The sequence below is a fragment of the Carassius carassius genome, chromosome 18 (genome assembly GCF_963082965.1).
Source record: "Carassius carassius chromosome 18, fCarCar2.1, whole genome shotgun sequence".
Lineage (NCBI taxonomy): Eukaryota > Metazoa > Chordata > Actinopteri > Cypriniformes > Cyprinidae > Carassius > Carassius carassius.
The window spans coordinates 21,259,082-21,331,170 of record NC_081772.1 but is presented as its reverse complement, the minus strand read 5'-3'; the positions used below and the strand labels follow the sequence as shown (position 1 = coordinate 21,331,170).

Genomic DNA, 72,089 nt, shown 5'->3' with positions numbered 1-72,089 from the left:
CACCTCTTTTAGGAGCTTAGATGGTATAGGGTCTAACATACATGTTGTTGGTTTAGATGATTTAACAAGTTTATACAATTCTTCCTCTCCTATGGTAGAGAATGAGTGGAACTGTTCCTCAGGGGGTCTATAGTGCACTGTCTGATGAGATACTGTAGCTGACGGCTGAATGGTTGCAATTTTATCTCTAATAGTATCGATTTTAGAAGTAAAAAAAAAGTAGTTCATAAAGTCATTACTGCTGTGGTGTTGGGAAATGTCAACACTTGTTGAGGCTTTATTTTTCGTTAATTTAGCCACTGTATTGAATAAATACCTGGGGTTATGTTTGTTTTCCTTAACCTTCCTTAAGCGTAAAGGAGCAACTTTATTTAAAGTGCTAGAAAAGAGAGAGTCCATAGTTTCTGTTACATCATCAAGTTGTTCTGAGGTTTTGGATATGCTAAGGAATTTGGATACATCAGGAAGATAACTTAAAAAGCAGTCTTTTGTGTTAGAAGTGATGGTTCTTCCATACTTGTAACAAGAAGTAGAATTTACAATTTTGGCTATATGAATTTTGCAAAGAACTAAATAATGATCTGAGATATCATCACTTGGCTGAATAATTTCAACACCATCAACATCAATTCCATGTGACAGTATTAAATCTAGAGTATGATTTCGACAATGAGTAGGTCCTGAAACGTGTTGTCTAACACCAATAGAGTTCAGAATGTCTATAAATGCTGATCCCAATGCATCGTTTTCATTATCAACATGGATATTAAAATCACCAACTATTAAAACTTTATCTGCAGCCAGAACTAACTCGGATGTAAAATCACCAAACTCTTTAATAAAGTCTGTATGGTGCCCTGGTGGCCTGTATACAGTAGCCAGTACAAACATAACAGGGGATTTATCATTAACATTTGTTTCTCTGGATAATGTTTATGAAGCACCATTACTTCAAACGAGTTATACTTGTAGCCTGCCCTCTGAGAAATCCTGAAAACGTTGTTATAAATTGAAGCAACACCTCCACCTTTGCCTTTTAGACGTGGCTCATGTTTATAACAGTAATCTTGGGGGGTGGACTCATTTAAAATAATGTAATCATCAGGTTTTAGCCAGGTTTCTGTCAAACAGAGTACATCTATATAATGATCAGTGATCATATTATTTACAAAAAGTGTTTTCGTAGAAAGGGATCTGATATTCAATAAGCCAAGCTTTATCATTTGTTTATCCATATTGCTTCTGTTTTTTATTTGTTGAACGTCAATTAAATTGTTAATCTTAGCTTGGTTTGGACGTTTTTTGTTTTTTCTAGTTCGGGGAACAGACACAGTCTCTATAGTGTGATATCTAGGTGAAAAAGTCTCTATGTGCTGAGAATTAACTGACCTCTGTGACGGGAGGCAGCTAGCAGACGGTCGGTTTAGCCAGTCTGTCTGCTTCCTGACAGCAACAACAAGAGAACCTAAACAAAATCATACAGTGTTTTTTTTTTATGTTAAAAATTGTTAGTTCCTCTTCAGGAACTCTAGCTGCGTCGAGCGCTTTGGGAAACGCCTTTGGCAAGATCAACTCTGAATATCGTGTGCAATCTGTCCAATGGAAGAGCGTGACGTCACAGGCGGGGTGACGTTGTAACAGTTTCAGAGTGTGTTCACTATTACTGGCTGTTTATAGCTGTTTTGTAATTATCTTCCTGGTCACCAGGGGGCAATGCCCTCAGGTAAGGGGGTTAGAGTACCCATATAAGGAAGAATGAGTGATCTAGCTGAGGAGGCCATGTGGTGGCTTTTCTTGGAGAGGACTCACTCTTTCTACTAAAGAGGGGTTTTGAGTTAAGGCTCAATGGTTATGCCTCTTTTGGCTACTATTTGAGGAACAGTGCATTTGCAATACTCAATGTAGGCCATATTTCCTCAATTGTGTTGTTTGGTGTTACCCGGAATCCTTGTGTTCAATACGGGCTTAACCCCTGCATCAAATCTTCTTCGAACGGATTTCTTTGGTGGATTATATATTTTTTTTGTTCCAACCTGGCCCAGAGGACTACAAGTTTTGGCTGAGTGGGTTTTTTGCGGTGATGGGACTGTGGTCGCAACTGGTATAATTTTGAACTGAACTTTTGTGCACTATCAATTGGACTGATCATCGCTGGATGGCAGGTTCATTATTTCCATTACACACATATCATCCATATTATCCTTTTATGGTTTTGTGTTTACCTTGTATGGACTGAACTACTGTTGAAGGTCTCATTGGACCAGGTTTTGGGTGATTGTAAGCTATTATTGCTTTATGGTGTTGTGATATATTGTTTTGATATATATTCATTTTGAGCTGGTGGTTGGCAATTATATTTGGATGTGATTCCCCCCTTATTTTTTTTTTTGTGTTTCATTTTTGTCTTTGATATTAGACGAGTTGCTACAACGTAGCGACCAGGAAGCTATAAAGGCACGTGCCACGCAGCTGGCTTCAGCTTCGAGTAGGGAAGCAAGCGCTCTGTGTGTGCATGTCAAAAAGTCTGTCTTGTGAGTCTTATTTATTGTTGTCTGTCCCAATAAAGTTTATGCGTGGTATGCCTGGGATCCCGGAGGGCTCTCTTCGAGGAGGGAGCCTTCGCCAGCATTCCCCGCGGTGCTGGCCCCGCTTCTGCCGAGGCAGAGCGAGGGTACAGAGCGATGCCCCGGGTTGAGCAGACGCTTGCGAGCTATCTGTCACCCGGTTCTGCGTTGCCTCTGAAGGCTCCGGCCTTGCCCACAAAACCATTAAAAACGACATCTATGTTAATGGGCAAGGGCTATGTGGCAGCAGGTCAGGCGGGGGCGTGCCTTCACACTATGGGAGTCCTCCAGGCATATCAAGCTGACCTGCTGAGAGACGTAAACGAGGGAGAGGGGATCACCGCTGATCTCTCCCTCCACGCCACCAAAGAGACCGCTCGCGCGATTGGGCGGTCTATGGCAGCCTTGGTGGCTGCGGAGAGGCATTTATGGCTGACCCTGTCTCAGATAAGAGAGCGTGAAAGGGTCTGCCTCCTGGACGCCCCACTTCAAGCCTCGGGCCTGTTCGGCGACAGAGTCAATACTGTCGTCGACAGGTTCCAGGAGGCACGCAAACAGGCGGTGGCGTTCCAGAGTTTCCTCCCTCGTCACTCTCGTGGGCTATCTGTGCGGGAGATACCCACGCCACAGGCAAGCTCCTCATACTGCAAGGCTCAAAAGCAGAGCCGGGGACTGAGTCGGGGACTTCCAAAGCGAAATCAGATCTTCGTACAATTAACGAAGCTAGAAAGTCCTCGAAAAAGAGGTCCTGACGCCAGAGGCACAGTGACCCTGAGGGTAGCCCCTACTGGAGTAGAGCGGTGTCCACCTCATTATACGGTGCCTGTCTCACCCCAGTGCCCTCTGGAGGCCGGTCTGCCAACCCTGCCAGTGTTTCAGGGCGCAGTGGTCTCCCTCGAGTGTCACTCCCAGTTATGTCTGCCCGCGAGCGTAGCAGAGCTGGGAAGCTCGCCACCCCTTCGGGGGCCTCTTACACCAGAGATCAGTCTCAGTGATTCCCTTAGTACATTATTTAGCGGCGTGGAAACTACTGTCAAATGTATCTCATTGGGTCCTGTACACAGTAGAAAGAGGCTATTGTATTCAGTTCGGCCATCCACCGCCGAGGTTCAATAGGGTTACACCGACAGTCGTTGGCCCCCAGCAGACTCTGGTGATGGAACAAGAAGTGAATACCCTATTAAGGAAGGAGGCCATCGAGGCCTAGACAGGAAGTCCGGGTTTTAGAGCCGGTATTTCATAGTTCCAAAGAAGGATGGGGGGTTGCGTCTGATCTTAGATTTACGTCAATTAAACCTCTCAGTAATGTCACTGAAAATGCTCACTGTCAAACAGGTTGTAGCTCAAATCAGATCCGAGGACTGGTTTGTCACAATAGATCTCAAAGATGCATACTTCCACATATCCATCCTTGCACAACACAGGAAGTTTCTGAGGTTCGCTTTCGGGGGCAAAGCCTACCAATATCGAGTACTTCCCTTCGGCCTTGCACTCTCACCCCGCACGTTCACGAAATGTGTAGATGCGGCTCTGGTACCCCTCCGTATGCAGGGCATCCGCATTCTGAACTATATCGACGATTGGTTGATTTTAGCTCAATCAGAGCAGATGGCTCTGAGGTGTCATTCTCGCCCATATGGGGGAGCTGGGTTTAAAAAGAGTGTACTTTCTCCAGTTCAGAAAACCACCTATCTAGGCGTAGTGTGGGATTCGACCACGATGCAGGCACATATGTCTCCTGCTCGGATCGAGTCAATCCTTTCCTCAGTCAAGAGAGTCAGAGAAGGCCAGTCACTCACTGTCAAGCAGTTTCAGAGACTGTTAGGGCTCATGGCAGCTGCGTCCAACGTGATACCTTTTGACCTCCTGCACATGAGGCCCCTACAGTGGTGGCTCAAGACCAAGGGGAAATCCATTCCGAACTATCAAGGTCACGCGGCAATGCCTTCGTGCCTTAGACATATGGAAGAAACCTTGGTTCTTGAATCAGGACCCGGTGTTGGGAGCTCTTGGTCGCCGTGTAACGCTAGTGAAAGACGCGTCCCTCACCGGTTGGGGTGCGGTCATGAGTGGCCACCCTGCCCGCGGTCTGTGGAGTGGTCGCCATCTGATATGGCACATCAATTGTCTAGAAATGCTAGCAGTGTATCGAGCATTGAAATATTTCCTCCCAGACCTGAGAGGACATCATGTGTTGGTGCGCACCGACAACACATCGGTGGTCTCTTATAATCAATCACCAGGGAGATCTGCGTTCGCGCCCCTTATACAAGCTGGTATACCAGATCCTCCTGTGGTCCCAGGGCAAACTCCTCTCATTAAGAGCAGTATATATTCCTGGGAGATTGAATGTGGGAGCAGACATGCTGTCGAGACAGGGGCCGAGGCCCGGGGAATGGATGATATGGCAGATATTTGGCAAAGCTCAGGTGGACCTCTTCGCGACTTAAGAGACATCGCAATGTCCCTTCTGGTTCTCTCTAGTTCACCCAGCTCCACTGGGACTAGATGTAATGACACAGACCTGGCCGAGGCTTCATCTGTACACCTTTCCCCCCATCGCTCTGCTCCCGGGAGTTCTGGCGGGAGTTCCATCTGTTGCTAGTAGCCCCGTTCTGGCCGGGCCGAGTATGGTTAGCAGATCTGGTCTCTCTCCTCGATGGCTCTCCATGGGAGATTCCGATCAGGACAGATCTACTCTCTCAGGTGCAGGGCAAAATAATCCACCCTCGCCCAGAGCTGTGGAAGTTGTCAGTGTGGCCCCTGAGGGGGCACAGTTCATAGCTTCCGGTCTCTCAACGGAGGTTGTTGAGACCCTCCTCCAATCCAGAGCTCCCTCTACGAGGAAACTGTACGCCCTGAGGTGGAAACTCTTCACCTCATGGTGCAGAGACCGCCAGCTTGACCCTGTAAACTGCCCAGGTGGTACAGTTCTTGAGTTTCTACAAGCTAGGCTCTCTGCGGGGTTAACTCACTCCACCTTAAAGGTGTACGTGGCGGCCATAGCTGCTTACCACGTCCCTTTCGATGGTCAGTCAGTGGGTAGGCACCCCCTAGTTACACGTTTCCTCCGCGGTGCACTGAGGCTGAGACCTCCAGTACGGTCCCGTATTCCCCCGTGGGACTTGGTTGTGGTGTTAGAGGCTCTCTGTAAAGCGCCATTCGAGCCAATTCAAGATATATCAGATAGACATCTGACCCTTAAGACTGCCCTGTTACTGGCAATTATGTCTCTAAAGAGAGTTGGAGACCTTCAGGCCCTCTCGGTGGCCCCTATCTATTAAGACTTTGCCCCTGGTATGGCCAAAGCATTCTTATACCCTCGAGAGGGCTATGTTCCCAAAGTTCCCTCTGTTACACCACAGCCTATAGTACTGCAGGCATTCTGCCCTCCTCCCTTTTGGGAGCCAGACCAGGAGAAGCTAAATTGTACGTCCACAGAGCTGCCCTGTGGAGAAAATCTGACCAATTGCCTGTTTGCTACAGTCCTCCTAAAAAGGGTTCCCCTGCCTCTAAGCAGACCCTTAGTCGTTGGATAGTCGAGGCTATGAACGTCTCTTTTGAGTCCTCTGGTCTTCCCCTTCCTTTGGGAGCCAAGGCTCACTCTACGTGGAGTATGGCTGCCTCTAAGGCCTTTCTAGCAGGTGTGTCCCTCTTGGACATCTGCAACGCTGCGGGATTGTCCACGCCCTCTACATTTGCCAGATTTTACAATCTCGATATGCGAGCCGCTCCTGGCTCTTCTGTCCTCTTGCCTTAGCTGTGCTCTTCGGATACACACTAGGCAGGGGATTGGTAGTCTGGCAGCGTAGGCACATCGTTCCCCAAAGCGCTCGACGCAGCTCGAGTTCCTGAAGAGGAACGTCTCTAGGTTACGAGTTTAACCCTAGTTCCTCGAAGTAACGAGACGCTGCGTCGCAGAGCCATACTCCCGGCACCCCTGCCAGCGCTTGCTTCCCTACTCGAAGCTGAAGCCAGCTGCGTGGCATGTGCCTTTATAGCTTCCTGGTCGCTACGTCACCCCGCCTGTGACGTCATGCTCTTCCATTGGACAGATTGCACATGATATTCAGAGTTGATCTTGCCAAAGGCGTTTCCCAAAGCTCTCGACGCAGTGTCTCATTCCTTCAAGGAACTAGGGTTACATTCGTAACCTAGAGACGAGTTTTGATGCCTTCAATGTGTCTCTACAATTTTCATAGTCATGAAAATAAAGAAAACTCTTTGAATGAGAAGGTGTGTCCAAACTTTTGGTCTGTACTGTATATATATATATATATTAGAGTAGTTATCAGCATTGCCAGGGTTACAGTTTTCCGCACACATTGCTAATGTTTTAGAATGTTACTAGCATGTTTTAGCATGTTTTAGTACTTAACATTTATTGCTATCATGTTTGAGCATGATGTTTGCCCGTTTTAACATTGCTAGCATGTTTTAATACATTGTAACATTGTTGTTAGCATGTTCAGCAGAATTCACAAATTTAATCATTCATAAAAGAAACACCACCACTGTGTGTTGTTCATTGTTTCAGTGGTTTTCCTGTGGCTTTGTTTGGAATATTCATTGGTAGAGCAAAACAAAAACAAAAAAAAATGAAAAAGTAGCCCTAAAATGTAAGTTAGGATATTATTTTTATTTATTACTTGAGCTGTTGCATAAAAGCAAAATCACATTCACAATCATGTTATAATAATAAAAAAAGAGAGTGAATGCATATTTGAACTTCAATAAAGCAGAATTTGATGATGGATAGGGACATGCAAACTAGCTGATATTCTGTTGAAAAATTATATTGAAAAAAAAATGAAAGTTTTTTTATTTATTTTAAGTGACAAAGTTTGGTATAATGTGAATTATAATGAAGTTATGGGGACACACATGGCATGCATGGCATCGTTGCCTGAGAATTACCCATTGTAGTGACAGACAGTGATCTTGGTCTCTTGTAATGAGCCACACTGGGAAGCCGGTTATGCGAGTTTCCTCTCTGAAGGATCCCAGCGAGGGTTTGTGTGTCTATGAGAGCTAATGAAGTAAAGCAACCACAGGCAGAGTCACACTTCTTCAGCTGCTCAATCTCTCCACATAATCCTCCAATAATCCTCAATTCTCATCTCATCACTGGTGGGAGACCTGACCCCTTTACCAAACTCTGTGCCTCATTTACAGCCAGACAGACTTTAGAGGATTGCTGCTGGACACTTACAATTCATACCCGAATCATAAATCAGTGCACTTACAGTAGATCAGTTGAATTTGGCGTGTACACATAAAAAAGCAAAGCATAGAAGTTTGGTTGCTATGTGGTTGCTAGGGTGTTGCTAAGGGTTTACTCTATAATGTACTTAAAGGGGTCATATGACGTTGCTAAAAAAGAACATTATTTTGTGTATTTGGTGTATTGAAATTTGTTTATGCGGTTTAAGGCTAAAAAACACATTATTTTCCACATACTGTACATTATTGTTTCTCCTCTATGCCCCGCCTTTCTGAAACACATCTATTTTTATAAAGCTCATCATTCTGAAAAGCAGTGTTGGGCAGTAACGCATTACTTAGTAACACGTTACTGTAATTTGATTACTTTTTTAGTAATGGAGTAATTTAGCACATTATAATTTTCTAAATGGTAGTTAAGAGTATAGTTATAAGCTGAGGTCTCTATACATTACTGCCACATTACATTGCTGACAGAATACAGTGTTTTATAATCTAGACATTGTAAAAAGGATCTAGGTCACGCACTGTCGAATCCAGTGCCAAAGGATTAGAGACCTGCTCCCGCGAGACCTGACGCAACAGTCCGGCGTGGGACAAGATGGGCAAGTGCTGGTGCAGGCGGGTAGACACTTATGTGGTTGGGATTAGGAATAATTAAATGAATCACAGGACTCCCGCAAAATAGAAATATCTAAACATAAATATCTAAAACAAATAAATGGTTATTTGCTGCAGTGAGATCTGGGGTGTGGCCCGAGCCGGGTCTTGTGTGGAGCAGTGAAGGTGTTGAGCGAGATGAGTTCGGGGCCTTGCAAGCTTTGCTCAAAATATTAGCTGCCCTGCTGGAGTGGATTTAGGAGTGAGGTTAGCTGATTGCAGGAAGATCAAGAACTCAGATAGTACAGATCCACTTTGTTTACACTACTCGAGTACAGTGCGTCGGAATTAATCAGCGTTTGCCCTTAGGTTCAAATACAGCCCACACATTCTGATCGAAGAAAATGTTGGCACAGCCGAAAGATAAGAGGATGCCTGGGAAAGAAGTTGGAAGTGACGCCAGTTGAGGAGAGGTTAAGCCTTGGCATTGTGGAGAGAGTGTGGATGATCAAGCAGGGAGCAACTGCCGCAATAAAGCTCTTAGCTCGGCAGCGGTTTGTGGCAGAGAAGGAGCAATCCTGGGGCAGACCGATTGGCCAGAGGATACAAAAAATCCCAAGTATGGTTTCCCCAAACGCTGATAAATCATTAATGGATAGAGGTACGTCTGCTGTATTTATACCTCTTATTGTTGATTAACCTGAGTGTGCTCCTCTTATGTTAATCAGGCTAAGTATCTGACATGCTCCCCCCAAACGTTGTTAATAAAACATCATATATTGGGTAAAAAAAGGTTAGTAGAGCACCGTAAGAAAGTTTTTATTTATTTTTTCTACCTTGGCAGTCTGTTGATTCTGATGAGGACAATGCATTGCTATTCGATTCTGTCAGCCACCAGACCTTCGAGAAATGTTGCAAGGATGCATCAATCCTTCAGTATAAATTTCGAGTGATCTGCATAATGTTTTGAAGGAAAACCCGATGCATCAGGTCAACAAAGAAGGGAGAGGCTTGTTTAATTCAGTGTTGAGTTTCATATAATAGATCATAGCTAGAAGTGAGACTTACAGGACACAGCCAACTCAGACAAGAAACTTGAAAGGACCTGTGCGGCAATATGTAGCGGCAAGGATATAAAGGTTTTTCTTAAATGCAGGGATTTGTAAGACTGTAGTAGAAAGGTCAATTCCAAATTAAATGTATTTGTCATTTTTAAATAAATGTTTAAATTCAAAACCATAGGCAAAATCCCTATTGGTGCCCCCCATCCAACTCAAAATAACATAAAACTGATTATGTAAACACTCAGATTTTAAATGGCAACAGCTATTTATCTTTGCTAAATAGCAATTCGAGACTTTCACAGGAATGTATTAATTAAGCCCTCATCTCCAAATAGAAATTAAACATTTAAAAGTATATTTATCTGTATGTTTTCTGAGAGGAGGACCTTTTCTCCATTCGTTTCCTTGCAGACTGTCTCCTGAAGCGCCTGCATAAAGATGACACCGACGGCTCTATCCCGATACACATAGGCTATACACAGGTTTACAATATGGTAAATATATTTAAGTATTCCTAAAAATATAATCTGTTATATCTTAAGTGAACAATTGGGAAACTGTTGGGGAGAAACATTGGATGTGTAACATTATATTAGATCTGTGCATTATAATATGTTAATACAGGCTGTCTGTCACATTAATGTTAATCCCAAAATAAAAGAAAAGAGGAAATTAATGCACTTGTTAAAATTACAAATGACTTGCATCTTGCGTCAGATCAAGGCTGCATCTCATTGCTAGTTTTATTTGATCTTAGTGCAGCATTCGACACCATAGATAATGACATACTCATAGATCGATTATAAAACTACACAGGTATTTAAGGGCAGGCTGTAAAATGATTTAGATCCTACCTGTCCAAACGCTACCATTTTGTTTATTTAAATGGGGAGTCATCTCATTTTTCACCAGTAAAATATGCAGTGCCACAAGGATCTGTCCTAGGTCCCCTTCTATTTTCAAAACATATGCCCCTTGGTAATATTATTAGAAAATACAGGATAAGTTTACACTGTTATGCTGATGATACTCAGCTATATATCTCAACGAGACCAGATGAAACTTCTAAATTATCTAAGCTAACAGAGTGTGTTAAAAATGTAAAAGATTTAAAACCCAGTAAACCCAATGAACGGATGACCAATAATTTTCTCCTAATAAATTCGGATAAGACAGAGATATAAATTATTGGACCAAAAAGCAGTACACAGAATCTAGTAGACTACAGTTTGCAACTAGACAGATGGACTGTTACTTCCTCTACAGTCAAAAATCTGTGTGTTATATTAGACAGCAACTTGTCTTTTGAAAAACCATATTTCCCAAGTTACAAAAACTGCATCAATCTTAGAAACATTGCCAAGCTACGAAACATGTTACCTGTTTCTGATGCAGTAAAGCTAGTTCATGCATTCATGATCTCTACACTGGACTATTGTAATACACATCTATGGGACTTACACTTCCAATAAACAAGCTACAGGTAGTCCAAAATGCAGCAGTTACAGTCCTTACCAGGTCAAGAAAATATGATCATATTACCCCAATTTTACAGTCTCTGCACTGGCTACCTATTAAGTTCCGTATCAGTTACAAATTATCATTACTTACCTATAAGGCCCTAAATGGTTTAGCTCCTGCGTACCTAACTAGTCTTCTACCACGTTACAATTCATCATGCTCCCTAAGGTCACAAAACTCTGGACTTTTGGTAGTTCCTAGGATAGCAAAGATTTACATCCCGTTATAACTAGGATTTACACACGCTCCAGTCTGGATCCAGAACACCTGAGAAGAGATGATGCTGACCCCTCAGAGGACCTCAGATGATGCTAACCCTGAAACCAAAAACAACTGATAGCAGCTCTCAGTGATATGTGTCGGGTCCCCGCTATAATAGCAACATTCACAAATGCTTACAGAACAAGCAGGAACCCAGTGTGCCTGTAGCTTTCTCTATTTCTGTTTAATCACGTGATAGAAAGTCTAAGGCCTTCTCAAGCTGAAGGGCAAACTCATCTAATCTGCGGCCTATTATGCATCAAACTAAGATTGATGTAAAGACACAAAGCACTGCCATCAAGTTAGCATCTTTAAACATTCGCTCACTAAAAAATAAATAATTTCTAATCAATGACTTTATAACCACAAACAATCTGGATTTTATGTTTCTAAATGAAACATGGCTAGAAGACAGCTGCAATGCAACAGGCCTTAATGAAGCAGCCCCTCCTAACTTCACTTACATGAGTGTCTGCAGGACTATTAGGAGAGGTGGGGGTGTAGCTGCTCTATTTAAAGATGTCTATCAATGCAAGCAAACGTCATTTGGTCAGTACCTGTCTTTCGAATATCTAGGGATTGTGCTGAAAGGTGCCCCCCGCATTCTGTTTATTATTATTTACAGGCCTCCAAAATACTCTCCAGCCTTTGTTAAGGAGGTCACAGAAATGTTATCAATAATTTCCTCAGAGTTGGACTGTTTTGCAATTGCAGGAGATTTTAATATTCACATAGATAATGCAGAAAACAAAACTACAAAAGAAATGATAACGGTTCTAAACACTTTTGACCTGATTCAGCAGGTGCATGGACCCACACACAAAGGTGGACAAACTCTGGATCTAATCATCAGTAGGGGTCTAAACATTTCATCCATTGTTATTAAGGACATAGCACTATCTGATCACTTCTGTATTTTCTTTGATATATAGATCTCTGCTACCACTTAATCTAGATCGGTCTCTGTCAGAAGGAGATGCATAAACGAGAAAACAAGTGTACTATTTATGGAGGCTATATCTTTAACACCAAGCATTTCTGCAGACTCTGTTGATACTCTCCTTGATTCATTCAACTCAAAAGTTAAGAATGTTATTGATGATATTGCACCAATAATAATCAGTAAGAAAACAAACAGACAGAAATCAGTTTGGAGAAGATCAACAGCAGTTCAGACTATGAAAAGACAATGCAGAAAAGCAGAGCGGATGTGGAGGAAGACGAAACTTGAAATTCACTATAGCATCTATAAAGACTTTAATAAAGAATTTCTTCTCAAACCTTATAAACAGTAAATTAAATAACACTCGTACTCTTTTTGCCACTGTTGAGAGACTGACAAACCCCCCAAGTCAGATTCCCAGTGAAATGCTATCAGACAGCAAATGCAATGAGTTTGCTTCCTTCTTTTCTGAGAAGATCATCAATATCAGGAAGGCGATTAGCACATCCTCAAGTAATGCAGAGGTCAGACAGATTAGGCCACAATATCAAAAAGATACTATGTCTATTTTTGAAACAATTGATGGCAAAATTCTGGAAGACATGTCTTGACACACCTCCCACATCTTTTTTCAAAAATGTGTTTAACTGCTTAGAAGCAGATCTCTTAGATGTGGTGAATGCCTCACTTCTTTCTGGGACATTTCCAAACTCCCTGAAAACTGCAGTTGTTAAGCCCCTCCTGAAAAAGAGCAATCTTGATAACACCATTTTGAGCAATTTTAGACCAATATCTAATCTTCCTTTTATAGGCAAAATTATAGAAAAGGTAGTTTTTAATCGGTTGAACAAATACTTAAACTCAAATGGAAACCCGGACAATTTTCAATCTGGTTTCCGACCACATCACAGCATAGAGACAGCACTCATTAGGATAATAAATGATATTCGTTTAAATTGTGACTGGCAAAATATCGGTGCTGGTATTGCTAGATCTCAGTGCTGCGTTTGACACTGTCGATCATAACATACTACTAGAGAGACTGGAAAACTGGGTCGGGCTTTCTGGGATGGTACTCAAATGGTTGCACTGTGCAATGTCCGAACTGATTGCACTATATTTTCACTGTTTTTTTATTTTATTTTATTTTTTTTATGTAAAATCATTTTCTAACCGTTTTTAAATTCATTTTAAGTAATCATTTTAAAAGTTTTAAAATTGCTTGTTTTATTTTTGTTATTATTTTTCTTCATGATTATTTTACTTTGTTTTATGTAAAGCACTTTGAATTACCATTGTGTACGAAATGTGCTATATAAATAAACTTGCCTTGCCTTGAAACAACAAACAGAACTAACAAATATTGCTACAAGTGTGATTGCATGATATAATAATTGATTTTAATAATGTTCATCGTCTGGTTGACTACGTCTTGTATTAATTTTTCTGAAAATTCCTGTCATATGCAAATAAACTTACAGTCACCACTTATAAGCTACTAAATATTGTAGAAACTTAATTTTCTGTAAAGTTGTTTTGTAATGATTTGTATTGTAAAAAGCGCTATACAAATAAACTTGAATTGAACTGAACTTAATTGAATCACTCACTGCCCCTGATTGAACTGCTTTTGTAGTTTTAATAATAAATTTATTTGTAATGGACACACTAAAGTGATTTTTTAATTTTACTATTTGTTTTTCTTACTTGAACGCTTATGTTTAGATGTAAAATGAAAAAGTATTACACTATACACTTTTTGCTTTGTTATATTTGAAGAGTTTGGTTCCAAAACGCGATAAACACCATTTTTAAAAAAGTTGAGTTTCCACCAAAATCAGTATTGAAAAGTCCATTTTTAATTTTACGCAAAATGCAATACCCGCTGGGTTATTCTGTTTTCTCCCTTTTTTTCAAACCGCGACAAATGGCAGTCTCCCTTATCTGCAGAATGTGATATATCCCCCAATCACAGCGCACCATTCCATGCACTCTAGACAGTAATGGTGGTGCTTTGAATAGACCCGGCATCCTAGTTTTCCTCATCTATTATGTACTTTGTGATCAGCAAATAAGGGCTGCACAATAAATCGCATATGATTGTAATGCGAATCTCTTTAGTAAAGCCAATTCTGTGATTAACAGTACTGGTAAATCTCCATCATTTGCTTTCAGATGGATCGGCATTTAATATAATTTTCTTTTAATGCTGTAAATAATTTATAGAAAACAAGATGACACATTGAATTCATTTTGGGAGAGAATACTGATAAATGTATTTTTAGCCCAGTGCCTGTAGCCTTTATAAGATAAGTACTGACCAAGTTCAGAGCTGTCATTGTGGATCAACATACTATGTTGTTTATTTTCAGCAGTTTCAATGGTAAAGAAAACAGATTTTTCTCAAATGAATGAAAATGGATTTATAGGGTTTTGGAACCAAACTCTTCATTTGTTCTTTTTTGTGTCAGTTATTATTTAGAACAACAAAGATAAAATAAAATAAAAATAGCTAATATTAGTCTAGTTGAATTTATTTTGCTGACTCCATCGACTTAAAACAGGTGTAGCTCAGTCATATTTTTTTACCGTCCTACCGTGACTATTTTTGGCCAGGGACAGAATTTCCCATCGGACCAATGTTTGCTTGGGAGCGTCATACACACAGAGGGCAAAGCGTCATGTTATTTAAAGGGGAGGTTCACGCATTAATGAGTAGCAAATGATTAAGTAAATGCATTGATTACTTTTTTTCCACTGATCAGGCTTTTATAATGTCTTAGTTACTAGCGATTGTAGGGCTGTAGTGGCATTTAGTGGCAACACAATGATATTACAGATAATAAATCAAATTGCGTCATATCAAAGGGCGTCAAATTAGTTAGAAACAGCCCTGTATATGGTGACAACACCGCCCGTTATAAATCATGAGAATGTATAATTTTCTCACCGAAATCATGGCAAAGAAAGCGGTACCAACTGAGAAGCCATTCTGTACTCTCACTAAACAGATCAGCGCCCTCTTTGAAAACGCGTTCTCTGAACAGCGCATGGTTTGACACTGTAGCTACATTTCAAATGACTTCCCAGCTGCACTGCAAAGAAAAAAAATACATATCTTACTATTTTTTTCTTGTTTGTTTCGTCAGGAATTATATCCTCAGCTGGGTCCAGACGATCTTCAAAATGCAAACATTCGTCATCTGAGTCATGTTCTTCCTCTGAGGAGAAAGCAGCCTCTTCGTCGCTGTCCAGGATCATCCGAAGCGCTTCTTCACCCGTGTAGCGTGCCATCATCCAAACGCGCAGGAAAAAAGTAAATTTCTATGGTGATCCTTCACGTTTTATGTAATTTCTCGTGGGCGTGTACGTGATTACCTGGCTCACCTCAGTTCATTTCCATATGAACAGCGCGCTAGGCGGGAACACATTATCTATAATGAGACGATGCAGGAGAAACTGGACCAGTCCTTACTTTTATACAAATTACATAAACATTTATTATTTGTTTTTTACTTGAATCTGTTTATTTAAAAGTAAACATTTTAAGCTTTCTATAGATATATTTATCTTGTATTTGAGGCAAGTATTCGCTGAGATTCGGGTTGTTTCATTTAGGTGTCTGTGAAGAGAGGTGACAGAGACAGAGATGGCAGATAACGCACACTGTTTATTTTCTTTATTCTACAAAAGTATAGCGTTTTGTTTTTATCACGAGTGTATATAAAAAATAGTAAACACTTTACAGATACGATTGATGTTGCTCTTATCTGTACGATCAAAACTGGAAGTGCAATTTAAGTTATTTTCGGCGTTATCAGGAAATTAACCCGCAAAACGCGTATACGCGTTAATCGACTCCAGAGGGTTAACATATCTAAAAATTCTTAAAGCAAGATGCATTTACTGTATAAGCTAAATTATATTTATTTATATATATATAGTGCATTTTGCTTAAAATAAGTACAATTATCTGCTAATGGCATGAGAAAAATCATCTTGTTTTGAGGATTCTACTTGTTTTAAGCAAAATTCACTTCATGTAGATTTTTTCCCCAGGAAACTATACTAAATATCTCATGTATTTTTGTTTATTTAATAAATGTATCTTGATTTAAGGATTTTTTGATATTTTGACTAGAAGTAAGAAAATACTAAGTAGGATAAGCCTTTTTTTTTTTTTTTGCAGTGTCTTTTGTTGTTTTCTACACCAATTATGCAAATGTCTAGCTTGAACTATACATTTATAAATTGAGTGTTTGCAATTAGGTCACAGGACACGCGCAGCAGAATTTTCTTTTTGTAGTATTGCCATTATACCACTAGATTCTCTGCATAAGCATGCTACTGTAACAGGCGAATTTCATTGTGTACACAAAAACATGACACTTATGTACATTCAAATGTCTCTACCATTAGTTAAATCAATCTACATCCTTGATTTTTCTTGTCTCTTTCCAACAAGTTTTACTGCTGTAATGTAACATGGATACATGTGCTGCCCAAGACATGAACACACAGCATGTTAAACAACCTAACTGCTTTGTTGACGCTTTTGAAATGTGACATGGTCTGCATGGTTCATTGTAAGACACATTCTAATTATGCTATGTTATTACAATCTATTTGAAGAGGACTGTCGGCAGCAGGTGTGTAGAGTCAGTAGAACATGATCAGACAGATGACAGCAGCAGGTCTACATGCCCACAAAATCAGACACATAGATTGTGAATTGTGACTGAACTCCTTTTAAAAGCTCTGGAATTTCTGTGAACATGTGCAGCTTTGAATGTGTTCACAGCATTGTTTCAGCTGGCAGCAACTCGTCACTCTCACACCTGTGAAATTCCGACACATTAGAGTGGAGAAAAAACCCAGTCAGCTGTGCGCTTTCATCTAATGAATCTTTAAAATCAACCGAATCCACAACCTGTCAGAATCTTTGAACTGTAATGTGCTTAAATATGAAAATTCTGTCGTCATTTACTCGCTCTCATGTCATTCTAGACTGTTGACTTAGACTGTTTGGTCAAAAAAATAAAATAAAATAAATCAGAAATCATTATAACATCATCATAACATTTGTATTATGTTAAAGACACTTGCGCTACTTAATATTTTTGTTTGTTTGTTTGTTTGGAAACAATTATAGTTTCAAGATTTTTTTATGATACAAAATTTCAAAGGACAATTTATTTGAAATATAATTTTTTGTAACAAGGTAAAAGTATTTTCTGTCACTTTTCTTCAGTTGAATGCATTCCTGCGGGATGAATGAGTTATTAATTATTGAGTATTAATTTATTTTAAATAAACTTACTCACACCAAACTTTTGAACAATAGTGTACATGGTTATGGAACATGTAATGTTTATCTTTTTATTCAGATAACAGAAAATGCGTAGTTCAAATGTCAAATAATTTTGCCCATAGCCAAACTTGGTTCCATGAGACAAAGTTCTTTCTTCAGACAGTGTGGGCTGATATAAGTGAATTATAATACATACTTTAAAATATAATTTATTTCAGGTATGCAAATCAGAATTTTCATCAGCTGTTACTCCAGTTTTCAGAGTCATGATCCTTCAAAAAATAATTCTAATATATTGATTTATGTCCAGCGCTGGAAACAGTTTTGCTGCTTAATAGTTTTTGGAACCTGTGACATTTTGTTTAGGATTATTTGATGAATAGAAAGCTAAAAAGATCATCATTGATATTAGATCAACACACTGGAATGATTTCTGAAGGGTTATTTGACACTGAAGAGTGGAGTAAAGGCTGATTAAATATATATATATATATATATATATACACACACACTACATACCATACCTTTTATCTATATATTTAAATTAAAATAGACTATAGATATTCAGTATATGACCCAAAGTAACTAGTAACTAACTACTTGAGTAGTTTTTTTATCCGATACTTTTTTACTCTTATTCAACTATTCAGACTAGTACTTTTACATTTACTTGAGTATCATTTTTGGGTACTCTACCCACCTCTGTCTGTCAGTAAGGACCAGTCGGATGCTTCATAGTGACTGCAGTTACGTTCTGCTGCGTCTGCCACCTGAAATCATCATGAGAACATAAAAATACACACATATACCTCTAACCTGGCTCTTTAAGTCTGGTGTACACAATACATATATATGTATATATATATATATATATATATATATATACATTTATTTCACTAATTCCATTCCAAAAGTGAAACTTGTATATTATATTCATTCATTACACACAGACTGACATATTTCACATTTTATTTCTTTTAATTTTGATGATTATAACTGACAACTAAAAAAAATAACAAACTCAGTATCTCAGAAAATTAGAATATTACTTAAGACCAATACAAAGAAAGGATTTTTTGAAATCTTGGCCAACTGAGAAGTATGAACATTAAAAATATGAGCATGTACAGCACTCAATACTTAGTTGGGGCTCCTTTTGCCTGAATTACAGCAGCAATGCAGCGTGGCATGGAGTTGGTCAGTCTGTGGCACTGCTCAGGTGTTATGAGAACCCAGGTTGCTCTGGCAGTGGCCTTCAGCTCTTCTGCATTGTTGGGTCTGGCATATCGCATCATCCTCTTCACAATACCCCATAGATTTTCTATGGGGTTAAGGTCAGGCGAGTTAGCTTACCAATTAAGAACAGGGATCCCATGGTCCTTAAACCAGGTACTGGTAGCTTTGGCACTGTGTACAGGTGCCAAGTCCTGTTGGAAAACGAAATCTGCATCTCCATAAAGTTGGTCAGCAGCAGGAAGGATGAAGTGCTCTAAAACTTCCTGGTATACGGCTGGACCAACAAGAGCGGATGACATGACACGCCAAACCATCACTGACTGTGGAAACTTTACACTGTACCTCAACCAACGTGGATTGTGTGCCTCTCCTCTCTTCCTCCAGACTCTGGGATCCTTATTTCCAAAGGAAATGCAAAATTAATTTTCATCAGAGAACATAACTTTGGACCACTCAGCAGCAGTCCAGACCTTTTTGAAGCGAGACACTTATGACACTGTCTGTTGTTCAAGAGTGGCTTGACACAAGGAATGTGACAGCTGAAACCCATGTCTTGCATACGTCTTTGCGTAGTGGTTCTTGAAGCACTGACTCCAGCTGCAGTCCACTCTTTGTGAATCTCCCCCACATTTTTGAATGGGTTTTGTTTCACAATCCTTTCCAGGGTGCAGTTATCCCTATTGCTTCTACACTTTTTTCTACCACATCTTTTCCTTCCCTTCGCCTCTATATTAATGAGCTTGGACACAGAGCTCTGTGAACAGCCAGCCTCTTTTGCAATGACCTTTTGTGTCTTGCCCTCCTTGTGCAAGGTGTCAATGGTCATCTTTTGGACAACTGTCAAGTCAGCAGTCTTACCGATGATTGTGTAGCCTACAGAACTAGACTGAGAGACCATTTAAAGGCCTTTGCAGGTGTTTTGAGTTAATTAGCTTTTACTTTAATCCTGCATGTACTGTCAAGCCTCTGCAATTGATCCAGAATGCAGCAGCGAGGGTTGTCTTCAATGAGCCAAAAAAAGCTCACGTTACTCCTCTCCTCATCAGGTTACAATGGCTACCAGTAGCCGCTCGCATCAAATTCAAGGTACCGATGCTTGCCTACAAGACAACCACTGGCACGGCACCAACATACCTAAACTCACTAGTTCAATCTTATGTGCCCTCCAGAAGTTTGCGCTCTGCAAGTGAACAACGCCTTGTGGTCCCATCCCAAAAAGTTCAATATCACTCTCACTGACCTTTTCCTGGACTGTGCCCAGCTGGTGGAATGACCTCCGAATCTCAATTAGTACAGCTGAGTCTTTACTCATTTTCAAGAAACTAAAGAAACTAAAGACTCCTCTTTTTCCCCAGCACTTAACCAACTAATACTAGCACTTTTCCCTCTGATTTTTTTTTTGTCTTTTCATTTATTTAAAATAAAAAATAAAAAAAAGCCTGGCTATGCGTTCTGTACTAGACTAACTGAGACTGTTGTTGTTCTCTTGTTGACCTGACTGCTTCTATTGTTCTCATTTTTAAGTCGCTTTGGATAAAAGCGTCTGCTAAATGATTAAATTAAATGAAATAAATGAAATTAGCTGATTAGAGTGTGGCACCAGGTGTCTTCAATATTGAACCTTTTCACAATATTCAAATTTTCTGAAATACTGAATTTGGGATTTTCCTTAGTTATAATAATCAAAATTAAAAGAAATAAACGTTTGAAATATGTCAGTCTGTGTGTAATGAATGAATATAATATAATATACAAGTTTCACTTTTTGAATGGAATTAGTGAAATAAATAATCTTTTTGATGATATTCTAATTATAAGACCAGCACCTATACATATTTTTTAAGCCAGTCATTTACCCTTGTTGCTTGTCAGAAAAGAAAAAAAAAGATTTAGTCTGAGTCTGCTGTGGTAAAGCAAGAGCTAAGTTTATTTTGATAGTATCCTCATAATGTGAAGGGAATGATAATTACCTTATAAAATATTAAATGAAATGTTCACAAATTTTCAACCAGCTTTGTATTGCTACAGTGTCCAAATTATGTGTAAATGATCAATGTGAAACTCTTTCTCCATGTTACCTGTACCCAGACCTAAGTATTTGTCAGCAGGTGTACAATTTTGCATTATCTTGCATTTTGACTGCTCCAGGGCTTTTGTAAAAACAACAGATTGAATTGTAACATTTGTGCATTGTTTTGCATTCAAAAATGCATTATGGATGTTGATATTGATTATTTATTAATTTAGATATTTGAGTTTTTTGGAAATCCCATACTTTCAATTATAAGTCAGTGACAGTCAGAAATCTGAAGCGCCTAATAGTGTTCCCCATGGTTCATCCATTTGTGCTTCAATATGATCTGTCCTGAACGCAGATTTGCGGAAATACCACTACACATTAATCTACTTGAAAAATGATTTCAGAAGAGATCAGAATACAAATACTATAGACAAGCTCGTATCAATATTTTTGACTAAAATTACTCTTACTTATACACATAATAATTTAATATTATTAAACATGGAATAAAGACATCTAAATGAACCAAAAAGAGGACATAATGTCACAAGATGTGACCCTAAAAAGGTCAGAATGCTCTAGTTCGTCTCATCATAAGAGCTTGCCAAACTGCCATCTCCTTGTAGCAGATCTCTGTGTGCAACAGACAAATTCCTGGTGGTTCTGACTCATTTACACGTTATAACCTCATTGTGAGTTATCAACTGGTAAAAATACAATTAGATGTACACACATACAGAAAGCACATTTAGCCCAGAAGACAGCAGTTTTGGATGTACTTGCAAAACACACTGAATAGGGAGATAAGAGTGGCAAAGTTAAACTACTCTGAAAAGCATAAACCACAGTTTTCAAGTAATGACTTTACATCAGTGTGGAATGGCCTGCAAGCCATCACCAGCTACAAGTCCCCGTCCCCCAGCAATGAGGCCAGTCGAGTTTTACTGCAGGTTTGAAAAGCAAACGCCTGGTCTGACACCCCACACCCACTCTGACCATCTCACAGCACAGTCATCAACAACCTCCCCCTATTGTTTCTCAGCCTGTACTCAAGATCTTCGATGAGGATGTGTGCAAAGTCTTCAGGAAGCAGAAGATAAGGAAAGCCAAAGGCCCAGACGGTGTCTCTCCAGCCTGCCTCAAAGCCTGTGCTGTCCAGCTATCACCCATCTTCACATTTATCTCTTATGCAAGGATCTTGTTTGTGGACTTCAGCTCCGCTTTCAACACCATCATGCCAGACACCCTTCAGAATAAACTCACACAGCTCTCTATACCCACCTCCATCTGTCTGTGGATCAAAAGCTTCCTGGCAGACAGGCAGCAGCTAGTGAGGCTGGGAAAACTCACATCCTACACCCGTATAATCAGCACCGGAGCTCCTCAGGGCTGCGTTCTCTCCCCACTGCTCTTCTCCCTTTACACAAACGACTGCACCTCAAAAGAACCCTCTGTCAAGCTCCTGAAGTTTGCAGACGACAATTTAGGACGGTGATGAGTCTGCTTACAGACAAGAGGTTGAGCAATTCAATTCAAGTTTATTTGTATAGCGCTTTTTACAATACAAATAGTTACAAAGCAACTTTACAGAAAATTATGTTTCTACAATATTTAGTAATAGCTTATAAGTGGTGACTGTCAGTTTGTGCACGTATGACAGGATTTGTAGAAAAATTAATACAAGACGTAGTCAGCCAGACGATGAACATTATTAATATTATTAATAATTAATAATTATTATATGATGCAGTCACACTTGTAGCAATATTTGTTAGTTCTGTTTGTTGATTCAGGGTTAGCATCATCTGAGGTCCTCTGAGGGTCAGCATCATCTCTTCTCAGGTGTTCTGGATCCAGACTGGAGCTTGTGTAAATCCTAGTTACTGTACCACGGGATGTAAAAGCTGCTGATCCAACAAAGTAAAATTAATAAGTTTAACCCAAGCTAAAGTATAAGAATGTGCATTTGATCAGATGCAACTACACTCACAATTTAAGATACATTATTCAAATGCTTGGCGAAAGAGATGCGTTTTTGATCTAGATTTAAACAGCGAGAGTGTGTCTGAACCCCGAACATTATCAGGAAGGCTATTCCAGAGTTTGGGAGCCAAATGTGAAAAAGCTCTACCTGCTTTAGTGGACTTTGCTATCCTAGGAACTACCAAAAGTCCAGCGTTTTGTGACCTTAGGGAGCGTGATGGATTGTAATGTGGTATGAGGCTAGTTAAGTACGCAGGAGCTAGACCATTTAGGGCCTTATAGGTAAGTAATGATAATATGTAACTGATACGGAACTTAATGGCTGTCTATAATGGATATGCATATGTATTATGTAAATACATATGCATATCTCTAATATTTATACAGTTCTATATAGAGTAAAAATGCACAAATATGTACATCAATCAATATTCTGTTCCAGATTCTTTCACATTATTTATTGCTAAATTTCTTTTTCTTTTTTGTTCTCATGTCAGATGTGTATGTATGCATGTATGTTTGTATGTACCAGGAGCACCTTAAAAAAAACACACAAATTCAACAAATTCCTTGTGTGTTTGCGCAAATAAACCTAATTCTGATTCTGAAAATATGTCATAAAACAAAGCTGTCCAATTTTGATGGTATACTTCTGCCTTTTATTTGTAGGTTCAGTGATAAAAAAAAATGACAATGTAAATGCTAAGCAAACCTAGACTAAATGTATCATTATCTTTTTGGTTTGGACCAAAAGAACCAAGAGAACTGAACTAAAATTGTAAACACACCTTCAAAGATTCAAGATGGATAGCGTGGACCTCATGAGTATTTTATGAGGTGGGGAGTTTGTAAAAAATTATGAAAGAAGTATGATTTTTAGAGAAATATTCATGAAGGTCGACTCCTAATTAATTAGCAGGCCCTAAGCAGATTGCACAAAAATGTCTGAATGAGATTTTACAAATTCATCTAAATTAGTAACCAAATCGGCAAAGCGTAAATAGTTCTATTCCAAAAGATTATTTTGGATGGTTCCAGTTGCTTATTTATGAAACAGGTAATTGAGTCTGCTGTGTGATACAAGAGATTTGTAAGCAGTGTCGTCTTCAGTTACCCAAAAGAGCAGGCTGATGTACATATATCTATCTATCTGAATCATGCTATCGTTATAGCATTCCATGGCATTGTGTGATTAGCAAATTGTCAGCAAATTAAACCTAAATAGTAAGGTGTTACTGAAAAATTTCAGTTACAAAATCTATGGTAAAAATGCTATGTGCTAATGTTAAAAAAGATTAATTCCTCTTCTCTTATTAAAAGATAGAATCAGATCCATGTCTAAAGCTGAAGATTTAAATTGAACAACCATTGTTGGAATCTAATGACCCTTCACTGTAATGAAAATAAAAGTAATGTTGTGAAGCGAGATTTGTTTGCTATAATTCTGCAAAAGAGCTAAAACAAGCCCAGAATAATTTCAATGGGACAATGGGAGATGATTTTCTGATACCAGGAGGCTTCTGTGTAATTTTTGCATCACAGAGATCCTGAGAGAGAGCAAAACTGAAGCACTTTCATGTCTAATGAATACAAAAAGAGAGGAGATGAAAGCAAAGATCTTTTATCTTTGGAGATATCGAGGTATAAAAGAGGAGTCTGGGACCCGACCGACCCATCCTGGGTTTCACAGAGGTTTCTCAATTCCTCTTTCACATTTTAAGATTAGCCAGCTGAGCTGAACGGAGAGTTCAAGATCATACAGCTGTTTCTTTGGCTTTGAAGAACCAGTGAATGTTTACATATATATTATTCTTACACATCGTTTTATCTTCTGCCCTCCATCCTCTCAGACATTTAGCTGTCTGCTAGATAGTAAAGCACAAAATCACTCAAATTTTTATTCAATTCACCTTACTCATCTTTTCAACCTCACTATTTTATTTTCCTTTCATTTGCGATTGTTATATTTTTTGGTCAAAGTTGTAAATAGGTTTTATTACAGTCATATGTTTTTTTTTTTTCCCAGTGCCAGACAACAAAAGAGGTAAATAAGAATCATTTCCTGGAACAGATAATCATGTTTGGCTGGACTGCCTCTTCCAGGAAAGTCTCCGTAACCTGGCCGTTTTTTCATCTGGTTAAAGCCTCACTTATAAAGTTTTTTTGAGAATCAGATGGAGCGCGGCTGCTGAATGTGGCATATCTACTTATTAATACATCTATGCCTGGGAACAATCAAAGGAGGAATTGTGAACAGAACATTACATGAGCTAGCAACAAGAACCCGAAAATAAAAGCTGTACATGAATGAGAACACAAAATAATATATGAAAGTTAAACAAGCAAATAAGCATCTGACACAATCTACAGTCGTGGCCAAAAGTTTTGAGAATTACATAAATATTAGTTTTCAAAAAGTTTGCTGCTAAACTGCTTTTAGATCTTTGTTTCAGTTGTTTCTGTGATGTACTGAAATATAATTGCAAGCACTTCATACGTTTCAAAGGATTTAATCGACAATTACATGACATTTATGCAAAGAGTCAGAATTTGCAGTGTTGGCCCTTCTTTTTCAGGACCTCTGCAATTCGACTGGGCATGCTCTCAATCAACTTCTGGGCCAAATCCTGACTGATAGCAATCCATTCTTTCATAATCACTTCTTGGAGTTTGTCAGAATTAGTGGGTTTTTGTTTGTCCCCCCGCCTCTTAAGGATTGACCACAAGTTCTCAATGGGATTAAGATCTGGGGAGTTTCCAGGCCATGGACCCAAAATTTCAAAACTCTGGTCCCCGAGCCACTTAGTTATCACTTTTGCCTTATGGCATGGTGCTCCATCGTGCTGGAAAATGCATTGTTCTTCACCAAACTGTTGTTGGATTGTTGGAAGAAGTTGCTGTTGGAGGGTGTTTTGGTACCATTTTTTATTCATGGCTGTGTTTTTGGGCAGAATTGTGAGTGAGCCCACTCCCTTGGATGAGAAGCAACCCCACACATGAATGGTATCAGGATGTTTTACTGTTGGCATGACACAGGACTGATGGTAGCGCTCACCTTTTCTTCTCCGGACAAGCCTTTTTCCAGATGCCCCAAACAATCGGAAAGGGGCTTCATCGGAGAATATGACTTTGCCCCAGTCCTCAGCAGTCCATTCACTATACTTTTCTGCAGAAGATCAATCTGTCCCTGATGTTTTTTTTGGAGAGAAGTGGCTTCTTTGCTGCCCTTCTTGACACCAGGCCATCTTCCAAAAGTCTTGGCCTCACTGTGTGTGCAGATGCGCTCACACCTGCCTGCTGCCATTCCTGAGCAAACTCTGCACTGGTGGCACTCCGATCCCGCAGCTGAATCCTCTTTAGGAGACGATCTTGCTGGACTTTCTTGGACGCCCTGAAGCCTTCTTTACAAGAATTTCTTTGAAGTTCTTGGTGATCCTATAAATTGTTTATTTAGGTGCAATCTTAGTAGCCACAATATCCTTGCCTGTGAAGCCATTTTTATGCAACGCAATGATGGCTGCACGCATTTCTTTGCAGGTCACCATGGTTAACAATGGAAGAACAATGATTTCAAGCATCACCCTCCTTTTAACATGTCAAGTCTGCCATTCTAACCCAATCAGCCTCGTCAACATTCTCACCTGAGTTAACAAGACGATTACTGAAATGATCTCAGCAGGTCCTTTAATGACAGCAATGAAATGCAGTGGAAAGGTTTTTTTGCGATTAAGTTAATTTTCATGGCAAAGAAGGACTATGCATGTCATCTGATCACTCTTCATAACATTCTGGAGTATATGCAAATTGCTATTATAAAAACTTAAGCAGCAACTTTTCCAATTTCCAATATTTATGTAATTCTCAAAACTTTTGGCCACGACTGTACATGAAATATCTAATTTTTTCCACAGTATTTCCTCAAAGTAAACTTTTTTAATCACATTTTTACTTGACACTTGTTAATTAAACTTTTAATTTTGTATAGTAGTTATGTTACCGTTCAGTGTGGTATAGCATAGAATAGTTTCTAGAATTAGTGTTTATACACTAGCGTTCAAACATTTAAGATCTTTTTAAGTTTGTTTGTTTGTTTGTTAAATAGATTTTATTCAGAAATGGTGCATTAAAAGTAAATATACATGATATATTGCAAAAAGATATAAATTTTAAATGAATGAATCCTTTAATTAAACGTAAAAAGAAATTAATGCTGTTCTTTATATTACTTTATATTTATATTTAACTTTATATTAATCAAAGAATCATGAAAAAATATAACAGTTTCTATAAAAATATTAAGCTTCACAACATTCTTAAGGATTTATAATAATTCATTTCAAATACTTGAGCAGATCAGCATATTAGAATAATTTCTGAAGGATCATATGACACTGAAGACCATCACAGGAATGGAATGCATATAAAATATATTAAAATAGAAACAGTTGTTTTAAATTGTAATGATATTTCACAATATTACTGATTTATACTCTATTTTTTCAGCTTTTGTTATTATAAGAGACATGCTCACCTGTGAATTGAAGGTGGTATTGAAGCTGAATATTTCCTTTATAATTTTTTACCACTTAGCGTACTTATACACTGTTAGACATTTCAAAGGGTTTTTACAGTAACTTACTGGCAACAGTTACTGTAATTGGTTTTACAGTAGCAAACTGTATTTTGGTTTAAAGTTGCAAAAGTTTACAGTTATTTACTGTAAAGCGAATTTTATGTATTATACTGGGTGATATACAGTAAATGACTGTAGAAATTACAGAAATGTCTAACAGTGTATATATAAATGTGTAGCTATAATGTACAAAATAAAAATCGAAATGGTACAGTAGTGAAGCATAATTACTCATGTTTCTTCTATACTCCCCTACCAGCAAAAATTAAAATAAAAATAGAAAAAACCGGCCCGCAACATTCAACACAAAGTTTTGCCTTCATTTCAATAAATGTTCAACAGTTTTTGAGTGCTATAATGCTATCTGCATTGATAAAAGTGAATCTGAAGACTTTCAAGGACAGAAACGGATGAGGCTGAGAGGTTGTGAACAAAAAAAATCATTTATTATTAAAGAGCCACTCTGCGGTGGCACAGAACCTCATAAAAAGCCTGTAAGTGTGATCCAAAAATACATCTTCACAAATCATCTATCTTTCACATCAACATTTCATGGGTGAATTTTGCAAATTCTATACATATAATAAATCTTTGCGTTTTCTCATAGTTATTCAGTGGTGCTTGCCTCAAGCATTTGACATTTATTAGGGTGAGATGAAGGGAAGGGGTGAAGGCCCTGCAGATGACAGAGAACAGATGGTTTAGTACACAGGAGTCTCTTGAGGACACCAGCGCTAAATGACATATGTACATTCAGACACTTAATGTAAATTTTAGAAGAAAGCCTGCCTCTTGCTACATCCGTAAATACAGTATAAGAGATTTATATGCAGGGGCGTGAGATCTAAAAAATGGGGGGACACATTATAACCCTTAAGAGCTGGCTAATGAATATTAATTAGGTGATGTAACTTATGCAGAGCAGTGTTAACTGATTTTTTGCTGACAAGCTAACACAGTAGATGCTAGCATTGCAGCCAAGCAAAGTGAAGTTAAAATAGACAAAAGTAAATGATTACTGTGTAAAAAGAAATGTGGGCTAGGAATAAAAAGAGCTAAGTGGGTGTATTAAGGTGAGTTAAAGTGTTTTAACTGAAATTTTTCTGTGTAATTATTTGGGTGGCACACAATTAGCTTTGTGGAGGATACAGAGATGGGGGGGGGGGACTGAATCGTCCTTAGCTTCTGTAAAACAAATGATTTAATCCATTTTCTTTTCCGTCTGGAAACTTTACAAAAGACAGCAGAGCAGCTTTTGGTGGAAATGTGGATTAATGTCCACGCTAAATAAATCTTAAGAGCTTAATGACATAGTTATGCAGACTGTGAGCACTGAGACAGTCTGTAAGAGTGTTAAGTGGAATAATCCCACCATATGGCACCCTCAGAGGAAGTTGAGCTCCAGCCACTTCCTGTGTGAGGATTTATTAATTTATTTATTTTTTTTGGCTAAATGATAGACAACAGAAACTAAAACAATCCAGTTTTTGCCTTAAATTTAGTCTTTTTCTCACACAAAGCTATCATATACTTTTATATATATAACTTTTATGACGATTTCATAGTGGTTTTTGGTCATTTCTGGCACTTAGTAATTTGTCTCCAACACAAAAACTTTTTTTGGGGGGGAAAAAGTCATAGGTTGTAGAACAATGTGAGGCTGAGTAAATGATGACAGGTTTTTGTTTGTTTTTTGAGAACTTACCCTTTAAGAGGGTCACTAAACAGCTGCAACCTGTTATCACCATTCCCTTCCCACCTAATAAAAGATGCACTTTAAAGTTTAGATAAGATATTAAGTCGTTCTCAATTGCAATTGCAGTCTGACAAGTGACTGTTGTCACATTCACATGTTATCAATTTCATTTCTCTCTCTCCTGTTTTTTACGAGACATGATCTCGGATAAATCTGTGGAGATAAGGCCTGACCATGAAGTTACACCCCTGGTTAAATCATTAGGCTTGGATGTGTCAGTCATTGTCCATGAACTCTGTGGGCCCTGGTTACTTGAACTTACACAAATTTTTCCAGTGACACTTTAATACATCCCCACCATCAGGAAGACACATACACCACTGGGAGGGTATCAGGTGGGAGAGAGAGACGTACATAAAACTCAGTGGGAAACAGGCTGTAAAACCAACACTTTAATCTCAAGTCAATGTTAGAAGCACAAGGCCTGTGGGTGATAATGTGCTATCAACCAAATGTAATCTGCCCTTCAACCCAACCACAAGTAACTGGTGTAAAGAGAGAAGAGCAAAAATCAATACCTCCTAAATTCCTTTATTATAAGAAACCGTTACGGATTGAAATACATGGATACCCTCAGGTATTTATAACTGATTTGTATTGCATTTAAAAATACATTTAGAAATTTTGAAACCTAAATGTTCAAATTCAAATTGAAGTAGAATTCCAGGGATTTATGCAAAAATAAAAAGATAATGGAAATGCATTTTTAATAAAGTGAAAAAATATGTAAGTGCCAGCCAATCAAAATTTTTAGAGCAGAACAGCAATATAAAAGGTTTTTATGAATGCAAAAAAATAAATAAATACAAAATAAAAAAATTTGAAACGTACATTTAGGCAGTGTTTTTATTTTTATTTTTAAATAATAATTGTCTTCAATTTTTAAAAATGTATGAAATTATGTACCTAGTCATGGCTAACAAACCCATCAAATACAATTAATAATACAAAAAATAAAAATAAAATTAAGAGTACAAGTTGATTATATCCAGTTATATAAATAAAAATAAAAGTATAACCAAATATTGTTGTGTCTTTAGCAATTTATTTAAATAAAACATTTATTTTTCTTGTTTGTTTTTATGAATCCAGAAATTATGTTCTTAGTCATGGCTTGTTAAATCAACAAACACATCAATAAAACAATAAAATAAAACAATAAAAAGGGTCTTTGTGTTTTAATTATGCAAAAATAAAAGTAATGTCATCACAACAACAAAAGTATTTCAATAAAACAATGCCAAATTGTACTGTTTCTTACACAATATTTTTGGCCAATGAGATGTTTTATTTATTTTTTTATTTTTTGGCTAGTTAATTGTTTTCTTTTTAAAAAAAAAGTTTATTTTGGACCCTTGATAAACTTGATAATTTGCCATAAAGTTCAGAGCAGAGCTTTTCTTTATATCACAATAGTGGCTCTGACACAACTCTTCAAACTGTATAAATAATTTTTCTAAGTTTAATTTGCAGTACTTAAGGAAACATTTAGTATAATGACTGTCATTACATCAAAACTCTTCAGTTACTAAACTTAAACCCTTCATTTCATGGTTAATACAGTGGCATCCAAAAAGTAATAACATTTCTGATGGTTCAGTGCATCTGTAATGGACACAGGCTTGATTCTCGTTGTCTGCTATTACATACCTGATGCTTGAAGTCATTTCTTTTAAACAAACTTCTGCAGTGCATTACAGCCCGTCTTGTTTGCATTAAATTACTGATCTAAAAACCTCATTTCAACTTAATATTGCACATCAGAAAGGCTTCAAGAAAACGAAACCAGGTCATTTTCAGGGCCCATCTGTCAGTCTGGTCACTGGTAAAGAGCTCAGTATGAGAAAGGAGTCGTTTCAAGAATCATTTCTCTTCTGGTGTCACATCACACCAAAGCGGTTGGATTTAAACTGCTTTTAGAAGGACCTTTTTGGAAATTCCCCAAGGTTTGCTCTGTGTCAGAGAGTAACTGACCCATCTCTGACTCATCTAGTTCCCATTAATACATAATTCCAGATGCCTGATCTGGAAAAGCCAGACAGATGGAGAACTGAGGTTTATGAGGAATGTATACTGTATGTGGGAGGACAAGCACTCGTCTTGTTTTAGTAAATGCTCCTCGTGGATCAGCAACCCTCTGCTTTAGTCACAGATGTCCTTTCTCTGTGATTCTTGATAGCCCTGGAGACTTAAATACAATCACAGCGCCATTTGAATCTGCTGCTTTGCAGATTTGTTCTGCATTTTTCCACCAGGAGGGTTTTATCTGTCATATAAATAACCAAGATTCCTTTATTTGATCTCCCTTATTCTCCAGCTTCCTCATGAATTCAATATCCTATTGTTTTTATAATAAATCAAATCAATCGTATGTGAAATATACTATCACAATTAGCAGATATTAAGCAGACAGTCCACTGAAACTCTTGACTGGTAGTTGACATGCTTACAGTTAGTATAATGTCTAAAGTGGGCTATCAAAATAAACTTTTACCTAACACATTCCTCTTTGACATCATATGATTTCATTCTGTTGTGTTGTTTTCAAATATTGTTTTCTATCAGATTTTATTTACAAAAATATATTCATAACCATTTGTTCTATGCAAACACACACACAATGTATGTTCACAAGAAATACACCATTCATATGAATATCTATAAATTCTAATTAAATTATATAGTAAAACAAGTCCCCCTTTAATTCTGTCAGGGTTTATGCATTAAACCTCTTTTCTTAAGTTATAAAAACTAAACATTTATTTTACAAGTCTCTTTAACACGGCTATTAAGTCCTTCAGAGCTGCTTGGCAGTTGTATTACAAAGAAGAGGCATTATGTTATCATGATTATGACCATTAAACCTAAAGAGTTAAAAAATTACTATCATGAAAGAAGCCCTTCCTGTGCTACCAGCATTAGCCTTGAATGCCAATGTTAACTTTTGATGAGTTCAAATTTTGTCCACACGCAGATGGTGGATTGATTCTGAAGGAAATAAGTTTTTGTGCTGGTTACTATTTTGTCTCACTTGATGTATTTTACCTTCAAAAGGGCTGAAATGGCATTTTCCCTATGAATATTTAAGTGTTGATTTGCATATGCTCCTGAATATACTATGACCAAGAATGTTATGTGATTAAATATAATTTATATATCAAATGACATTGTGATGATATATTGTATGAACATTTCTTTTTTCTTTTTCTATTTTATCTGACTGGCTAGAAAACAAATGGTCTAAAAATCAAATTATGAGACATTTTTTTCCCATTGCTCACTCTTAGTTACAGTGGATGGTTTATGGATATGATCATAAATAACATTCAAAACAAACATCAGAGCAGATTTATTCTCCAGTGTCCCAGTACAATAAAACAGATAATCATAATCCTTCAGCAGTAAAGGCAGTGTGTCAGACTGATTCTTCAAGATTAGCTGCTGCTGAGATCTTCTGTTCAGCCCATTATTTTAATATATTGCTAATGTACATTTTTGTCCAACAAAGTGTGTCTTATGCTCACTTTGTGTTTCTGTCTTTACAACCACAAATTACCATCCCTTAACATTTTATGTTCAAATAAATATGGGTTATTGGGAGATGAAAGAAGCAGTCTTCCATAAAACAGCTTCACTGTAAGGATGTGCAGATGCTCTTGAAACCTCTAATAAAATCAAGCGAGTGCAGCCCTGGACACAGTGAACACTCTCCATCTGCTCGTGATTAAGTGGGACTTTAGAGGGCACCATCTGCTCTCTGCCTTTCGGACCAGAGCGAGAAGGAAGGAAGCGGATGGATATAACAACTGGAGAAGACCTCGAGGGAGCTGTGAAATCCAGTAAGTCTAGTCTGTCTCCCCGTCACTTTATGGCATTTACACATCCCTGTGCTACCTTGAATCCTTGTCAAGCAGAATATACTGTCATGCTAGTATTGAGTTTTTGAGTGAAACTGCAGGTTAATGCACTTCTCTCTGACAACTGGAACTTGAGACTGCGGTATCATCTCATCAATCTGACTCAAAGACAAAGTGGAATTATTGAGCAGCTTTAAATGTCTCCGTGTCCCTCAAAACTTTTCTTCTGACATAATAAGCTTGCTACATGCTAGAAATGCCATGCGACATGATAAAACATGCTAGCAATGCCTAGCAATGTGCTATCAACACCCAGCCATACAGTAACAATATCTTAGTTTAATGATGTAAAAAATGGCACAATATGAAAACTATTAGCAAAACAAAGAGCACACTTGTCCAAGCGTGCGTCCATCCTTCCAAAGAATTTAAAAAAAAAAATAATAATAATAATAATAAAAAATAAAAATAATAATAATAATTGCCAATTATTAGTGGTAAAATATCAATTATACCAAACTTTTGACCGATAGTGCGTGTGTGTGTGTATCAAAGATCTAAGACTTTTTCTATGTACACAAAAGGCCTATTTCTCTCAAATATTGTTCACAAATCTGTCTAAATTGGTGTTAGTGAGCACTTCTCCTTAATCCATCCACCTTACAGGTGTAGCATATTAAGATGCTGTTAGGGAAGCTTAGGGAAGCTCATCTGCATGCTCGTCATCCTCATCGGGCTTTCCATCTGACTGCAGTTCATCGTAGGAACCGACTTGAGTGGGCAAATTCTTACATTCACTTTGGAGAAGTGTTCTCTTCACGGATGAATCCAGGTTTTCACTGTACAGGGCAGATGGCAGACAGTGTGTATGGGGTCATGTGGGTGAGCGGTTTGCTGATGTCAGCGTTGTTGATCGAGTGGCCCATGGTGGCGGTGGGGTTATAGTATGGGCAGGTGTATGTTATGGACAACGAACACAGGTGCATTTATTGATAGCATTTTGAATGCACAGAGATACCGTGACGAGATCCTGAGGCTCAATTTTGCAAGGATCTGTACACAATTCCTGGAAGCTGAAAACATCCCATTTGCATGTCACCCAGTGAGCATGTTTGGGATGCTCTGGATCGGCGTATATGACAGCGTGTTCCAGTTCCTGTCAATATCCAGCAACTTCACACAGCCATTGAAGAAGAGTGGGCCAACATTCAACAGGCCACAATCAACAACCTGATCAACTCTATGCAAAGGAGATGTGTTGCACTGATAGACTGTATAAAAACATGGACGTCACCCATTGGTTTTCAAAGACAATTTTAAAGCCAAAAGTGTGCAGAGCGGCCATCGCCATATTGGCAGCGCATCACCGATTGTCACTCCCGGATAATTGAATATGGGCGAAAAGGCAGGAGCTGGTTGCTGAAACCACGCCTACCTAGCATGACAGCGGTGACAGCAGCGGCAAATTCCACTTTCTTTATTTTAACATTGAGTTACATCTGACTGTCTGACTGTGAAAGAGGTTTTGTTTTTATTTATTTTTTGTGGGGGGGGGGGGTCGAAGGGCTTTCTAAAAAGTAATCAATCCATCACAGAAATGTTTTGTACACCCTTTACACTTACATTTAGAAAAATAAGTGATTTTTAAGTGGTTCACCAGCTGGCGTTTCGTTAAAGAAAGAAATCTCTGTTTTGTCTCTTCAGCTGTGCTCCTCAGGTAACTGATCCTTTTTTAGATGTTCGAGGGAGTGAAGACTGACACAGTGGGGGGTTGCACTGACAGGACTTGGAGAGGCTTTAAAAAATGCAAATAGACACATACAAATAAAATTGCCCATGAAAAGAATGATAAAGGGGCATACTGTGCTTGTCAGCTGGGAGAAGTGAAAGGGTGTCTGGAAAGGGTGGTGTGGCGGCACCTGAACCTCCACAAAGTGTCAAAAGAGAGAAAAGATAGTTTATTTATGGCAGCAGTGACAAGACACTATAAGCATTGTGTCTCCCTCGTCATGCACTACCAGCAGGACTCTTCTTGGCCACCATCACATGTCATTCGCCTTGACAATGATGTTTTGGGCGAAGACATCGATTTAAGGATTTTTTTTATAAATCTGTCACCTGGGAACATAAATGTGAGCCCAAATCGTAGATAAATGATGCGTGGCAAGCATCAAATCAAAATGAGATTGTTGTAATTTGGCACTGACACATCTAAAGCTTTGCTGTGGTCAAAAAAATGGATTTTGATGTCCTTTAAAGCCCCCGCTGAGAGAATCAAAAATGAAACTGATTAAAAACCATTAGTAAACTCACATGTCCAAGTTTTTGATGGGGTAAAACAAGGAAAGAGGTTTTTAAAAGATCCCCGTCGTGCAGAAAAAGGCATTTCCAGACAATTTCGGTCCCACTGAGGACTGAGAGTTGAAATGAGAGTGTAAACCAGCTGGAAAATCAGGTCATGAGAGAGTTTAATGATTGGAACAGCTCAGGTGTGGCTGTACGCATACAGACCTTTAAATACTCATCAGTATTCCAGGCTTGTTCTTTAGACTTTTTGGAACGTCTTTTTTACTCTTCGGTACAGAATAAAACAGTGGAAGGTGTCGTTGACATCTCTTGCAAATTCACCTAATAGGCCCTCAAGCTCCAATTTTACTCTCACAGGAAGAATAAAAGCATTTTACATTTGTACTTCATCCTTATTTTTGGCAGCTGGAATCTGAATGCTGAGATCACAGTCTACATGAATATCTTTTTTTATGATTTTACCCAATATCCTTCTAATCTCACATCATCCTTTCCATTGACGTGGAACCAGCATCTGTGAGCCACTCAGATTATTTTGGCTGAAACTTTTCTAGCATTTAATTCTAGGTCTGTGTGTTAATATGGACTTGAGATACATTTGTCAAATTGCATGTAAATCTATCAGCATAAAGGCAGAGGAACTTCTAGCAGTGATTATATCCCTGCTGATAAAAACAGCATATGCTGGTTAGGTATGTACCAGCTTTTAGGTATGTACCAGCTTAAACTAGCTCATACCAGCAGCCATGCTTTAAAACATAAAAAAATTTTCAGCAGGGATGGTTGTCTCCCTACACATCTCTTTATTTAGTTCACTTGAATATCCATAATCGCTGTAAAGAAAAGTTGGTTATGTTTTTCCAACCGAAAGTTTCCATTTCCAAGAACATTCCAGTCCCCACAGGCCATTAGTTACATGAATATTCATGAGCTTACAGCATTCATACTGATGTTGCTTATTTTGTGCAAATGTTAAAACAACCTGGCTCCATCTAGAAACAGACAGTTTGTGTCATTCAGTCAGGTATAAACTGATCATGCAGTTAATAATCATGAGGTTGTTTTTCCACAGCTGAACTAATGTGCATTTTGAAGTAGTTTCCAAGTACTCAGTTTAAAACTCTGTCATAGGGCATAGTGTTGCCATATGAAGACTTATGGTTTTGCAGCGACATCTTGTGGTTGACATGATGGATGATTGTGGATAAAGCTGATTTATTTAAAAACTGAGTTGTCTTTCATGTCATCTTGAGTAAATGCACACAAAAATTATGTCAGAATCACTGTCTTGACGAGTAAACACCTGTTGTTTCCAACCCATTCTTCACCCCAAACCAGTGGGTTCAGGATTTCCTCCACCTGTAATGGTAATGCTCAGTCCCCTCGCCACATCGGCTGAAATGCATAAGCAGTGAGACTTATTATGGGCTCAACAGTCCTTTTAAGTTTGCATTTCTCAATTTCAAGACAAGCGTGCATTCAAAAAGTAAAGAAATGTTTATATTACAGCACTGGCCAATGGAGCAAACCAACCCCATGACGTCACATGCTGTGGAGTTGCAAGATGATGGTGCCTTTGCTCTAAAAGTTATAGCAAAATAAAACCTTATTTAAAACGGTTGCATTAATCGTGTTTCTTATATATGTTTTAATTAAAGTGGAAGTCATTAATGTACACTTGCTTGACTGCTTCACCTCCCTTTTAAAAGCACATCATTTTGCTTATTTCACCACTTCTTAAATGGGGTTTAAGAAGTCCATAGTGTTCAGATGTAATAAATATGATTTTGTTTACTCAATATTCATTAGTCCCTGATATTTTTATCTATATAGAAGTCTATATATTTGTATTTTTTTACCAGTGTTTTACCTGTATTTTGAATTTTCCACTGCATTGCATTGTGTTTTAGGGTTAATGTCCTGGCAGAAAAATTACCAGTACATTTACTCTATTTATTTATAAGTTTATAAATATTTGGATAAAAGCTTCTGCTAAATGCATAAACTATTTATTTATTTTATTTTGTTTTGTCTGGTTTATGTTGTCCAGTTTTCCCCAGCTAGTAAATACTACACTATCTGGCTGCATAAAAATTATTGGACAAAGAAAGAATCACTATAACAGACAGACATCTAAGATGACTTAAGACAAACTCTTTATTACAACAACAGTCAGAGAAAAATGCAGACAAGGCATTGATTTACTCAATGCAAAAAAAGCGCAGTAAAAATGTCTTTACACTGTATGCAGCAGGAATCTAAAGCTGCTATTTTTTTTTCCAGTCATGGTTCACACTGTTCTGGTCTGTTACTACCTGTGCTCTAAGGACTACAACATTAATCTATGAGTTTTTGGAACTCATAGCATCACTGTTTCCTCACCTCGAGGCCTAAAAAGTCTGTGTTTCGAGGCTGAGAGATTCAAATAAAAATATTTGAATTATGACTACACTTGGCAAGAAATAGAGGCAATTACACCCCTAGAGAATCAGAGATTTGCTTCCTTGGAGTTCCTTATGTGTGGAGTTTTAATGAAGTCAGACTTTCTTGAGTTTTCGTGAATAATTCAGTATCATTACTCTACTGGGATTGAGCCGAAGTAGGTTGAAGTTGGTGTAGTTCTCTTGAGACATTACAATCAATTTGTGTGCAACAGGATTTTGGGTTAGACATATCAAACCTCTGTATGGTCCAGCAGTCCTTTCACTTCAGGATGTCGGAATGCCATATAAACCTAAAATATAACAAGTTAAGAAAGTCATTCTAAAGGATGGGTGTTTGAAAGTCAAATTCAGATCATTTCACTGCCCCGACGCCCTATCACCTATACTCAGTTTTTTCTTACCTGTGATAAAGCGTTGTGCTATTCCTGAGCAGCATGAAGCACAGGTACACATCCTTCAGCCCAAGAATCAATCGCACAGGGCTGTGGTTCTGGATCCTCTTGCCAAAAGAGTCCATGTTCTGGATCATCCCCTTCATCTCTCCTCAGGAGAAGACATTCTAGCGTCTCCACCAGGTTATTTTGTGCCCACCAAACCGAGAAGGGTATCAACTGGTTGAGGGCAGGAAGTGTATGTATGAGCTAAATGAATGCCTAATAAAACTTTTCCATTGTAGCCAACACTCTCAGAAAAAAATGTATGAAAGCTGTCACTGGGTTATGTTATGTTATGTTATGTTATGTTATGTTATGTTATGTTATGTTATGTTATGTTATGTTATGTTATGACAGCTTACTCTTATTTCTGAGAATGTAAATAAGCTATTCCTATAAAGACCTCAATCAGGGTAGGCTGCATATAACATTTTACAAGGATGAAAACAATGCTGTGAGAGATAGACTTAAGGTTTTATAATGGCATGCGTTGTATAAAGATCCTAGATGTCATGTAATTTTCTAAACTTTCCAAGCAGTTTAATGGAGTTTAAAGTCTTTTGGAAAGATGTTTCATTATCTTGATACACAACAGTAAAATCCATTGAACAATGTCCTATTTCTTTTCGGTCTTGTTTTCATTCCTGTCAAAATTTTAATATGGAGCTTAACATGACGTACTACAATAACTCAAACTGAAATGAAAATGACTAATATGTAGACTTGTTTAAATAATAATAATAATAATAAAACTGACAGAAACCTGCAACAAAAATGACTAAAACGTTAACTAAAATGAAAATTCTAAATAATTCAAAATATTGACAAACTCTAATAGTATCTTAATGATACTTAAATAACATCGTCTGGAATATGATTAAACATTGTACACTCTTAAACTTATAATTAGATAAATTTGCTGCTCACCTGTCTTTTTAGATACAGCTGATAGCATCTGTCCATCACTCCTTCCATCAGTTCTGCTATAATGTCTGCCACCACCTCCTCACCCTCCTCCTGGGAGATCATGCTGGTCCAGCTGGACTCGGTAAGGCGACCCGGGACAATGTCCACTGTCTCAATGGGCTGGACTGCTGGAGCAGCATTAACTGGGACAGAATCAGTGCGGCTTTTATCGGCCCGTGATTTGGCAGCTGAGCGACGCATGACTTTCACCTCTCTGGGAAAAAAACTTCTATTACAATAACTATGGGGCTAGAGGCAGAGGAACAGGACAACAACAACAACAACAAAAATGCAGTCTCTAAGCTCGCTTTAGGAACAGGATACATGTAACTGCCTAAGCTAACATCTTAATGTACTACAATAGAATATATAAATTAAAGATGAGTTATTATTAGTTATCACTTGCTGTCAAAATGGATAGCCTGTATCTCAGTAACTGTGTCAGTTTTGAGTCTTTTTAAAATTATATGTAATTGTAAATAATGCAGAGGCATTATGGAAGGCCAGGTTGCTTTGATAGCGGCCTTCAGCTCCTCTGTATTGTTTGTCAGATGTTACTTGTCTTCATCTTAACCAATACCCCATAGATTCTCTGGGAGGTTCAGGTCAGGTGAGTTGGCTGGCCAATCAAGCACAGTAATATAATGTTCATCAAACCACTTGGAAGTGGTTTTGGCACTGTGGGCAAGTGCTAAAGTCCTACTGGAAAAGGATATCAGCATCTATATTAAACTTGTCAGTAAATGGAAAGTGCTCCAAAATCTCCTGGTAGATGGCTGCATTGACTTTGGACTTGATAAAACACAATGGAGCAACACCAGCAGACGCCACAGCTCCCCAAATCATCACTGACTTGGACATCAAGCAGCTTGGATTCTGTGCCTCTTCAGTCTTCCTCCATACTCCGGACCTTGATTTACAAATGAAATGCTAAATTTACTTTCATCTGAAAAGAGGACTTTGGACCACTGAGCAACAGACCAGTTCTTTCCCTCCTTACCCCAGGTGAAATGCTTCTGAGGTTTTTTCTGGTTCAGGAGTGGCTTGGTTCTAGGAATGTGACAGCTTTAACCCTTTTCCTGAAGACGTCTGAGTTTGTCGACTCTTGATCTACTGACTCCGGCTTCAGTTCACTCCTTGTGAAGTTATCCCAAGTTCTTGAATTGGCTTTTCCTGACAATCTTCCCAAGGCTGTGTTCATCCCGGTTGCTTGTGCACCTTTTCCTTCCACACTTTTTTCCTTCCAGTCAACTTTCCATTAACATATTTTGATACAGCACTCTGTGAACAGTCAGCCCTTTCAGCAATGACCTTCTGTGGCTTACCCTCCTTGTGGAGGGTGTCAATGATCATCTTCTAGATAACTGTCAAGTCAGGAGTCTTCCCCATAATTGTGGATGCATGTTATAAACTAGTCAAAGAGGTACCCAGTATTTATACTCAAAATTAATCAAACTAATCAAGCTCAAAATAGAAAATTCTAATTTTTTTGAGATACTGAATGTTCAGTATTTTCCTAAGCTGTAAGTTGTAATCATCAGAATTACAACAAAAAACTCTTGAAATATTTCAGTTTGTGTGCAATGAATCTAGAACATAAGAAAGTTTGCTTTTTTTATGATATTCAACTTAACTTTTCCATGATATTCAAATTTTTTTAGATGCACCTGTATATTTCTGTATGATAGCGTGCCCTACACCGTTTACTATTTCATGAAACTACCATAGTTTATTAGTGCCATCTACAGGCCTATTTTGTGAAGTTTCAGCTGGCGAAATGGTGACATGAAAGGATTTTATTATATTACCATTTTTTATAATTATGCAGCATGAGAGTGTCTTATGCTCATCAAGCCTGCATTTATTTGATCAATAATAAATCATAAAAAATAATAATGTGAAATATTATTACAATTTAAAAGAATGTTTTTCTATTTTAATATTCTTTAAAAAATATAATTAATTTCTGCAATGCAAAGCTGAGTTTTCAGCATCATTGCTCCAGTCTTCAGTAGACGATCCTTCAGAATTCATTTTAATATGCTGATTAATTGTCAATGTTGAAAACAGTTGTGCTGCTTAAGAGTTTTATTATTATTATTTATTGGAGCCTGTCATACTTTCTTGATGTTCACTAATAAATAAAAAGTTAAACAGAACAGCATTTATTCAAAATATACATGTTTTCTAACAATATACATTTGTGCTATCCCTGTTTCTACAACTCCTTGCTGAATAAAAAATAAACATATTTTTGTTTTTAAAAATAATACAAAAAATACTGACCTCAAGCTTTTGAATGGTAGTATATATTGTCACAAAAGGTATGTTAAATAAATGCTGTTCTTTTTTTTGCTTTTTATTCTTCAAAGAATGGTGAAAAAAAGAATAATGTTTCCAACATTGATAATAAATCTGCATTGCATAAAATGTATTTTAAACGCAGGTTCGATGACCATAAAGGACTTCTTGCAAAAATAAAAATAAAATAAATTAATTAAATACACACACACACACACACACACACACACACACACTCCATATTTTACATTTGTGCCCCTGTCCCTGATTAACTGTCTGCACGTCTCTGTTTGAAATACACTAAAAAGAGTACACAATACAATTAAACACACTTCTTTTTCACAAACGAGTCAATCTGATGTTATACAGTTAATGACGGAAATAAAGAAAAACTTTTTTCGGTACATTAAAGAAGACACAAAACACTCACCTGTTGTTGACTTCGGAGTCTGGTTGCCGAGCAGCCAGGCGCTTCTGAGCACGAAGGCACCGGAAACGACGAAATACTGCAGCCATTTTGCAGCAATTTCAGGACAGTAGGACTGGGCCAGCAGTTTCCGTCCAGGCCAACAGCTCAGAGAGAAATAGTGCAGAATTATGGCGGAGACAACAACGGTAAGTTGGTGCTTTTATGATGTTTTATTCATTTTAACATTATCGGTGAACACCAGCACCAACACCAACACATCCGGGTTGCTGGAAAAAGTGGCCTGAAGAGTGCGGCTAACGTTAGGTGTTGTTTTCTACGCAAGCACTGCAAAATGACGAAAATTAATTCTTCATTATATGTAAGTAGTAACGCTGCAGACGCTTGGTTGCAAGTCCTGCAACTCACCTAACTCTATTATCTCAAGCGTATTGACTCCGGGTTGCCTTCTGAAGACGCAAACTCTCTCTCTCTCTCTCAATTCATTTTAATTCAATTCAGAATTGCTTTATTGGCATGACTGTAAAAAATACAATGTTGCCAGAGCTTGAAATATATGTGGAGAAACATAACAACAACCAAAAGCAGAGGCGTCGTGCCCATTCAAAGTGAGGGGGCACGTGCCCCCTCAGATTTCTGAGCCAAGTGGATTTTAAATGCAGCTTCCAAACGAAAAAAAAAAATTGCAGAATAATATTTTTTATATATTTGATACAATCACAGCGGTGAGAATAGATCGTTCAGTGCACAGCATCAGCTGCTAAATTCAAATCTGCGTTCGCTGGCTGGTGCTGAGCCAGAGACCGACGCGTTCGTACAACGCTTCATGATAACCAATCAGAAACTATTCTGTTGCGCTTATGGATGCAATGGCCAATCAGAGACGTCCAGAAGAGTCATCACTGAAACGCAGTGTTTTGTACACTTGCTCGCTGACTGAATTATTTAGCGAATTCTCTCATCAGAAACAACAAAAAGTGCAGATGTGCGTACGAATGTAAGTAAGATATTCGTTTCATAATGTAAAGTGCTTCAGTGATTTTAATGGGAGTTTTTGAGAGTGCCTGAACTCTGGCTAGACTGAATGAAAATGTTTTTTTATAATGTAAATGTTCTTTACTCTCTGTAAAATGAAAGTGTTAAAATAAGTATCTTACAATATTGTTATTAAAATTTACATTAAATGCAAATTCAGTCGTATTAAAAATATTTTATGGCATGATATGGCACTTAAGTAAAAAGTCAGGTTTTTATGTGTAGTTAATAGATTATACTACATTTCCATATATTGATCAAATAACAATCTATAAAGGTGCAAAACGCGTTTACCTACACATATTTGAGAAACGAGATATTTCCTGATATATTAAGCATGTTTGGAATTGTTTTGAATAAAAAGGAAAAAAAAATTATAAAAAATAAGCCTATATCAGTTATACAGTGCTTTCGTAGAATAACTTATACTCCCGACCCCCCCCCCCCCAAATGTGCCCCCTCAAAAATCATGAATGCATGACGCCCCTGACCAAAAGATTATCATAATAGAAGAAGAAAAAAAGAAAACCGCGTGCGTGTTTGTGTGAAGTTAAAGTTATCCAAGTAAACAAATGAATGAAACCGTAACGTCTTCTCCTTAGTCGTTGCACAGTTACGAGGTAAATATCAATCGCTAGCTGATATATTTAGAACAGATGAAGTTATTTTTAACGAAGCTTGAGTTTTTTTGTCATTTAATTATATTAATTAAATTAATAAGCGCGTTTATTCAAAACGTTTGAAAGACAAATAAAAGTAATACGATTCGAGTGATTTAAGTCTTCTGAAGAGACACTTTATGTAACAAACAATTTTATTTAGGTTATATTCTCCAGTGTGACACAATCGCTCCTTGGCTTCTGTTTACCATAATTGATGTGATCTATGTATGTGTAGTGTTTAAATCTGAATAAAAGCATAAATTCAATCTGTAAACGTCATCTTAAAGCATTTTTTTTTTCTTTTTCTTCTTTTCAGAGATATATTACCATTCAGAAAGGTCAAAAGTTTCCTCAGTTGGAGAAATGCACAAAATGCTGCCACAATTCTCACTGTCCCCTTTGTATGGCCAGTACATTTAAGCCCTGCAAAGTCAACAAAGTCAAGTTGCACTTGAAATGCCACCTTAACAAAGCAGTTGTCCATGGAGGTGTAAACATTTTCTTTTATATATATATATATATATATATATATATATATATATATATATATATATATATATATATATATATATATATATATATACACACACACACACACATTTTTATTATGTATATTAAAGGTCATTCTCAAAAAATTAGCATATTGTGATAAAGTTAATTATTTTCCATAATGTAATGATAAAAATTAAACTTTCATATATTTTAGATTCATTGCACACCAACTGAAATATTTCAGGTCTTTTATTGTTTTAATACTGATGATTTTGGCATACAGCTCATGAAAACCCAAAATTCCTATCTCAAAAAATTAGCATATCATGAAAAGGTTCTCTAAACAAGCTATTAACCTAATCATCTGAATCAACTAATTAACTCTAAACACCTGCAAAAGATTCCTGAGGCTTTTAAAAACTCCAGCCTGGTTCATTACTCAAAACCGCAATCATGGGTAAGACTGCTGACCAGAAGGCCATCATTGACACCCTCAAGCAAGAGGGTAAGACACAGAAAGAAATTTCTGAACGAACAGGCTGTTCCCAGAGTGCTGTATCAAGGCACCTCAGTGGGAAGTCTGTGGGAAGGAAAAAGCGTGGCAAAAAACGCTGCACAACGAGAAGAGGTGACCGGACCCTGAGGAAGATTGTGGAGAAGGACCGATTCCAGACCTTGGGGGACCTGCGGAAGCAGTGGACTGAGTCTGGAGTAGAAACATCCAGAGCCACCGTGCACAGGCGTGTGCAGGAAATGGGCTACAGGTGCCGCATTCCCCAAGTCAAGCCACTTTTGAACCAGAAACAGCGGCAGAAGCGCCTGACCTGGGCTACAGAGAAGCAGCACTGGACTTTTGGACAAATTTTGCATGTCATTCGGAAATCAAGGTGCCAGAGTCTGGAGGAAGATTGGGGAGAAGGAAATGCCAAAATGCCTAAAGTCCAGTGTCAAGTACCCACAGTCAGTGATGGTCTGGGGTGCCATGTCAGCTGCTGGTGTTGGTCCACTGTGTTTTATCAAGGGCAGGGTCAATGCAGCTAGCTATCAGGAGATTTTGGAGCACTTCATGCTTCCATCTGCTGAAAAGCTTTATGGAGATGAAGATTTCATTTTTCAGCACGACCTGGCACCTGCTCACAGTGCCAAAACCACTGGTAAATGGTTTACTGACCATGGTATTACTGTGCTCAATTGGCCTGCCAACTCTCCTGACCTGAACCCCATAGAGAATCTGTGGGATATTGTGAAGAGAAAGTTGAAAGACGCAAGACCCAAAACTCTGGATGAGCTTAAGGCCGCTATTGAAGCATCCTGGGCCTCCATAACACCTCAGCAGTGCCACAGGCTGATTGCCTCCATGCCACGCCGCATTGAAGCAGTCATTTCTGCAAAAGGATTCCCGGCCAAGTATTGAGTGCATAACTGAACATAATTATTTGAAGGTTGACTTTTTTTGTATTAAAAACACTTTTCTTTTATTGGTCGGATGAAATATGCTAATTTTTTGAGATAGGAATTTTGGGTTTCCATGAGCTGTATGCAAAAATCATCAGTATTAAAACAATAAAAGACCTGAAATATTTCAGTTGGTGTGCAATGAATCTAAAATATATGAAAGTTTAATTTTTATCATTACATTATGGAAAATAATGAACTTTATCACAATATGCTAATTTTTTGAGAAGGATCTGTATGTGTAGCATAAATATATTTGACTAATATACAGATTTGTTTTTTTTTTAGATTTCACTATTCACAGATGTGGACTGGGCTGTAGAGCATCACTCCATTACCACTGTATGTACTGTCCAACAACAATTCTTAGGAGAGGTGATTTTAAAAATCATTTACAAGTCTGTAAGCATAATCCAAACTCAGAATCAGCCACAAAAATGCTGTCAAGCAACAGTGCGTCAGTGACCGCTCCAACAGTTATGAACACACCATCAATCATCGATACAGCACAGACAGTTTCTTCAGTCACATACACACCGTCAACCTCCAGTGCAGATATGACTGCTCTGACAATCACACCCACCGCGACAGGAAAGTTTCGCGTGCGGCCTGTTATTAAAAAAAATTGTCCATCGTGCAATGTGCTCATCAATAAAAACAACCTAGTAAAACACATGGAGCGCAAACACGCAGATCAGTCTGAATTAGACATTGGTGAGACATTTCAGCTTACAAGCCAATGTATAGATGAGATAAATGGGATATTCGTAGTTCTCAAAGTCGTGAAAGGCCACGGCGTCCTGCTACACGTACAATGCCAGACGTTGGGCGAAAACAGCAGAGTCCTCTGCGAATCGAAAGCGTGCCAGATTAACATAGATGTCGCGCAGAGGAGCGGCATCACATCGTACCAGTGCATGCATATCAGTGCAGCGAGCTTTTGCAAGTCTTTGGTGGAACAAGTCTCACTGAAGGAAGACGTTTTAACAGAGATGGTCAGAGGAAAATGGTTCAGCAAGAAAAAGAATGCCTCGCTCTGCAGCAGCTTACCAATAGTAGCTGCGTACCAGCATCTACCAGGAGATTTTGGAGCACTTTATGCTTCCATTTGCCAACAGTGCCAAAACCACTTCCAAGTGGTTTGATGACCATGATATTACTGTGCTTGATTGGCCAGCCAACTCACCTGACCTGACCCTCCCAGAGAATCTATGAGGTTTTGGTTAAGAGGAAGACAAGTAACATCTGAAAAACAATACAGAGGAGCTGAAGGCCGCTATCAAAGCAACCTGGGCTTCAATAACGCCCCACAGGCTGATTGCCTCCATGGCAAGAACTTTTCCATAATATTCACATTTTTTGAGATGCACCTGTACGTATTAGGTATGTAGACATGCGCAGTACGTTTAAATTTAAGGCAAGCGCGAACAAACATAAACAACAATGGCAGAATATATGATATTGTTGTTGCTGCTGCTTAAGAGTTTGCAAATGCTTCTTCAGCAAAGTGTGGATTTACTTCACCAATATTACTATCAACAGTAGAGACACATCATATACATTGTATAGTCATCACTTCCCTACAGATACTGTTTACTTAACAAGGTGACAGCGCCAACTAATGGCCTGGCTTACGTAATACAGCGTTTTGGGCCGTTTTCACGGCTGTGAAAACATTGTCATGCATAATTGAAATCAGACTTACAACATACGCAAAGATGGAGTTTGAGACAGTCTGCAAATATAAATGATAACTGTTTGTGTGGAGCAGCATTTGATGTGAATGAAGCCGCTCTGAGATCCACATAACTTGCATGCAAATAAATGAAGACCAGATTAAAGGATTAGTTCCTGATAATGTACTAATGTCATCCAAGATGGTTATGTCTTTCTTTCTTCAATTGCAAAGAAATTAAGGTTTTTGAGGGAAACATTCCAGGATTTTTCTCCATATAATGGACTACAATGGGAACCAATGAGTTGAAGGTCCAAATTTGCAGTTTCAGCACAGCTTCAAAGGGCTTTACACAATCCCAGCCGAGGAATAAGGGTCTTATCTAGCGAAACGATTGGTCATGGTTTAAATTTTTTTATAATAATGTTCATACTTTTTAACCACAAATGCTCGTCTTGCACTAGCTCGACTTCACGCATAGTAGTCACGATTGAAAGGTCACTCATGACATAGGTAGAAGTACCGAACCAGTGTTTACAAAGTAAACAAGCAAAGAAAGTCAAACGTTCTTTACAAAAAAAAATAATAATAATTCATGCAGACTAAGAAGATGGTCTAATAATGCTTTTCATAGATTCTCGTCTGTGGAATGCACCACTCGAATTGATCAAATTTAATCAAGAAATCATGACTGACCTAAAATGTATTATTTATTAAAATTTTTATTGAATTTGCACTTGTGTACTTCAAATCTAAAAGAACTGTAATTGCAGATAATTTAGCTTGAAATAAAAGGCCTCAAACGTGTACCTAAAGAGAGTTCATAAGTGTAGTTCATTAGTACTAAATTCATTAGTGTTTCTTAACACTTTTAAGAATGCTTTTAAAGTAATAATCTCAAATTAATATTTTTAAAGAAAAATGTAAAAAAAAAAAATATATATATATATATTTTTTTTTTTTTGCCATGCATTAAAGTTTATCAAAGTTTATTGACATACAAGTTTAATTACATTATATTTTAGTTTACAATATAGCACTACTCTTTAACCATGTTTCAAAAAATTATGAATTTCTATGTAAACATGTATTTAAGTACTACTTAAATGGGCCTAGAAAGCACTCTTAGGTTAACTGGTTAATAAGTAATTGTATTTTGTATAAATTTAAACTAGAACACAACCAATATTTTCTCTAGGTCCATACATCAGTGAACAGAGCTGTTGAGTTTTTACAACTTACGACAGGATTAGAGTTTCCATCTCCAGAAACAATACTGCATGCATATTTGCAGTTTCAAGCCCTCACAGAACACGAATATAATTACTCGTGCCCCACCTGTGGCGATTATCCTCCGGTGGTGATCATGGGTGTACACAAACAGACTGCTTCTCCATTATCAGGTATAAAAATTGTAATGCTGTTCATTGGCTAGTCTATTTCTTTAATAATTTTTGACTTGTTGTAGTAAAATACTCAAGCAACTTTTTCAGGAAGTTACATTGAAAAACCTCCAGGGAATTTTAAAGGGGAGGTCAATCTGGAAGAGTTCTGGGAGTCACTGTCCAAAGAGATGATCAGTCGAGGATTTGTTGCAAGTACATGCATAAAGTGTCTGTTACACTATATTGTAAACTATTGGAAAGAATGCTGCATCTTATGTTTTTTCTGCTGTTTTAGATGGCAGACACAATCTTTTTGCAGTACCACCAAGTTATCATTTTTGGGCTCCTTGGATAGCCAAAAGCACACGGCATTCAGACACTGTGCTAAACACAGAGTTTGAGAAAGTTACACAGGAAAGACTCAGAGAAGAACTTTTCAAACAGAAGGTTTGCTTTATTAGTACAACACTTTTAATGTGTGTTAATGTGCAATATATATATATATATATATATATATATATATATATATATATATATATATATATATATTGCATTGATATTAACATTTATAAAATAACATTATTTTTGATAGGATGATGTTATTAGAAGTTTATGCCATGAATGTGCTGTGGACTCTACTGGATCTCGCAGCGATCTCCTTCTTAGATTGTCTGATGAAATGAAATCCACGCAAGCATATGACAAAATCTATGCAAAAATCTGGAGTGCCACTGGTGAGCTTGATTTTTACTCTACTGTTTTAACTCTATTCCTGTAAATGTGTAGTATTGTGGGATTAATGTCAATATGCAAATTACTGCTTACATACAAAAAAATTGTTTATCTTCCAAATCAAAGTATGTGGTGTGAACAACATGAACAGAAATGTTGTTGACCTTTTAATGACATGGCAAAGGTAGTTCAAAATATTATTTCCCCATAAAATATTTATGAATTAGTTATTCATCACTTTTGTAAAGACACCTTTTACCTTGTAAAGTATACACTTTAAAAAGTTTGGGGTCAGTAAGATTTTTAGGTTTTTGAGTCTATTATTCACACTAAGGCTACATCATAAATGCAATAAAAACACTAATATTGTGAAATATTATTACATTTGAAAATATGTATTTTTTTTTTTTTTTTTTATGAAAATTATTCCTGTGATGGCAAAGCTGGAATAGTTCTCAAGAAAAATTTACAATTTTATATTTTTGTAAAAACCATGATTTATTTTTTTTTTTTTTTTCAGGATTCTTTGATTAATAGAACAAAATCTTTTGTTACCTTATAAAAGTATTTGAAGAAAGATTTAGTTTTAAATACTAAAAGGTTTGTCCTTTTCTTCAATTTAACCTGTTAAATTGTTGTTGTTTTCTCTCTCTCTTTTGTGTTTTTCCATCTTTTATTAGGAGGCTGGGGAGTCATTATGTGCCCCTGTGGAATTGTTTACAGTCTAAAGTGCAGTTTTCAAGCTGAGAGCCATCGAGATTTTGCTGATTTGTTGTTATCGTGGCATCATATGCCTAATGTCATCATTTATGACTTTGCACAGGCTCTTTCTAAACACACCAATCTAAGGGCATCAGAAAAGCTACCCATCTCTCCGTTTGAAGGACGCCTGGCTGAACCCACTCAAGCTAGCATAGAACTGGCCAAGTGTGGACAGCTGAAAGTGTCCCTGCCCTGGCTAGATGAGAAAACGAGAGGGACAGATCCTCACGGACACCCGGTGACGGGTTCATCTGATCACTACGTACTTTGTTACCATTTTCATGAAGGCAGCACAGAAGATGAAGATGTTCTGAGGAAGCTCACCCTCGTGCCTCAGCTGGCCGACAAAGTCAATAGTGAGATTACAGAGCAACTCTTTGCTCAAATGAAGAAAAACGACTACTTTTTGGACATGTCTTTGCCATCAACACATCTGTTTCTAATGAGGAACATCATTCACCACTATAATGAAAACAAGGCCAACAAACTAAGCACCAGATCAGCCAAGAGTTTTGGATCCAACTTGCTGACTGAAGCTGTGTTGGTTAAATTTTAGATTTATATTATAATACGCAGCATCTGAAATGTGGGTAAAATTACATTATAAATAAATCAAATTGGGATTTGTTTGTTGTAATAGAAATCTAGAAGCACAGAGGACACAATCCTGACATGTTTGATGGTCCTGAGCTGCAGAGTTAAGTGTTTTTATTTGGAAGACCTTTATACAACCTGAGACGGGTTATATGGAGTATTTCAATTATTATCCTAATATTATGTTCAAACATTTGTTTATATATATATATATCTCCTAATAGCACATATGTGCAGTATAAATAAAAAAAATGTTATGTATGGACTATGTTATGACTGGGAATCCATCATTTATATTATATTTTTATAAAATGTTTGAATTCACTTGCATTCAAAGTATTGTGCTTCCTGGACACTGGATTATATCATATTTTTTTTAGCTTTTGTATGTAATGCAGCATTGCATTTTTGTCTGCAAATTTATTTTTATTTTATTTTATTTTTGGTCTACATCCCTGAATATATTCCTACAGGAGTGTTAACATAGTTAAAGTATGTTGTTTGGATATTTTAGGTTTAGTTTATTAAGGATTTGTTATTGAATGTTTATTATGTATTATATATAATTGAACTCGCATGACTACAAATACACTTTGTCTTATAATTACTGTTTGTAACATCATGAAAAAGAACGGACTTATGTATTATTATTTTACACTAACAAAAACAAATCCTTTTTTTTTTTTTAAAGTAGATTGTTTTGTTTAGTATTATCATTTATCATGCGTTTTTAGTATTATCATTTATCATGCGTTTTATGTGCACAAAAGTATTTCTTTATAGAAACATATATAGATGTAAGATAAAATGAGCCATGCTCCAGAACGGTAGGTGGCGCGGTTGCAGTAATCTGTCGTTGGCTCCGCCCCGAGGCCGTTGCATCAGTGGCTCCGCCCCGTTCAGGTTGATGCTGTAAGAGCTGGAAAGCGGAGTTACTTTGTGCACAAAAGCGATGGCAGAAATATCGCTTTATCTATCCAGCGTCAGTATAACTGTGGCACATGATATGGACCCTGGCAAGGTAAATTTGATATTTGACCAATTTAAATCAGGCGTAATGTTACGTGCCTGAATATTTCCATTTATTTTAAAATCCAATAAAATATTAAAGTCTGTTCCGTTTTATTGTACTGTTATCAATTTGTATTTTAGCATTCACAATCACATCGTGCCAGGAATTAAATAAAAAATGTCTTTGACATCATAACGCTATACAAATATTAAACACCTTATTTTAACATACTAAATATTTGCTGCATAGTAACATAGTAACTTACAGTTCTGTTCCACCTAAACTTACTATATTACTACCGAAGAAAAAAATATAACATGTTATTAGGCATGAACTAATAAAGAATAAAAAATTTAAGAAAATTTTGAAGCAATGCAGATTTTTTTATTTTTATTATTTTATTAATCACACCCATATTCATTTATTATGGTTACAGAACAGACGCAACAACTTTAATGTGGTGTTTTGGAAAATACTCGTTATTTATTTTTGTAAAGGCACTAGGCCAGTTTTCTTTCCTCATGCCAGTTAAAAGGCCATCATTTTGTGCATGATCAGCTTATTTCTATTATATCTGGTGTGTGCCTGTGGACAGAGCTCTGGAAAAGAGAAGGACTATGAGTGTGTGGAGCTTGGTGATCTGGACAGAAAAGAGAAGACCCCACGCCGCATTATTCATTTCTCCAGCGGAGAGACCATGGAAGAATACAGCACAGATGAGGAGGAGGAAGACACAACACAGAACACAAAGAAAGACCTTCTGTCCTCCATAGACACTGTATGTGTGTTTGAACTAATTCTACAAAGATCCTTAAAGGGAAAGTTCACCCTGTCTGTCATCATTTATTCTCCCTCATATCATTCCAAACCTGTAGCCTACTGTAGATTTTTTTTCTATACAATGAAAAAATCAGAACGAGACTTGAATATAACTTCATTTTTATTTTGTTTCTATTTAAGTCCAAGCTGACCTGGGGCCCGTATGTCTGGTTTCAGATGTGGAGAGCAGCTACATCCACTATATCTGGTAAGTCTGTGACAAAACTGATGTGACTAACAGTTTCCAGATTAAAAATGTAATTGCAGAAGTATTTTGTTCGCACGTTAAAGCAAATATCTGTCATGTTTGCCTTCTTTGCTGATATATTTTGCTACAGATTTGAACACGGTAACACTTTAGAATAAGGGTCCATTAGTTAATTTATTAATTAACATGAACAAACAATGAACAATACATTTATTACTGTATTTATTAAAAAAACAGTTATTCATTGTTAGTTCATGTTAATTCACAGTGCATTAACTAATGTTAAGAAGCACAAATTTAGATTGAATGGAACCTTTTTCTAAAGTGTTACCCAGATTTGTTACACAAAAAGTCATAAACTAAACAAATACACGTACATGACTACACGCTGTTACAATTTATTTTATTTTATTTTTATTTATTTTTTATTGAGAACTACGTATATTGTAGGGGGGAAAAGTGCATACAACCAAACATTTTTTTGACTTTATCAATATATATAATTCTAATTAAATAAAAAATACTACCTATTTACAATTACATACTATAAGTCGCACTTCTTTTCATAGTTTGGCTGGTCCTGCGATTTATAGTCAGGTGCGACTTATTTATCAAAATTAATTTGACATGAACCAAGAGAAAACATTACCGTCTACAGCCACGAGAGGGCGCTCTATGCTGCTCAGTGCTCCTGTAGTCTACACTGAACACATATAGCGCCCTCTCGCGGCTGTAGACGGTAATGTTTTCTCTTGGTTCTTGGTTCTAAATAAATGCGACTTATAGTCCAGTGCGACTTACATATGTTTTTTTTTTTCTCGCCATGACGTATTTTTGGACTATTTTTGGAATGCGACTTATACTTATAGTCCGAAAAATACGGTAGATTTATATAATAAATAAAAAAAAATGTTTTATCACCCGTCCAAAATATTTTATCCACACCCTAACAACACATAAGCTTCTGCAAAATTAAAAACAACATTAGCTTTTCATTTTGGAGAAAACTGTTAAAAATCATATCCACATCCTGTTTACAGGCATAATGACAGAAATGTGCTTAATCCTGCCTGGGGATTAAAAATGTTTTTTCATATTTATGTTTGTGCCTGTGCACTTAGCAATGAAATCCTCCGCAGGCAGTTGTGGATGATTTTAAATGATTATGGCATGGTGGTTTTGATGTTTTATTCAAAAATGCAAAACAGCAGAAACATTTTCGAGCTTTAAATATATATGTGATATATATATAAATAAAAATAGATATAGCTATCTTTATGTACCATTTAGTTCATGTTTAGCAAAGCACCACATCATAAGATTTTCTTCAATTATTTGAAATCCTGCAACTCCACAGAGATTCACTAAGCTTTTTTAATATGGAGCGCCTTGGAAAGCCAGAAAATGGAGAACATTACAGTGAATGGATGAACACGTACACAAACATCCATCAAGAATTAAAGCAGAAATGTGCTTTATTATGCCACATCGAAATATTCACAATCAAATTCTCATAACATGTCAAATTCTGCCTGTCCCATCTTTCAGCTTGTGATTTAATCGGTGAGCGAATGGCATCACTTTTTGGCATCACCTCAGCTAAATATCAGTATGCCATCGATGAATACAGCCGGTCAAAGAGGGAGGTATGGTGGTCCTTTATATGAATATTATTTCAGTATCTAATTGTCATATTATAATGTTTTTGTTGCTGTTGTTGTTTTTTTCACAGAAGGAGGAGAGAGATGAAGATATGCGGCTCTCTGAAGAGGCAGAGCACCTGTTTGAAGACCAGCAAATTGATGAGGAAGAGGATGATGATGAAGATGAGGATGAGGATCCGAAGACCAAGCAGCCTGACAACAACAGTACTCAAGTACAGATGACTAATGAGCTGGACCTTCACCCTTCTATTGTCCCCAACACCGTTCACATCCCGGCTCTTGTTACTAGCACTTAACTGCAAATATATTTTGTCATATATTTGTGGTTTAACCACTAGCCACTGTTATTTAAAGCACTTAATATTCTGATTCCAAATATTAACTTGTGTCTTTGACTGTCTTAATGCACTGATCATGGGCCAGTGAATCTATATTTACTGATCATGGTGCTACTGAGGAGGTGAGACCAAAAATAATTGTTTTGTCTTAAAATGGAACTACAGTAACATGATTACACTGAACATTTCCACAGTATGTGTATTTTTTATTGACTCTGTACAGTATGTATGTATGAATTATTAGTGTTGTGAAACATCTGATGGACTTCCATCGATGCAGGGACACATACCTCACGCTGAATTTTCAGTTTTTATTTAATATACTGGTAACGCTTGATATTTGTCTTGTCGTTGTTTGTACTGAATCATTAAATGGTTTTTAAAAAGAAGTGTAATTTTTTTTTTTTTACTATTCGGTTTAACATTAATAAAATACTACAGTTTTATGTATGGTCAGCCATAAAATGAATTGTGTCCATGCCTTTTCATCACTAATGATTCACTGCATTCATTTTAATACATACAAAAATTAAATGAAAAGTTGCGTTTCCCTCCCAACTTATTGAAATAAAATAATACATTTTAAAAGAGATTTTAAAATATTTCAGTTAACGTTTATTTCAAGTAACAAAAATGTATTTTTTAAGTTCTTTTACATGTATACTTTTGTGTTATTTTACACTGGTACTTTTTTACAGAAAACTAGTTAAGCTGCTGAGAGAATAACTTTGACAGCGTTCTCTCTTCTGATCGCCAGAATCCATCTGACTCTATTTTGCCTCTTTTGGACTGTCATGGAAATGCAACACTGATTTTTTCTTTTGCTGCGGAAGCAAAATAAAACATTATTTGCAATGGTCTTCCTTTCATAGCAGTTTATCCTACTTCTGAACTGTTCTGTGATTTTTATAAAGTAAATGTATAAATGAAATTGCTGGGAAAGTGCTTGAATTTCACTCTTGGAAGCCTGTCGGTTGAATGGGTTTGTATGTGTTGTGTGGGTAGAACTGTGCTCTCTCACTGATATGCTTTGTCTTGGCCAACAAAGGTCTCAATGTCTGTATGGTACTGAAGGCCATTTGAGCATGTCCTCAGCGTAACCCAGCTCATCTGAGAAAGGCTGTTTTCATCCACACAGGGACATTCATTATGACGTGATCCAAATTAGCATTACTTCAACTACATTAGGTTCAATTACAATATACAGCTCAAAACATATTTTCACTTTGCAAGCGCATGAGTCATGTAATATGGCAATAAAATGGCTGATAATGGAGGGAAGATTATGTATATAAATAAATGTAGATGTATAAATGTTTGAAATAATATATGTGTGCGTACTGTGTATGTACTTATATATATATGAAGAGTTCAGATGCAAAAGCCTCTACGTGCCATCTGAAATTTTCTTCTAAAATTAGGATTTTTATCAAGCTCCTATGCTTAGGTTGAGTCATTTTACTTTAATTGCAATGTGCAGGTCCTTTTCCAGGCTATTAAAGTAAAATAACTGAACATAAATATAGGAGCCTGATAAAAATCCTAATTTTAGATAAATATTTCAGATGGCACTTAGAGGATTTTGAATCTGAACTCTTCACATATATATATATATATATATATATATATATATATATATATAATAGTTTTCTACTAACAACCTAAAAATAAGTATTTTTTCTTACCTAAAATTTGAAAAGCACCCCAAAGACTCCATATTTCCAACTTTATTCAAATGTTGCAGTTTGTTCTTTCAATAAAAGAAAAAAAAAAACGTGTTAAAGGGTTAGTTCACCCGAGAATGAAAATTTGTCCATCTGGATATTTATCTTACAAAAATGCATGGATTCGTTACAGGGGGGCTTTATTCACCCCCTGAAGCCGTGTGAGGGATGATTTATTACAGATCTGCACGCTTTATTTCATGTCTTCTGACGTGACGTCTTCCCACTTACCCCATTGAAAGGCTTGGAAGAACAAGGACAATTTTTTAAAATAACTCTGATTGGATCCTGCACCAAGGATGCTTCAAGGGTGAGTAGAAGATGGACAAATTTTCATCCGCGGGTGAACTAACCCTTCAACTATGAGTTCTACGATTTCCTCCGGTGGTGCAGTTTGTTGATTCAAAACAAATAAAATGAACTGTTTTAATTATAAGTTCTACTGACAACCTAAAAATATTATTTTTTGAATTAAGTGTAAAACCTACAGACATTTCAAAATCACAATTGCTGGTTTTAAGTGTACAACATACAAAACTTTAACTCTAAAATTAAACATTAAAGTGCATTTTCCCAATATCTCACCTTATTTGGTATAAACGTTTATATCTTACATGTAAGGTGTGGATTTCCCTCATGTTGTTTCTGTACCCTTGTCAAAAAATCCGATTGGAATTTCACTTTGTCCTATTGGATCTTACTGGATTCTTAGAATCCTATCGGACATTCTGATAGATTTTAATGGAATTTCACTTTGTCCTATTGGATCTTACTGGATTCTTAGAATCCTATTGGACACTCTGATTGATTTTAATGGATTTTCACTTTGTCCTATTGGATTTTATTTTATTTTTAGAATCCTATTGGACATTCTGATAGATTTTAATGGAATTTCACTTTGTCCTATTGGATCTTACTGGATTCTTAGAATCTTATTGGACACTCTGATTGATTTTAATGGATTTTCACTTTGTCCTATTGGATTTTATTTTATTTCTAGAATCCTATTGGACATTCTGATTGATTTTAATGGAATTTAACTGTGTCCTGTAGGATTTTATTTGATGCTTAGAATCCTATTGGACATTGTGTTTTATTTAATGGGATTTAAATTTTTCATGTAGGATCTTTTATTGATTTGTATCATATTGGACATTGTGATTTTTAAATGGAAATTCACTTTGTCTTGTAGGATCTTATTTGATTATGTTAATTACTTTTAAGAGTAACTTTAAATTTTTAAAACAACACTGTGTGTGTGTGTGTGTGTGTGTGTGTGTGTGTGTGTGTGTGTGTGTGTGTGTGTGTGTGTGTGTACTTGTAACCAATAAAAATGCAGCCTGAATATACACAAATATAAAAACTGAAATTCATTATACAGTAAGGCAAAAATAATAAATATGTCATTTCATAATATCCGAATAATTTCAAATGTCTTACATGTGACTAAAAATTCATAGAAACACAAACATCTATAATGGTATTGTCGTGACGCTTCCCCTTTAAGAAATTCAAATGTAGTGCGCGTGCAACTGTAGCGCGCATACTTTAAACAGCAACGGTCAAAGAGGAGAGGACACTGAGAAATCGATTATTAACGTTGTTAAACTTGTTAAAAGTTTATTTAAAGACGCTAAAAGAGAAGAAATAACTATACTTATTTGGGCTGCATCCTAAACAAACATTTTTGAGTTAATTAACTATATCTGTTGGTGAGTTGTTGATCTCGTTTTCTGATTAGTACAGGAGTCTGCCATTACATAGCAAAAGCTAAATTGTTTAACAACTGATATTAATGAAATATTATTGTATGCAGTTTATAATAACATTTAATTGTATAAAACACTGGAGCAGTGAGTACAAAATGCCTGTTCTGCCACTTTGAGCTGTTTTGAATTGTGCTTTACTGTTTTGTTTAACGCATTATTTGTATTTATGGAGTTATATGTTCTTATGGGCTGTTGTCCAGGACAGGTTTTATGTTCCAGTTAAAAAGTTTGACACATGGGACAGCAATTCTCCTGTGATGTGTGTGTGTGTGTGTGTGTGTGTGTGTGTGTCTAAGTTACATGGAGAAGACATGAATGACAAGAGAATAAGATGACGGGCCTTTGTCAGCGAGGACCTGTTACGTTGCCTGCCTGGTAAACAATTGACCATATGCACGGAGATCTTTATAACTTCCGCATAAACATAAGCCAGCTCGTAAACTTCCGTTAAAGCTGATTGTGGTGGTTTACATAGGTACAGAAACCTCTCCTGCCTAGTTCTTGTCAGAATTTTTTTTTTAAAAGTGCTAGAATCACAAAGTCTCATGACATTTAATAAGAACAAAAATATGTCCCAACACCAACAGTACAAGGGAGAATTATTTAAATACTTAACTAGTTAACTACAAATTAAATTTAAATATTAATGGTTTAACAATTAAATAATGCATTACACATTTTTTTATATTTTTATATTTAATTTAGTAACTACATTTTTAAAGTTTTATCTTTAACTGTAAAAGCTGCTAAATATATTGTCAACACAGACTTGTTACTGTTGTAGTTTTGCTACTGTGAATTTATTCTGAATCACTTAATGGACCGCTCTATTTTGACATTGGCTTGTCCGTTATTACTGTCAATCGTAGCAATGAGTCCAGAACAATTTATGAGATTTACCTGCTTAATATTTAACACCCGCGTTTGTCATTCCTGAAATGGTAAATGTGGACGTTTGGTTTGGTTAAAGCACAGTACAATTGACCGGAAATGACTGAGCTGGCTTATCTAAAACCATGAAGTAATTGTGCATATGTTCAATTGATAGAGCATTAGTGATTGCTCTGGAATATATTTGTCACAATATTTTATATATTAGCTTTTTCTCTCTTTTTACATTACATTTACATTAATTGAGTTACGATATCAAATTCTACATATTGTTTGATGTTTTATTGTTCTTTGTTGTGATTGTATTTGCTATTATTATTGTTACAGTAAAGTGTTATTTTTATATTCAACTTTTGGTTTCCTGTGTACACTTTATATGGTTTTCCTCATTCCTTTCGAGTCTAGAACTGGTCCAGTGGATATTTACATTGGAGGACACAAGTGCTAAATTGTGTGTGTGTGTGCGTGTGTATGATCAATCCATTATCAGTGCCTTAGAAATTTTTGCACTAATGCTGTATTGCTGCACAAATCACCTCTCATGTTGTTTACAATGTTACTAAAGGTTGTGCAACATACAATGAACAATGTCTACATCAGGGTGAGTTTAAGCAAACTGCAAGTACTATTTGTTCATAAAACAAATACAATGGAGAAGTGTACCTTTAGAATAATAATAATAAAAAAAAAAATAGAAATCCCATATAAACAGTCACCCAACTGGATCCCATTAAAATCCTATAGGACTGATCCTACAAGATATTTATGTCTTGTCCTACAAGACTATTCCTATCAGAATCCTATAGGAATGGTTCCAAAATATGATAGAAATTCCAATTAGAATCCTGTACAGTTTTCTTATTGGAATCCTTTAGGATTTTTTGACAAGGGTAATTACCAGACACAGGGAGTGGACAAAATCTGCACTTTTCAACAAACTGAGAAAAAAAAAACATCATACATCTTTTGGGGAAATACCAGCAATAATAATCTGACTCCAAGACTAATGGCATGTTTTAGGGGGAGTTTGGGGTTTGTTTCTGTGTGGTTTCTCTGCTCAGCTTTAGGACTGCTCACCTCTTCAGTGTCCAGCAGTTCTGTGACATCATGATCGAAAGAGCCATTTTCAAAACACAACAGAGGGCAGCAGCCACAAAGCGCCACGTTGTCATGACGACCAGATTATTTTTCAGATGATTGGCTGAAAGACGTTCAACAATTAGACTATTAGGAAATAAACTTGAAATGGCAAAGAAATTTTTCAGCTAACGATATAAGCTACAACAGTTAGACTTTTAGGTTATTTAATGGGACAAAGTTATATTTTGGTCTAAATGTGTTCCTCAAAAGAGCCAGCAGATGGCAATGTTGACCGTGTGGTGTCAGAAAGAGCTGCTAATCATTTACTAATACATTTGTATTGAAGGTTTATTTTACTATTAAAGGAATAGTTTATCCAAAAATGTACATTTTATCATTCCGGCTATCCTGAGAAACATATGTAAGGTCAGTAAGGTGTTTTAACTTTAAACTGTCGCTTCTAATCAAAATGCCAGTCCATAATCCATAATGATGCTTCCTCCGATGTCCATTTGTTGTTGTCTTTGAACATCAAAATTCACCAACATATTTGTTTAGAACTATCTTGGGCACTTTTGGCTTGTAAACGCGTGCATATTTCTCTCCTGATTCAGATTAGATGACTTTTCACTGGAAAAGGAAATATTATGGATAGAGTACTTTAGCTACATGCAACGCTTTAAAGTTAAAAATGTCTTAAAGATGAATTTGTTTATTACAAACATGCAGCTCATGCACAACATTCATTAACTGGAGTGGTGTGGATGACTTGTGGATTATTGTGATGTATTTATCAGCTGTTTGGACTCTCATTCTGACGGCACCCATTCAGTGTAAAGGATCCATTGGTGACAGAATTAGTATGTCCAAATGTTTTTTTTAAACATCTCAGGTAGAACATGTAAAACTCTATTCAACATGGGTGCAGAGACGTGTGTAATGGGAGGAGTTAAAGCATATGGTCTCAATTTCTTTTTCAAACCGGCTGTTAAGATCATATTCCTGCTTCTGTTGCAGATATAATTAGTGACTGTTTTGTGTCGACCTCTAATTAGTTACACACAGGAGCCTATAAATCAGGTTTATAATCAGTGGGAAAAACCCAGATTACACAAATCTTTTAATTACAGTATTTAGCAACACTTGATGGAGGTGTTTATCTGGGCTATGGCTATTGTGAAACTCTGTATTTCGTTACAGTAGGAAAACAATACTTTTTTTCTACCATACTCAACCATCCCTTTTCGTGCTTCAGATGTTTAAATGGAGCTTCTGGTTTCACTTGTGGTTTACTTCTTTAAACATACATGTATTTGGTGCCCTGAATGCATACCACAGCTAGTGACTTCCAAAAATAGGTCACACCACATCCCTCGTCCTCTGTGATTGTACCCTTCACAAAGATTTGTTTCTAAACTAGTGGGGTTCTGTTATTTGTTACATCCGTCTAGACTGTTCACCTTTTCCGCCATGGCTTTGCGTCAGACAGCTGCAGAAAAGTGGGTGAGTCTGGGCTTTTTTTTTTTTTTTAACCAGAAGAAAAATAGACATGAATGTGCTCTGCAGAGACTCCCGGGCTGAAAATAGTTCTGTACAGCCATTAGCCCTCACTGCATTATTATAGGGACAATTTCCTTTTATTCACATCCTTGCCCTGATCCCACAATGATGTCCAACAGCTGTCTGGATGTTGTCCAGTGCAGTTGTGGTGTCAAATGCCGCTTTTAAAGAGGTCATATGTTGTCAAAATAACATTATTTTGTGTATTTGATGTAATGAAATGTGTTATTTTGGTTTAAGGTTCAACAAAATACATTATTTTCCACATACTGTACATTATTACTTCTCCTCTATGCCCCGCCTTCTGAAACGCATTGTTTTTTACAAAGCTCATCGGTCTGAAAAGCGAGGTGTGCTCTGATTGGCTAGCTATCCAGTGCATTGTGGTTGGCCGAATACCTCAAGTGTGTGGCAAAAATGTTATGCCCCTTAACAGACTGTGATGCCGTCTCACGGCAGGACGAGACTCTGTCCAGTCTGCTCTGCTCGTGCACATCCCATCATCAGTTCTCTTTTAGCAGTTTAGTAAATGTACTGAGTAACTGAATAACTCAGGATATTGGTTTATTTCATGTCAGAAGGAGTGTCAGGCACATTTATAAAGTAATTTTAAAATAAAGTAATTTTTTTTTTATAAAGTAATTTTTGGATTAGTGCATACTGGTGACACAAACCATTTCAAACGATTCAGTTCGATTTGGTGAACTGGTTCAACCGGTTCACTAAGAAGATCCAGTTAAATAGAACGATTCATTCGCAATCCGGTCATCACTAGAGGAGAAAAATAAAATAAAATAAAACCCATTACAAACGAGGCATTTGTTGCATCCAGTGGGGACATAATTACTGATTATGATGACTTATACTGTCTTTTTACGCGTTGCGTTGCATTGCATTGCATATCGTGCCGCATAAACATAAAACCATGTCTGCATTTGTGATCAGAGGCCAACAAAAACAAGCCTACTCTACACTGCTCAAACTTGCGTTTAAATCATCATCTGCAAATTATTTAATTATAAACACATAATTACAGGCTGTGAGTCAGAAGCGCCAGACTGTCCTTGCGAAGTTGGAACTTCCCAACTTCATAGAAACAATCTTTGATCACAGACCCATTGTAGGCTAGTCTGCATGTTCAGGAAACAGTCCTCATCCTCCGTAAAATGCGCTGCACACATATTTGGGTTGTATTGTTCCGGGAACATTGTTGTAAAAACAACTTCACCACTGATTTCTAGTCGTGTCCTCTTTTGGAAGGCCAAACAAAGTAGTTTCGCTTAGTAGTATCTTCACAACATGGCGCTAGCAGCAACAGCAAGAATAAACATTATGCCTTCTTCCTTTGCGTGAACATTTGGGCGGCGTTATGCAAATCTCCCAACATCGTGACGTAGGCATGTGGGGGCATGTTAAGACCCTGGTATACTTCAAACAAAGTTAGTGTCTGTTCCTTGTTTGGGGGCAACATGAAGTTTGAAAAGGTTATTATTCTGTTTCGGAACATTCCAACACCCCTGCACTGCTGGAGGCGGGGTGTAGATTAATGTAAACATGTGTTGTGATGCTCGCACTTATCCCCTAAAAAAAAAAAAAAAAATTAAATGATGAAGTGTAGGCAATCTATGTGCGAGATGGGCCTCAATGATCAGAATATTATAGACAAAAGAATGATGATTAGCAGCAGTTCAGAGTCAAGTATCATGTTTGCAAGACAAAAGAAACATTCCATTTCCATAATCAATAGGAAATATCTGTAACAGCTCATCTATTGACACTCCAATGTATTCATGTTGCTAGTAACTAGGAGATTTTGTTTTCCTGAATGACCTCCGCTAAATAAGAAACAAACCGGGAAAAAAAACCTCTCACATCAAAGAAGGTGGAGATCCAGAACACACCCACTGATTGCATAACCACCACTGACCAATAGAAGCTCAAAGGTCCCCCAGAAAGTTCGCTTTGATCATCTTTGATTTAGTCTGAAGTATATAAAGGCCTTTAGGATGAGCCGTTTTAGGGGACCTGGTTGACTCTTAACTTTGATAAAGAATATCTCTTTGGATTTGAGACTTTAGTCTTTGCAACTTAACAGACCTTCTTTAAGCACTCCAAAGAGAAGAGAGAAGTACAAATTGCATCAAATGAACCTTTTAAAAGACCCTCTCCTACAGGTCCCAAATGCTGTAGTACCAGATCTACTCCCCTAGGGGGAGACTCCAAAGTTAGATATAATTTTTTTTTATTATTTTGTTTTTAAAGCATAATGCAGCCCTCTTTGTTTGTGAACAATCAGGTCCCCCTCAACAAGTAGGGCAGGGGTACCTAAAAGTTACTGTCAGCCAAACACTTTGGATGTGAAATATTTACATGAAGTACCCCCTGAGATTATATGTTATTATTTCAATAATTAAATGCCACATTCACACTGTCTAATTTCACTTAGTGGTCACATAACATGCAAGTAAACAGATAAATAACTAATCTTTTTAAGTAAGTGTTTTATTATAATTGATTTCACTCATTTAGTCAATTAGTTTTTTCCTGTAGATGAATTTTGGTCAAAAGTTTGACCAATAGCATGCAGGCATTGTACATAATTGACTAATCATGGCATGCGAGGAGGGGGGATCCACAGAGAACAGTCAAAGCAATGTAAATATGTGTACATAAAAGGTATTAGGACAGTAGAGAGCAAGTCAATAGGAAAACAAAGCAAAAACCCGGACCATTTTAGGCAAATTAGAAATCCAGGACTTCAGGAAAAAGAGGGCATATAGTCCACCCTAACTCTTTACAAGAACCAACTAACACTACAAGTTACAATACAAATGTTTATGCATTTACTGTGAGCCGAGCCACTCTGAGATGCTGAAATCACCATCTGCTCATGTGTTCACTGAATACAGTGCCACGCTTCACTCTGAAACACCCAGCAGATCACACTTTAATTAAATCTCAGCATTTGATCTGATAATCTCACTAAGCTATATCACAATTATAGTGCTGTCCCATTTATTGTAATTTTACATTCAATTAATAGCTTTTCATCAGCTCACAAACCCTCTGCAGTTTGTTTGGGAAACCATGACCTAGCTGATCGTAAGTGTAGCAGTCTAGCAGGTTTGCTATCCGTTCTCTGTCACAGTATGTTTGCACTACTCTGGCCTTCTGTACTTATTCAGCATAGGCCTATATATTTAATGGATGTATACAATATAATGGACCCTGACAGCACATATACATCACAGAGATGTCTATATGACGTCTGCATTTACATCTGCAAGACAGATTTTGTAGAGTGTTTGCTCATCTGCAATACATCTAAAGGACATTCATGTCTGTCTGCAGAGTGTCATAAATGATAAAGTGATATCAAAATCATAATATGATTGTTTTAGGAGACACTGAAGTTGCCATCTCATTTATAAAAATAAATAAATAAATTGCTGGTTATGCGATTTTTTATATATATAACTTTGAAATACATTAATTTCTACACATGCAAATGCAGTTTTAACATTTTAAGTACTATAAGTAAACATTAGTTAATGTATTATAAACAAACATGACAATATTAATAAATTCTGTAAAAAAAAAATCAGTAGCTATGTTTACATGCACTATCATCAAAGTGAGTGAATCCAATCAGTTTTCAGACTCTTAAGTTCTGTTTATATGAACCCCAAACATAGCAATCTGAATCACATATGTACGCATGCAGTATTCTGAACAATTCTACATGAGCTACTGTGAATATTTTAGTGAATATTAGCAAATCTTAGTGATACATGTGTAAACATACTTGTCGAGGTATTACGCGTATGTATGTGCAAGATGTTGATTACATTATTTCAGGTCTACACCACCCCTTCAAATCGTGCATGAAGGCCATCATTCCGGTTAATAAAAGGTCATTTGGTTAAATTTAAATGAAGCTATCGTTAGTTCATATTAGCTACATAATGCAACTAATGAATTGAGCTTAATTGTAAAGTGTTATCTGTCATTTTAGCTAAAACAAGATTTACTTTGTTGTACATTAGAACATAAAATACAGTTTAAACAAATGATTACAATGTGTAAGCAACTGAAAATGAATCTGCCAAATTCCAAACAGGAGAAACCACAAAAACTGGTTTTAACAAAAGACAACTTCGCTAGTCCGACTTCCAAATACAGCAGGCCTGCACAGATATGCTCTGACGGGGATTTCCACCACCCATGCATCCTCTTTCCTGCTGCTTTGCCCAAAAACCCAGATTTCTTCTTTTAGCACAGCAGAGCCACAGACTTTTCCCAGTCATTCGTAACATTACTGTAAACGACACTGCTGTTAAAACCAGAACAGATCGAATTCTACAATTTCATCATTACTAGACTTTACTGCATTGTAAGACTTTTTATAATTTCTACATTTACAAACATGCACAGTCATTTCTACATTCATCTCTTAGGAAAATGCAGAATCAAGCCTATCTATCTGTATCTATCTATCTATAGTTTTGCATGCAAGGGTATCAAAACCATCAAACAAGCATGTGTGAAGGCTACTCGTATCATGCTGTGAGAAGAAAGTTCTCAAGATAAAACACTGTTTCTCCCTGAGCTCTGAAAAGTCCCCACCAGGCACTGTCTGCTGTACGAGTGCAGACCGAGAACCTCAAAAGGCAAGAGGTCCGATCTACCCTCATGATAAGGGTGTAAACCCTGAGTGAATAGGCAAGCCAAAAAAAATTTGGTAAAAATTACAAAAATGGGATCATATTGGGGAGATTTTTGGTAGTTTTTCCAGTTAGGCTAACCATTAAATATTTCAGTCCTGTATTTTTGTTGGTGTTTTAAGCATTATGTATAACAAAGAATACAACGAATATAGTTTAAGATATGTATAGCCCTCGTCACGGCACTTTTGGTTGTATAAAGACCGGATTCATAATTTGGAATCACACACAAGTGTTAATGCACATGATTCATATCATTGCATGCGTAAATGTCACCTCACACGTTTTGAACTTTCTGAAGAGATTTTGACCAGCATCATAATACATAAATAAAAGGTTCTATTTTGTGTTTTTCTATGTTTATGCATTCATCAAAACCTCTCTATTTACCAAGTTGTGATGTAATAATACAGACTGGTGTGGTCAGACATAAATGAGCTCATTCATAGAGGATGGATAGTTGGGGAAATTCAGGGACATTTTGTCCAGCACTAAGCATAGTTCCAGCCCTTTATACCAGCATTTCCTCTTCCTGTCGAACCCTTTGCTGTCAACAGCCCAGCACAGCATGCGATTGTGACCTACGGGAGCTAAGTGACAAAAGGTATTGTCTATAGGGTGCTCGACTACGCCACCTGGGGCCTTTCACACCAAGATTTACCTTATGTAAGCCTCCAACAACTAGATTTAGACAAGAGGGCTCTCACACACAGATACTAAAGTAATGACAGAGACGTGATTTCAATAAAAATACAACCATTTATTAACAGGTAATTCAATACAACAACAGTCTGGGGCTTGTTTCTCAAAATAATATGGGACGATACAGATTAGACACCCTAGACCAGCCAGAGGGAGATAGTGGCTGCCACCTGAAATATCAAAAATGCAAACACTTAATCTTTTGATGGATCGGCTGTTTGGGGAGAGGTTGCCTGTCCTAGAAGAGGAATGAGACCAACACACCACCCGTGCTGCTGATTCTGTTGCCTTTTCACACAGACATACTCACACACTCACAGGCACAGACACTACAAGAGCAATCACTGCAAATAGTGAGGTGCACGTTACCACTGCAACTACTGTGTGCAACACGATATAAAAAAAAAAAAAAAAAAAAAAAAATTCCTCAAATCCTGCAGTCTGCTCCACAAACTAGCTTCAACACTCTACTTCCCCAAAGAGGAGAAGGAAAATTGATATTACTATTAAACCTACTGGGGCAGCCAATATTACTCCAGTTACGGCCCACAAAAAAAGCAAACAAGAGAACCAACCACGCTTACGTTTAGGCCAGCTCAAATGGGCAAACAAAATAACAAAAATAAAGAAAACGAAATAAGGCAAAAGCTACAATTACATTAAAACTACAGGAGGCAAAGCAGCAGTGACAATCATTCTAAAAGGAGAAACAAACACCAGGCGGTCTTTGGGCGGTCTTTCTCAGTCACTGGTACCTGGTTATAGCCACTAGCTAAATCAAGCGTGGAAAACCACTGTGCCCCAGACAATGCATCGAAGGACTCCTCTATACGAGGAAGTGGAAAGGCATCCCTCCGTGTCTTGTGATTTGGTTGTCGGTAATCCACACACATACGAAGGCTGCCGTCCTTCTTCCTCACCAGAACAATAGGAAAGGCATATGGGCTACTACTTTCCCGAATGACCTGACGGTCTAAAAGATGCTGTAAGTGAACCTTCACAGCCTCATAGTCAGAAGGGGGTAGACGCCTATACCTATGCCTAACAGGCTGGTCGTCTAACAAGGGGATGTCATGTGATAGCAGATTGGTACAGCCAAGATCACCCTCAAAAGCTGAAAAAACGGACTCATGCTTCAACAGGAAGGCCCTCACTAGTTCTTGTTCAAACTCGGAGTACGGATAGGTCAATAGCCTGAATCTGCTCTTTCACACTATCAATCTGCCCAGTGTGAGCCTTAAGGGTGGCCGTAACAGTATTAGTTCCCTGAACCACCCCAGTAATACCTGTAGGGAGGCTTGCGACTGTGACATGAGCCACCATGCCTATTACTTTACGAGGGTAAAGTGTAGCACGGGTAAATCCAACATTACCAATGGGGATAAAAGGGGTACCTTGCTCCACCTGAACTAAGGCAGGTGAAACAAGACCCTCCGGTAACGAATTTGTAGATGGTTGAAGAACAGCAGATGTATTACAAAAGTGGGGAGAGCAGGTGGCAGGCACCAACCTAACAGTACCCCCAGGTATGTGAATGGGCCTCTGACCCCGGACTTTAACAACCCCTGTCTTAGTTCCAGGGAAATTGAACTGGGCTAGGTGGCAATGTTGCAGGGCTCTCTGCCATGAAGGTGAAGCGTGAACCACTGGTGGGAGATCAAATAGAGCGGGGCCATGCTGGCCAAATAGCTCATCATAACATTCTCGAATTATATTCATTCCCAATACACTGCGGATGGAAGAGGCTGACCTGGGGGATCCTTGACTATTAACCAACCACGATGAGGAATTACCCTTCCCAGCAACTCGACGGTTAACTCTGCATAGCCTGTATAGGGTATTTCTAAACCATTTGCAGCACGAAGCTGCAACCAATGACAATGCCGGAGCTGGTCTTGGAAATTATCTAAAAAGAAACTTTCCACCATAGTAGACACCATAGACCCTGTATCCAATAAACAGTTAACAATTACTCCCCCTACCCTAACAGCTACCTTGGGACACTGCCCAACAAGAGATGACACAGTACGGTGTGCCGGGGTTTGACCCGGAGAGCCCATACTGCCCCCACCCAACATGTGGCTCTGCACATTGGAGGGAGCTATTTTTCCATCATTTGAGAAGGGGGAATAGAGTCAGCCTGGCGATGGATTTGAGGAGCTAACGGCTGTGCGAAAACCACTCGCTCATTGTCACACTATTGCATAATGACCAGGTTTTTTTCTCTTTACATCGCCTGCAGATAACGGGGGAAGGACGGCGAGACCCAACATGGCGTACAGGCACCTGTAAAGCAGTCAAACTTCTAGTTAACAGATTTATCTGTTCCTGTTGCTTCAGCAACGTCGCTCTCAATTCTACCATTTCGGAGTTCACAGGGGGAGAGGGAATATACTGGCCCCTAGAAGTCTGCATAGCACAGAGAGAAGGTACTGAATAACTTCTATCTCGGGTAACGTCGCTAGGCCCACCTTCCCAATTTGCTCCGGATTTTCCCTCTCTTCCCTAGGCCTATAACGCATCTCATCCTTTGCTTCACCATCCAATGATCAAACATAAAATAGGCTTGGTCACGTGAACTCAGCAGTGACAATCATTCTAAAAGGAGAAACAAACACCATTAAAATCCATTATGTACAGTAAATATAATCTAACCATTATCAATCAATGACAGGTAATACAGGTACAATAACCAAGATTTCCTTTTACCTCTAGGAATACAACACCCAACATAAATGGAAATGGGACTCCCTGGTTACTTCCTCCACAGACATTCCTACATGAAAATCACACACAAGCATAATTCACATACAAAATAGCCCATCATACATCAAGGTCATTGGTTAGTCACATCCCAAGGATTTAACAGTGAAACAATCATATAGTAAATCAACTTACATACACATACAAACACGTTACATGGCGAACACTACTCTATTGCTGTGAGCCATACAGCCAATGTTACCTCAACTCGTATTCCAATAGGCGATGACAATGCGCGCACAGCGTATTCCAGCCAAGACCTTCGGTAGATCAACAATATTCTACCCGGAAGTGTCTTTCATAGGCGACAACACAGCAAACACAATATCAAGAGGAAATACCAGCCAAGGGATTACTTCGTCTTCCACCCGATGTGCTGGTTTTATATGAAGTGCCATTAACGCTAATGAATGACTAGCCACCTGCAAGCTAACTAGGAGGCGTGGCTGAGAGAAAGAGGGATACGGTGAGAACAACAAGACAAACTTGTGCCACATTTACACATAGCCGGGCATTTAGAGAAACGAATATTTCCCCCCCTCCGTTTTCAAAAATAACATCGTGCACACAACATCGTTTTCAAAAAAGTTGTCGTTTACATCAACCCGCATAAATACGCCGTCGAGCGCCATCATAACTATGCCAAACCTATGGGCAGCAGTGTAGGGAGAAGGATAAAGCCATGCAAGCCAATCAGAATCCTCAAAATCGAGCAACTTCCTGTTCCTTTCAAAACAACACAGACATGGCGCGAGGTTCGATATAATACAGCAGTTGTGTTTGCAAATGCAAACAGACCAAAAGCGTTTGCACAAACATAAAAATGAGTACCACCTTAACAGCATCCATGATCAAACAGTAACGTTACCCAAACAAACTCTAAACATAGGGCGCTCACATGTTAAGCATTTTCTGGCGCATAATGTGACGTTTGAGAACCTAAAACCCCGTTTCTCCCAGTTGACACGGCAACACATAACCGGCGTTTTCAGAAATCTCCACTTTGGCCGGAGTTTTTAGAAATAATCGTTTTCAGGGATAAAAACTGCGTTTTCGTGTAAATGACAGGCCAAAACGCAGGGAAATATCTGCGTTTTCCCATCGTGTAAACGGGGCCTTGCTATGGCAGTTACTCTGCTGGTTACACAATCCTAATGAGAACAGGGAGATTTTGGTTTTGCTTTAAAGTGGTCATATGATGTTGCTAAAAATATTTTTTTTCTTGTGTATTTGGTGTAATGAAATGTGCTTATGCAGTTTAATGTTCAAAAATACATTATTTTCCACATACTGTACATTACTTCTGAAACTTTTCTGTTGGGTTTGAGACTTAAGTCTCAAACTTGTAATCGCATCATATGACACCTTTAATTTTTATTTGATGAACAAATTGTTCCTCTTGCCGCACCAGCAGAAAAATTCAGTCAATCACTTATACAGAAGGTTGATTTCCCCCAAAAGTATCAGTACTCTGTCTTTATCACAGTATTGTGTTTGTTTGAGCATTCTGACAAGCCCATCACTGCTACGTTTACTCAACCAATAGTGTGAGTTTGGGGCTAGCGTGCGGCCAATGAGGGGGTGTTCAAGTCATTATTTTTGCAAATCTACTGTAATTGGTTTTGCTAAAGGTGCAGAAATTACACCGTTTGCCTTTAGTTGAAGCCATAAATCAAGTCTTCAGTTTGTGGTAGTTTATCAGTTTACATATACACCAGTAGTCTGATTATTGCCAGAGGAAGGAATTGCTGAGACATGAGCAAACTTGCAGTAGATGCTACCTGACATTATTTATATTACAGGCAAAGAAATTAGGTTGTTTTACTGCCATTTTACAGCAGTCTATTTGTTTATACCCCAATCCACAAGAATAAAAAAAACTAAATTTGGTTAATTGGCCTGTAATATGCCACAAATACTATATGTTCTGCACTTATTTACAACACATCTAAAAATGTCTACTGTATGTATTCAACTAATAAAAACTTGTGATGTCTATCTAGCCTTAAGCTATAAACTTTGTGGCTTCTTCTGTACCTCCATGTTCTGGAGCCTGTTCAAATATCTGCAGTAGCACATGCACACTTTGTGCGGAGTGAAAAAAATGCAAGTACATGCTAGTATAATGCAATTAAAACGGCAATCCTCTAAATATTTTACTTCGATAAGTTACGCTGAAGCTGCCTTTTTAC

General features: G+C 37.5%; 4 protein-coding genes across 5 annotated transcripts; 3 read left to right on the top strand and 1 right to left on the bottom strand.

Moving 5' to 3' along the window:
* Positions 1-37,413: 37,413 nt before the first annotated feature.
* LOC132091926 (uncharacterized protein C2orf81 homolog) lies at positions 37,414-42,185 on the bottom strand. Of its 2 annotated transcripts, XR_009422161.1 has the most exons (5): positions 41,842-41,970; positions 39,085-39,337; positions 38,125-38,334; positions 37,960-38,013; positions 37,414-37,900 (listed from the first exon to the last, which is right to left on the bottom strand). XR_009422161.1 is itself a non-coding variant. In XM_059498008.1 (4 exons), the coding sequence occupies exons 2-3, from the start codon at positions 39,322-39,324 to the stop codon at positions 38,143-38,145; spliced, it is 432 nt and encodes a 143-aa protein (XP_059353991.1). In that variant the 5' UTR covers positions 39,325-39,337; positions 41,842-42,185; the 3' UTR covers positions 37,414-38,013; positions 38,125-38,142. The 2 variants fall into 2 exon arrangements, 1 of the variants encoding a protein (XP_059353991.1); XM_059498008.1 differs by having other exon boundaries at positions 37,414-38,013; positions 41,842-42,185.
* On the top strand, positions 41,932-47,273 carry LOC132091735 (uncharacterized). The gene is made up of 4 exons (XM_059497857.1): positions 41,932-42,039; positions 43,865-44,036; positions 45,784-46,558; positions 47,267-47,273. The coding sequence occupies exons 1-4, from the start codon at positions 42,022-42,024 to the stop codon at positions 47,271-47,273; spliced, it is 972 nt and encodes a 323-aa protein (XP_059353840.1). The 5' UTR covers positions 41,932-42,021.
* Positions 47,274-48,126: 853 nt separating this feature from the next.
* LOC132091925 (uncharacterized) lies at positions 48,127-50,631 on the top strand. The gene is made up of 5 exons (XM_059498007.1): positions 48,127-48,573; positions 48,664-48,768; positions 48,851-49,002; positions 49,148-49,289; positions 49,968-50,631. The coding sequence occupies exons 1-5, from the start codon at positions 48,537-48,539 to the stop codon at positions 50,603-50,605; spliced, it is 1,074 nt and encodes a 357-aa protein (XP_059353990.1). The 5' UTR covers positions 48,127-48,536; the 3' UTR covers positions 50,606-50,631.
* An 885-nt stretch (positions 50,632-51,516) lies between these two features.
* zgc:153383 (uncharacterized protein LOC751751 homolog) lies at positions 51,517-55,073 on the top strand. The gene is made up of 5 exons (XM_059498006.1): positions 51,517-51,664; positions 52,251-52,433; positions 52,616-52,682; positions 54,231-54,328; positions 54,415-55,073. The coding sequence occupies exons 1-5, from the start codon at positions 51,596-51,598 to the stop codon at positions 54,640-54,642; spliced, it is 645 nt and encodes a 214-aa protein (XP_059353989.1). The 5' UTR covers positions 51,517-51,595; the 3' UTR covers positions 54,643-55,073.
* Positions 55,074-72,089: the final 17,016 nt, after the last annotated feature.

Coding starts and splice junctions, on each gene's coding strand:
- LOC132091926 (XM_059498008.1), bottom strand. CDS start 39,324: ATGCGTCGCTCAGCTGCCAAATCACGGGCCGATAAAAGCCGCACTGAT. Junction 38,335..39,084: donor AGCTGTATCTAAAAAGACAG/GTGAGCAGCAAA, acceptor GCCCTCAACCAG/TTGATACCCTTCTCGGTTTG.
- LOC132091735 (XM_059497857.1), top strand. Junction 44,037..45,783: donor CAAAGCAGTTGTCCATGGAG/GTGTAAACATTT, acceptor TTTTTTTTTTAG/ATTTCACTATTCACAGATGT.
- LOC132091925 (XM_059498007.1), top strand. CDS start 48,537: ATGGGTGTACACAAACAGACTGCTTCTCCATTATCAG. Junction 48,574..48,663: donor GACTGCTTCTCCATTATCAG/GTATAAAAATTG, acceptor CAACTTTTTCAG/GAAGTTACATTGAAAAACCT. Junction 48,769..48,850: donor CAGTCGAGGATTTGTTGCAA/GTACATGCATAA, acceptor CTGCTGTTTTAG/ATGGCAGACACAATCTTTTT.
- zgc:153383 (XM_059498006.1), top strand. CDS start 51,596: ATGGCAGAAATATCGCTTTATCTATCCAGCGTCAGTATAACTGTGGCA. Junction 51,665..52,250: donor ATGATATGGACCCTGGCAAG/GTAAATTTGATA, acceptor GCCTGTGGACAG/AGCTCTGGAAAAGAGAAGGA. Junction 54,329..54,414: donor ACAGCCGGTCAAAGAGGGAG/GTATGGTGGTCC, acceptor TTTTTTTCACAG/AAGGAGGAGAGAGATGAAGA.